General features: G+C 35.7%; 2 protein-coding genes across 2 annotated transcripts in view; one reads left to right on the plus strand and one right to left on the minus strand.

Moving 5' to 3' along the window:
* Nucleotides 1-281: 281 nt before the first annotated feature.
* On the plus strand, nt 282-55463 carry HLTF (helicase like transcription factor). The gene is given in 26 exon segments (XM_006187256.3): nt 282-558; nt 1745-1952; nt 9042-9208; nt 10419-10552; nt 11114-11211; nt 12485-12559; nt 12722-12913; nt 15114-15161; nt 15163-15207; nt 17799-17874; nt 19199-19289; nt 20850-20929; nt 21015-21059; nt 21925-22014; nt 27274-27371; nt 31294-31437; nt 32313-32451; nt 33099-33234; nt 33903-34082; nt 38739-38863; nt 39343-39521; nt 40821-40946; nt 41265-41377; nt 41737-41917; nt 44936-45016; nt 53154-55463. Coding segments are annotated over 26 exon segments (3024 nt in total). The 5' UTR covers nt 282-538; the 3' UTR covers nt 53307-55463.
* Nucleotides 55464-60998: 5535 nt separating this feature from the next.
* The window catches only part of GYG1 (glycogenin 1), a 29593-nt gene continuing 18615 nt past the window's right edge, over nt 60999-71976 (minus strand). Inside the window, exons 6-7 of the mRNA XM_032486666.1 lie at nt 64177-64396; nt 60999-61873 (exon numbers count right to left, since the gene is read on the minus strand). Of these exons, the coding sequence (XP_032342557.1) occupies nt 61700-61873; nt 64177-64396 (394 nt within the window). The 3' untranslated portion in view covers nt 60999-61699. The remainder of the gene's footprint in view (nt 61874-64176; nt 64397-71976) is intronic.

A 71976-nucleotide genomic window follows, 5' to 3' on the forward strand; every position in this document is an offset into this window, starting at 1 on the left:
ATGGCGTAGGGTCTCAGGAAAGGGGCTTAGGTTTAGGGCTTGACGGAAACAGTGGAATGGAGAGTCGTTATCCCGTTTGAGGAAGGGAATCTGAGAGAATCGCTGACACAGCGGGCACCGCAGTCGAGCTCGCGGGGCCGCGTGGTTTTCCCGCGCGCCTGTCTCCGGGGCTGGGAAGAACCCGGATGGAACCGCCCCTGCAGCCGGGACCCCCCACAGTCTTTGAATCTCTACGCGGGGAGGAGTTGCGCTCCTCTCAGTGCCCTGATTGGTTCGTCTCCGTAGGCCCTTCATCGGGATTGGACATTCCCAGTGCCAGTCACAAAGCGTCGCTCGTCTCTCAGATTGTTGCTGGAAGGAGACGGCGTCGACGTCTGACTGGCCTCGCGGCGTCTTGCCTTTCAGCAGCGCGTTCTTAGTTCTGCGCTCGGAATCCGTCCCCGGCTTCTCGGCGGTGGTGCCTGGAAGGAGGTGTATCGAGGCGGCTCGATAACGATTCCGGGAGCCCAGGCGTTCCCCTCGTCACCCACTCAGCGCCATGTCCTGGATGTTCAAGAGGTGAAGGGGCGAAGGGGGTGGGGCGCCGGGGATAACGGCCCCGCGGCGTCCCCAAATGAACCTGACCTTCCCCGCGTTTCCTTCGCGTTCCCTCTGCGATCTCTGCAGCTGGTGTTCGTCCGGCTGGCGGCTCCTGTAGCCGCGGGGGAAATAAACGCGTAGTCTTGGCTGGTGCGGGGAGGCTCCTCTCGCTCCTCTGGTGCCAGGGTCTCGGGGAAATCTCTGACAAGGGCTGTGGGGGTCCTGGGGTCAAAGCTCCAACCCTTAGCCAGGATCGCGTCCTTTGCTTTTCCCCACAAAACACGTATTAGATACCCAGTGTGAGCTGGGCGTTGTGCTCGGCATAAAGGGCTGGGTAAGACAGCTCCTGTCCCCAGGTAGCTCACAGTTGATGTGCTTGCGCCGACATGCAAAATAATACATTTGCAGAAAAGCCAAAAGCGGTATTCGAGACGTGCCGGAAAATGCAGGGGAGATAGCTTCTATCCGTCCTTAGGAGAGTAGAAGCTTCCTGGAAGCCCTCCCAGCCGACTTCCTCTTACTTTTCGTTGTCCAAATTGATTCATGTACCCGTTCAGGAAACAGTTATCCATCAGGGGATTGAGGGAGCCCTTAAACAGTTATATGTCGGGATTGAGGGAGTGGGAGGATTGAGGTCAACTTCCCATGGTGGCATGGTTGGGATACCTGAATAAAATATGGGTTTTTCTGTTCGAAGGGAATTAAGGTAATGATGCTAAATTTGTATTTGTAAGGATATAAATGGCTTCATGTTTTAAAAAATTCTATATTTGCAAGTCTCTTCTAGCTCAATGTCTGTTGAAATTTTGGCATATAATTAGTTACACACATCGCATAGCATTTCAATTTAAGTAGGTGATCATCACTGGGAAAGAGATTTGTAACCCCTTATTGGGGTTTTCACTTTCTGTGGGTAGAAGAGACATTATTCAACAAGTAGGGTTTCTAGAAGCCTCCACTCACTCCATTCTCTGCTTTAATTAAGTAGAGTCTAATAGGAACTCGATTCAAATTTTTACATAATACACCCACATAAGATTTAATTTGTTGAAATGAAGTGTGAGAAAGCAATTGGCTTTAAATATGGTATAGTCTTAGAGAAATACTTGATTAAATATTGTATTGTCTTTCTGTCCCCCTCCCCCCCTTTTTTTAAATTAAATAGAGATCCTGTTTGGAAGTACTTGCAGACTGTCCAGTACGGAATCCATGGAAATTTTCCACGCCTTTCATATCCAACTTTCTTTCCCCGTTTTGAATTCCAAGATATTATTCCTCCAGATGACTTCCTAACTAGTGATGAAGAGCTTGATTCAGTTTTATTTGGAACTTTGAGAGGTCATGTAGTTGGTCTACGCTATTACACAGGAGTAGTGAGTATAACATTAGATATTAAGTTAATGTGATGTGATATGTTACTAGCCTAGAAAATAAGATAATTTATACAGTTAATATTTATTTTACATTAAGTAATTGAAATATATCTGAGCAAGAGATAACAAATGCCTAACTACTCATCTTATTTTACCTTTATATCATGGTTACAATATACAAAGCACTTGTATCTGTATAGTGTCATTTGATCACTCACTACAGTGTCTCTGAGGTAGATAAGACATCTGTTATCCCCTTCTAGAACTGAAGAACTGAAGCTTAGGAAAGTTAAATGATTTGCCCAAAAAACAGATACTGTGTGGTACATTTGCAAAATGACTTCCAAGTCAGTCCATTGCTTTCTCCTCTTATGTCCTTCAGCACATTTCTGCACTTTAATATTTTTAATTTAGGAAGATCAACTCCTGCTAGATAAGAGATTGTCTATTTTTAGGACCTTTTTATTTTCTTTCTATAGGAAGACTGTCTCCCATTTTTTCTTCCCGTATTTATCTTTCTCTGTCTCTGTTCTCCGCAGTGTGTATGTGTGTGCTTGAGTGTGAGAACAGAGACAGAAAGCAATTGTCTTTGTTAAGGTTGTCTAGTGTGCCTCTGCATTATCTGGATGATATCTCTCTAGTTTTATATTTTTAATTATGAAAAATTTCAAACATGTATAAAAGAATAATATAATAAACTTACATATACCCATGATCCAGATTCAGCAGTTAACAAGTTTTTTGCACATTTGCTTCATTACTTTTTCTGCTTTTCTTTTGTACTAAAAATTCCAACTGTATCACTTTATAACATTTAAGTGTGTATCTATAAAAAAATTCAGACATTTTCTTAGGTCATTATTATACTTAACAAAATTAATAATAATTCCCTATTATAGCTGATAGCTTATCCATAATCAGTTTTCTTTCTTTTTTTAACTAAAGTACAGTCAATAACAGTGTATCAATTTCTGGTGTACAGCACAATGTCCCAGTCATGCATATACATACATGTATTTGATATAATCAGTTTTCTTGATTGTTTAAAAATGTTTTTTTTAGGGAGAGGGTATAGCTTAAGTGGTAGAGCACCTGCTTAGCATGCATGAGGTCCTAGGTTTAGTCCCTAGTACCTCCATGAAAAACAAACAAACAAACCAACCAACCTAATCCCCCCCCAAATCAAACAACAAAAGTGTGTTTTTATAGTTAACTTGTTTTGATCCTGATTCAAAAAAATTAATAATATTACCCTTGGCTGTCAAGTCTCATAAGTCACCCACCTATCCTTTGTTTCTGGTCATTGATTTATTGCAGAAACTAGATATATTGTTCTGTGAAAAGTTGAATTTGTCAGGTCTTCCATTCCCCCATTTTTTTTTTTTTTATGTTGAAGCTTCTCAGATCATTTTTTGGTTTTCTAAAGCATGGTTTGCAGGAGATTCCTTGGGAAAGAATTCCATGATCTAGATTTGTCTAGTCTTCTGTTTTCCTGTGTTTTCTTTATAATATCAGAGCGTCTAAGATTATTTTGTGATTGTCTGAAATGTGTTGAAGTGTGTTGTCTAGGGGATTCCTTTGAAAGGAACAATATTTCCTGAGTTTCTGTGTGTTTGTAATTGTGATACTTATGCTTCAAAGGCAGTTTGGTTGAATATGAAATCCTTGACCCATATTTTCTCTCCATGAAATCTTGATGTTATATGAAATGTTGCTGGTTAAAATTCTGATAGCAATATGATTTCTCTCCAAAATAAGTGAATTGAAATTTTTTGGCTTGGATAACTAAAGAATATTTTTCCTTATCTTAAAAGTATTATAGTTTCATTAGGTTATGTCTCAGTGTTGACTGTTCTGTAACTTAATTTTCTTCTATTTCAGAAAAATTTCTTTAATTATTTTTAAACGTTTGCTTTGTTGTAAAGCTTGTTTTTCTTTTTCAGAGGACTAGATTCTACTCTTTGTTTTATATCTTCTCTGCATATATGTATGCCATTTTTATATGCCTATTAAGTCCTCTGAAATCTTTTAGATCATATTTTTCACTTTTCTATTTTTTATCATATATTTCCCTTACCATGTTTTTTAAAAAATGAGATCTGTTCACTTCTGTGTTCTTTCTACTTTAGTCTTTAATTCTGAAAGTTTTTCTATTCTAATTTTTTCGTGGTGTCTATCAGTTCTTACTGAATTTATATATCCATCTGTTCTCTAGCTCTCATACTCACTTCTGAGCTTTCCTATTTTGGATTTGTGAAATTTTTTCAGAACTTAACATTATTTTTAAATTATTTTAAACTATTGTGAAATATTAGATCATGGTTGTTACTGATTTTAGAACAATCACTATTTGTTGGTCTTAGAATAATTTCCATGGCACTGGTAAGCTAGTAAAAATATGATGGGCTGATTAAAAGTAATCACTTAATTTTTTTATTTTTCAAAATATGTATTACTATTTTATAAGTAATACACATTTATTATTTTAAAATGGCTAAGAGAAAAAGCATTAAGTCTCCCTAAATCCACAACCACAACTTAACGCACTTTGTTATATCTTCTACACTTTACTCTGTGAACATATACATGTGAATTGAAATTATATTATGTATTAATAATAATGAGATTATATTGTGCCTTTTATAGTAGTCACCTTTTTTTAAAGTAAAATATTAGGAATATCTTTTCACGTCAATACAAATCTATATGGTACTTTTAATTTCCTTGTTGATGGGCATTTTGGAGTTGATCACTGATAAAAAGTATTGTAATAAAAATTGAGGTATTTATCTTTGCATACTTACTGTTTGCAACCTTTTCGGCTTTATTGAGATGTGATTGATATATATATTTATAAATGCACACATTTTAAATATGTGATTTTAAGAGTTTTAACAAAGATATATACCTAATAATCAGCACTCCAGCCAAGATATAGATCATTTTTATCATCCCTGAAAGTTCTCTTGCATCCTGTTGTAATCATTCATCTTTGCCTTGCTCTAAGAACCACCAGTCTATTTTCTATCACTGTAGATTAGCCTTTCTAGAGTTTCATATACATTGAATCATACACTATGTACTCTTTTAGTCTGGCTTCAAAGAGCTAGAAAGGAATATTTGTCTGATAATCTGGTTTATCAGGCCATAGTCTCTTGAGTCAGTAGACAGATACTGAGATAGGTTTAAAGCAGCTTTCCTGTGTCTTTTTCAGGCAATTAAAAAATTGAAGTAATTCACATACGATAAAAACCATTTTTTGGATGCTTTTTTATTAATGTGTATAAATATATTTTATTGAAGTATAGTCAATTTACACATCAATTCCTGGTATATAGCACAATGCTTCAGTCATATATGAACATACATATATTTGTTTTCATATTCTTTTTCACCATAAGTTACTGTAAGATATTTAATATAGTTCCCTGTGCTGTACAGTATGAACTTGTTGTTTACCTATTTCATGTATATTAGTTAACGTCTGTAAATCTTGAGCTCCTAATTTATCCCTTCCCTCCCCTTTCTCCCCTGGTAACCATAAGTTTGTTTTCTATGTCTGTGAGTCTGTTTCTGTTTTGTAAATAAGTTTGTTTCTCTCTCTTTTCTTTTTTTTTAAGATTGCACATATAAGTTATATCATATGGTATTTTTCTTTCTCCTTCTGGCTTACTTCACTTAGAATGACAATCTCCAGGTCCATCCATGTTGCTGCGAACTGCATTATTTTATTATTTTTTATGGCTGAGTAGTATTTCATTGTATAAATATACCACAGCTTCTTTACCCAGTCATCTGTTGATGGACATCTAGGTTGTTGCCATGTCTTGGCTGTTGTAAATAGTGCTACTATGAACATTGGGGTGCATGTATCTTTTTGAAATTCACCATTCATAAGTGTACAATTCAGTAGTTTTTAGATATTCACAAGGTTGTGCAGCCATTTCCGTTGTCTGGTTCTAGAACATTTTCATCACTCCAAAATACCCTGCACCCATTAGTAATCACTCCACATTACTCCCTCCCCTTAGCCCATGACATCCACTAATTTATGTTCTGTTTCTATGGATTTACCTACTCTAGACATTTCGTATAAACGGAATCATGTAATATTTGGCTCTTGGTTCTGGCCTTCGTTACTGTCTTCTTTTGTATTAAATATTTTCTAATGTACCATTATAGTTCCCTGGTTGTTTCTTTTATTATACGTTTTGCATTGTTTTCTTAGTAGTTGCCCTGGGGATTACAGTTAATATCTTAATTCATAAGAATCTAGTTTGGATTAGTGCCAGCTTAATTTCAGTTGTGTACAAAAACTTTGCTTTCAGATAGCTCCATTCTTCCATTCTCTTCCTTGCAGCTCCATTCTCTTCCTCACCACTCCTTTGTGCTGGTGTTATGCATATTAACTCTTTTATACATTGCATGCATGTTCATCAGCACAGATTTATGATTGCTTTATGTCCCTTTAAATCAGATAGGAAAAAGTTACAACCAAAAATTATGTACTGTGCAATTACCTTTACCTGTACTCTTTATTTCATCATGTAGATTGAAGTTACTGTCTAGTGCATTTGATTTAAGCCTGAAGATCTACTTTTAATGTTTCATGTAGGTCTGGTCAGCTGGTGATGGATTCTCTCAGTTTTTGTTTATCTGGGAATGTCTTAATTTCTAATTTATTTTTGAAGGGTGGTTTTGCCAGATACAGAATTCTTGGTTGAGTTTTTTTTCTCTTAGCACTTTGAAAAGTTACCTCACTGTGTTTTGGCCTCCGTGGTTTCTGGTGAGAAATCAGATGTTAATGTTATTGAGGATTCCTTCTAAGTCATGAATTGCTTCTCTGTTGCTGTCAGTGTTCTTTCCACAGTTTGATTATGATGTGTCTGGGTTTGGATCTCTTTGAGTTTATTTTACTTGGAGTTTGTTGAGCTGCTTAGATATGTAGATTAATGTTTTTCCATCAAATTTGGGAAGTTTTCAGCTATTATTTCTTCAAATATTCTGTTTCTTTTTCTCCTCCTGAGAATCATAATGTGTGTGTAGGTATGCTAGCAGTTGTCCTACAGGAGCTGTTTCTTCATTCTTTTTTCCTTCTGATGCTCAGACTCTGTAACTGTTCCTCAGACATTATAATCTCAATTAACCTGTCTTCAGCTTCACTGATTTTTTTTCTTCCTGCTCATATCTGCTGTTTGAGCCTCTCATGAATTTTTAACTTTAGTGAACTTTGTACTTTTTTGACACCAGAATTTTTATTTATTGAGAAATAGTTCTCATGCTTTCCTTTAGTTCTTTAGACATGGTTTGCTGTAGGTTTTTGAATATATTTAAGATTAAAATTTAAATTTTTTTCTAATAGTTCAAACATCTGTGCTTCCTTAGGAATAAGTGATTCTGATAGTTTTTTTCCTATGTATGAACTATACTTTCTTGTTTCTTTAGGTCTCATTTTGTTGTTGTTGTTGTTGTTGTTGTTGTTGTTGTTGTTGTTGTTGAAAAGTAGATGTTTTAAATAATGTGGCAACTCCAGAAATCAAATTCTTCCTTCTCCCCAGGGTTCCTTGTTGTTGCTGATTTTGGTAATTGTTTATTTGGTAACTTTTCTAAATTAACTCTGTATGACCTATTCTTTGCTGTGCCCGGCCGCTGATATCTTAGTGGTCAGCTAATGATTGTACTAGAACCAGTACATTTCCCAGTACACATATCCCTAGAGGATCTGTGTGCATTTGGGGCACTCCTTCAACACTCACCTAGGCAGTTGATGACTCTTCCTTAGCCTTTATTTCCTGCCTATTAAGAGTTTCAGGTTCAGCCAGAGGTTAGAGCTTAGGGCCTTCTCAGGTCTTTCCTGAGATGCCTTACAGCCCTGTGCTTGCATTTGGCCTTCTAGATTCCCAGGAATATGTTGGAGCTTTCCAAAGCCCCTATGGACATCTTATTCCCCAGTTTTTCCTTTTAAGCCCTTTGGTTATTATTTTTTTATGCCCCAGCTATTGCTCACTGACTGTAAAATTGCTTTTGACAAACACCCACCCAAGGGAGAGGTTTTTGGTATTGGGAAAGCTCAGAGGTTAAATAGAAACAGCTTCGCAAGTGGGAATCTTCTAGTGAACCACCATGCAGGTCAAATAATGACAAATCTATAGGAATGAATCTTCAAAAGATTCTGCTCCAGTGTGTCCCTCTAACTGCTAGGCTGCACCAAGAATCCCAGCAGGTTGTTATTTTTAAATACTACCATGTAGCTGAGAGCCAGAGATGGGGCTAGGGCACTAACATTCAGCCATTTTCTTGAATTAAGACTCCCTGGGTTTCTGCAATCCTTTGGTTAGTTTCTATCATTCTGAAAAAGTTGATTCTGACAGTTTTTGCTAGTTTTTTCATTGCTTTTACGGAAGAGAGTTTTTAGAAATCCTTAATCTTCCATTTTCAATTATGTCACCCTCAGGTAATTTTTAATCAAGTGGAATCAGAGAATTGCATGAGTTGAAGGCTGGATGTGTTCCATTCTGACTTATAATTAATGCCTTTTACCCCTTTCAGATTCTGGAGAATTTCGGTTCAGGAACCAGCCTGCTTGGATTCAAATCCTAATTCTCCTGTTTATTAGCTTTATGACTTGGGCAAGTTACTTAACTTTTCAGTGCTTTAGTGTCTTCATATGTAAAATGGAGATAATCATAGTATCTACCAGTAGGGCTGTAACATTTTTAAAAGTCAATCTATGTAATGTACTTAGAACAATGTTTGACACAGAGCGAGCATTCAAGAGATTACTTGTTTTCAGAAGTTATAATGTTGACTGTTGTAGATAATGTGAATCTGGTAGTTTTGAGTGTATCTTTTATATACCAAGGATTTGTTAACTTCCTAATGAATGTAAATTAGGAAAATAGTGTAAAAGAATTATTGTAAAATATATTCTTTAATATTTTTATAGAAATGAGCCCAAGAACATGTGTTTTCTTACATGCAGTGTGATATAGTAAACATTAAAAAATGAATGGAAATCCCTGATAAAGTGTGATGAAGAAAGCTATCATATGTTTATTTCTAATAATATCTGTTTATTATTTTTATTAGGTTAATAATAACGAAATGGTTGCATTACAACGAGAGCCCAATAACCCCTATGATAAGAATGCAATTAAAGTAAACAATGTGAATGGAAATCAGGTTGGCCATTTAAAGAAAGATCTTGCAGCTGCTTTGGCTTATATCATGGACAACAAATTGGCACAAATTGAAGGGTAATGCACTTTTGGAGTTGAGTTTTAATAATTTTGAGTTGTAGTGATCTTTGAATTTAAGGGTCTATATAGTAGCCCTGACAACTTTTGTCACTGTACCTTTACTATGTATGCAATAAATGTTTTAGTTCTCCTTTCATTTGTCTCTGCTACCTTAGCCATGAAAAGTTATGCCCTCACTTTCCTGGTAAATTGTTATCATGGAGAAAAATAGACTTTGCTTCAATTATTAGAAAGTCCACACCATCTTTTAAGAAAAAGCTTCTTTAAAAAGCCTTTTAGTGCATTTACTTGAGAAGTTTGGAAGTGTTTGTTTAAATCAGGGGTTGTAAACTGATAGCCTGTTATCAGATGTAGGTAGATGAGTTTGATTTTGCCTACATAGTGTTTAAAATGTTTTTCATTTATTTCCAATATTCCAGATATTCTACATTTTATACACACTGATTTTTTTACCTAATTATAAAGAATTATTTACAAAGATTTCTCTTGACAAAGGGAAGATCTAGTGATGCAGGATACTCATCTCCACGTAATGTCAGTTGACTGGAGCTGAGTAACAGCAGTTGTCTTAGTTCTACTACCTGTTCCTTTTTTAAAACTCTCTTGGTTACCTTTTCTCTTTTATGCATTTGTGTTTGTGATCTCAGTTTAAATGCAGGATGTTTAAGATGTTTAGGATATAAAAAGGTAAATTTGAAGATACTCAGCAGTGTCGTCTCATTTGTTTATTTGTTGTCTCCTTTCTCATTTCATCAAGTTTTTCAGATATTGAGAGTGAACTTTTAGTGAATCTTGTATCAGAAGTAGTTCTTGCAAATCATTCCCCATTCTCCCAAAATGGGTTGCTGCACTGAGTGGTTCTGTTCATAGAAGCTCTACCTTCTCAATTAAACTTACTGTTTCACCTATGTTGCAGTCTTGGTAATAAGTTATCTGTGTATTTAAACACTTTTATCTCATCTCAGTTTCTTCTGACATTCTGATCCTAAAAAACACCCTTTTCTTCTCTGTTGATGGTGATATTCCATGTCTTTTTTAAGCTGTCTATCTTTTCTGGCCTTCCCAACTAGTTCCTTTCTGTTTTACTTACATGCAGAATTTGAATGTGACATTTATTTAACAGATTCTTAATGGGACTGAAAATTAAATGTAAAAAATAGCACTTCTAATTTCTCTCTTTTTTTTTTTTCCATCTCAATTATAATAGGGTAGTTCCTTTTGGTGCAAACAATGCTTTTACCATGCCTCTGCATATGACCTTTTGGGGAAAAGAAGAAAATAGAAAAGCAGTTTTAGATCAGTTGAAGAAACATGGATTTAAATTGGGTCCTGCACCAAAAAGTAAGTTTAGGGTTAAACCTACTATTATTTTGATATTGTAAGATAAGGAAATTGTAAAACATTTATTCTCTTGACTGATACTTTGAGTTTGGTTGGCTAAACTATTTTGTGCTGAAGGCTCCAAGTTCTTTCTTTAAACTGTTTTAAAGGAAATCCTTGAATTTTTTTCTTTATTTTGAAATAACTATAGATTCATAAGAGGTTGCACACATACACAGAAAAATGTACAAGGAGGTCCTGGATTTCCGCCCCTAAATTTCCCTCAATGATAATATCTGGAAATCCCTGATTTTAAACATTCTTTTCAATAAATTAGAGATAAAAAGAATCTTCCAACAGAGAATGAAAAAGTATTATTTGTTTTTTAAGAGTTTGTTCAAATAATATGGAATTCTTTTAATGTATTTTTTTGAGTGACTTAGGAGATTTAGCTTTAAAATTTTTCTTAAATATATTCAGGGAATTTTAAATTAAGCTTATTATATAAGCTTTAAAAGCTATTTACTAAAAGATAATTTATTTCATTTGGTGATTTTATTCTTTTCGTTTTGTAAATTGTAGCTTTAGGATTCAGTTTGGAAAGTGGTTGGGGCTCTGGAAGAGCTGGACCAAGCTATAGTATGCCAGTTCATGCTGCAGTACAGATGACAACTGAACAGGTGTACTTCTCTTTCATTTTGTTATCTAAAAGTGAATTTTAAATGTTGAAGATTAATGTTTAAAATATAAGATAAATATGTATATGCTAGTATTAGTAATCTTTAGATATATTAAGTTTTGAAACATGCAGAATAAATAAAATATATTGCAAACATTTATGTAGAAAGAAAGCAGTGATAAGGAATATATCCACCGTGCACACTCATTCATACATACATTAAAACACACACATTGCTGTATATGCCTAGGATGTTTTACCATGTTTTGATATTTTTATATTATTTGAAGTTTTTTAAATGTCCATATTTTTTTTTTAAATGAAACTTGAAGCATACTCCTTCTTTCAGTAAGATTGCAAATGCCGTGCTAAAAAAATTTGTTCCAAATCTTTGGCCTTAGTCTGTTTCTTGTCTACTTTGTAATTCAGGCTACTGTTATGTTGGGTTAGTTTGAGGGGGAAAAAGGGTATAAAATAAATTAATGCAGATCAATCTACAAATTACATCAAAGATGTTTTTGTCTCTACTTATCAATGTTAGCCTTTTTATATACTAATTATAGTTACTATGTTTTCCCTGCTCATTGTTAGAAGGGCTTGAGCCTGTGTCTGGTGAGTAAAACCCAGATAACCTCTCCTCACTTTTTAGACTTGGCCTGATTTCTTCTGGGCTGCTGCTATGTATTTATTTGCTAATTTACAAAAGGAATTATAATGCATATATGTTACTATAAAATTGGACTAGATTAATTTAAAGAACCAGCTAAATTAGCATAAGATTGAAGTCATTGTAATATTTTGTAGCACATAGCTAGTTCTTGATTTGTAGTAATTATAAGTGAAATGTCATTTGTTTGAAAAACTTGAAAATACCTGGTATAATCTTGTCAAAATGGTTTGAATACAGCTAATAGAATCACAGAATTTCAGTGACAGAAGGAACCTTAAAGACACTCTAAATCTAGTTCATCCCTTTCATTTTGCAGGAATAAGGTACAGGGCCATAAAGGTTAAGTGTTTTGCCCAAAGTTACATATTAGTTTATTTATGACAGAGCTGTGACTGAAATTCAGGATTTACAATTCTTGTTGTAACAGTTACCTAAAGGACTTACTTATTCTACCTTTATTGAGCAGTGTAGTATCTCAAAGAATTATTTATGTACCTTTTGATATTTGACTTTTATTTAATTAAATGATTTGAAATCTTAATTGACTGCAAATACTATTTTAATTGGTTTGTTTGATAATGTTTCTTCTTGCTATTTGTTGTAGCTTAAAACAGAATTTGACAAATTGTTTGAAGATTTAAAAGAGGATGATAAAACTCATGAAATGGAACCAGCTGAGGTACTGATCCAGCATTTCCTATTTCAAACTATTTGAAATTTTAAAATATGGTGTTAATCTATTCATTTTTTAATCATAAGATCAATTATTTTCCAGATTCTGCATGGGGGAAAAAGAAAGGGCTGATTATATTTCTGTGTATGACATTTCTTTTATTTATAGGCTGTTGAAACACCGTTGCTTCCACATCAAAAACAAGCTCTAGCTTGGATGATTTCACGGGAAAACAGTGAAGAACTTCCACCATTCTGGGAACAACGAAGTGACGTATACTATAACACAATAACAAATTTTTCTGAGAAGGACCGACCAGAAAATGTTCATGGAGGAATTTTAGCTGATGATATGGGTTTGGTAATTATTTTTTTCTCAAGTTAATATTTTATTTTGCAACTAAGATTTTATAGGAAATAATTTTGAAGTAGGTAGAGATAGGGATATGTTGGCACCAGTTGGGGATTAGATTTCACTGTTTATGTAGAACAATTTTCCACAGTTTTAACTTAAAATAATGCTAAGCTTTTTTTTTTCTTTTGGTTTGTTTGCTTATGGTACAATTAAAATAATTAGCAGTAATGATACAAACATGTTTCTCAGTTTTCTTTTGAAATTCAAGGTAACTTAACTTTCATGAGTCTTCTCAAAGGAAAGATATAATTCCTTATATCAGCAGTTTTTATACTTTTTTGGTCTCAGCAGTCCTTTATGTTCTTAGAAATTGAGGATCCCAAAGAGCCTTTGTTTTTGTGGGTTATCTCTATTAATATATTTATTGATATTTATAGTATTAGGTATTAAACTTTTTGATTCTTATTTTTAAAATAAGCTCATTACTTGTTAACAGAAATAACATTTTAAAATGAAAAATACTCTGAAACAAAAGCAATTTTGATGAGAAGACTGGCATTGTTGAACATTTTTACAGATCTCTTTAATGTAAAGAAAATTAGTCCTCTCACAGATTTCTAGTTGGAAAAGGAAGGAGTGTCTTAATACCCTTTTTAGATAACTAGATCGTCTTTGATACATCAGTAAAATTAGTATTAGTTTATTAAAGGTTAATAGTTATAATGTGGGACTTAGAAATCCTATCAATGAACTTTTTATACCCTGTTCCATTAAAATCCACTGCTGTAGCTTGCACATTGAATGGATATTTTACCTATGCTTGATTTTGTGACATTACGTATTACTCAGTTGTAAAATACTGGTTCACTGAGTTACACAAATCTGCCAAATATTGATTTATTTCATCAAACAATATAAAAAAAGTACGTTCATTGATAGTACTGCTGATCTTATGAGAAAGGCATTTATATTTGGGAAGCTTCTATGCTTGTAGTATTGGATACAAGTTTTCTAACATTCTCATTTTTGCTTGGAAGCTCAAATTTTATCATTAACAACAGATACTGTCAGTTGTTTCCCTTGAAGTTGATAGCCTCACTTTATTCATTTTTCAAGAAAATGTCTGCCACTTAGTTATAAATAACTAGCTGTCAGTCTTTCAAGTTAAAATGATAGTACTTGAAAAGTGATGATGCATGGTGATGCATAGTAGCTAGTTGAACCTGCAGTTCAGTCTCACAAGTGATTTTTCTCTAAATAACCTTCATATTTTGGCATGCAAAATAAGTATGTTGTGTACTTCCCCTCTTGTTATACAGAATATTAAAAAGGTATGTATTTAAGAGGTGACTTGATAAAATGAATATGTGCTGCTTTATCAAGAACATTCTTAAAGTGAAGCTGTTTGTTTTTACTATATGTGGTGGTTAAAAATGCAGTTGTCCCAGCTGCTTTGTTTCATGCTAAGGTAGGAGCAGTTTTACCACCATTGTTTTTTGTGGAATCACTACAGATACCAACACAAACAAGGTCTTTAGTAGCGTCAAAACAGTTTTGACTGCATATATTCCTGAAAGAGTCCTGAGGAACCTCTAGGACCTGTGGACCATACTTTGAAAACTGCTGCTTTACACTGTTTTAAAACTGACAGATTTATTTCTGTGTTGCGAAGTATAAATTTAGCTATGGAAAATAACGAAAAATTTCATGTTTTCATTTAAGAAAAGATTTTTACACAAGAAATATGTCCTTTATGCTTTATTGGTAAGATATAGCCTAAGTCTTAGAATTATCTTTAAATAAAATTTAATGAAATAATTATCTTATATTCATACTGAAATTAGTAATCATTTTAAGTTAGCTCTGAATTATATGGCAAACAAATAGTTTTGGTTTCATGATAAAGTTTAGTTCAGGGTTAAATGTGAAATCTTAAAATGGCAGTCATTCAATAAAATGAGATTTCTCACAGATGCTTATACTAGTTACGGACTAAATTATTTAATAACTCCTAGTAATTACAGTGTAGTAAAGCATTTCCTAACTTAATCAATTTTCATTAATATGTATATTATTTAATATAATAATTAGCACACTTGAATGCTGTCTGATATTTTCTTACTTGATTTTAAAATCAATTTTGGAATGCTCTCTGGTCAACTGGGTTTCAGAATCTGACAATTTGTCTTTGTAAAACATTTTAAAGGGCAAAACTCTGACAGCCATTGCAGTGATTCTTACCAACTTCCATGATGGGCAAATCTCTTCCTGTTGAAAGAACTAAAAAAAATCTGAAGAAGGTAAAGTATTAGTGTGTTTTTTCTAAAGTCTCTGGTTTATTGTATAACCTTTCAATTTTGTCATTAAAAATAATTGTCAAAAAATTGATAATATCCGATTTTTAGAGATGTAATAAATGGCCTTTCTTGTGTGTTGCTGATAAGAGTGAAAGTTTATACCACATTCTGGTAGGCAATTTAGTAACGTGTATCAAAAACCTTAAAAGTGTTTATAATCTTTGACTCAGTAATGCCATTTCAAAGAAACTATCTAAAAAGTTACCAGAAATCCATTTTTCCTAAGAGAAAAATAATGTGAGTTTTTTCCCCCAGCATTATTTTAAAGGCAGAAAAGAAACATCTCTCAGTAAGATTACAGTTAAATTATGATATAGCCATAAAATTCAGTACTATGAAACTACAAAATCCTATTTTTGAAGAATACTTTCATGATATTTTTTAATTAAAAAAAGATGCATACATATGTGTATAGAATTTGAGTCCTCATTTTGTAAGTACATGTTTATATCTGTCTAAGTTTAATCACACATACTATATGTGCCAAAATATTAATAGTGATAATTATGTCCTAGTGATGAGAGTATGGGTGACTATTACTGATACTTAGCTTATGTATATTTTTATTTATAGGATATATATACATAATGTATTTATATTTGGTTTCTAAGAGTTAATAGTTAATTTTCTGGGAAAAATAAATGTTACTAGAATGAAACAGTTATTCTTCATTCTCAGCTAAAAATTCAAAGAACTTAAAGTAGGAAATAACTAAGTGAAAAGCATGTGCAAAATATCTCTTTTTTGGAGTTTACTGCTGTTCTTATGATACTTCAGCTTCCAAAGATACTGCACATCATTTTCCAGCCACTATTTATTAAGATTCTACTTTATTGATTTCTGCATTTAGTTGCATTTCCTTCTTTGTACTTTTATTAGGCATTTAACACTGCTATTAACGTCTGAGATTCAATTCCTTACCCCAAATAAATAGTCCAGTTCTTTACATCCTTTTCTTTCTACATTTGATTGTTAAAACTGAAGAATAGCACCTAAGACTATTTATAGCTTCATTGTCAGTTATCAATTTAAAAATTATCTATTATCAGTAAGGCTTTCCCTTTTTTCCACAAGATCAACCAGGCATTTAAGGTGTTATGTAGTAGAAAGATTTTAGGATAATTTGCTGCATTGGTTGAAATTGAGGCTGAAAATGTCATTTCCAACTAAGCATTTATTACAGCAAATATTTCATTAATTCAAATAGATTTGGATATGCTAAGCTTACAGAGTGAAATGTTACTGATTTAAATTCCATGAGATTGGAGCATAGTATGATTTAATAGGTTGGACTTTATTACAAATACATATATCTTTGAACTCTATGAAGAAAAGGCTTGCTGAGCAAAATCATTTAATATGAAAAGAATAATGTAGAGGGACACCCTTTATTTGTGGATAAATTCTTAAATTATTTTTACATGCTGTTTAATGTAAATGATTTTACTGCTTATTGGGGAAGGCTGAGTAGAATGTTTGATGAAAGGCATTTTTAACATCAGTTTCTTGGAGCTAATGCTTTAAAACATTAATTATCTAAATCTTCTAGTTACATATCTAAAAATGATGTATCTTTGATTTTTAACTTATTTAGACTCATGCCGTATTTTTTCAACCATATTTTTAGTAAAATGTGAACTCTAATGGGATTTTATAAAACATTTACAATTCTATTTTTTCAGAAACTAAAATCAGATATCCTTTATTAGCCTTAATTCTTAGCAAAACTTACTTTGTACTCCTGCCAACCAATCCCAAACTCCATTCTGAGGTTTTGATTCACAATATGACCTACCTTTTACAATATGACTTACCTTTCTTTTTAAACTGGAAAAATTGATTAAACACAATTTTATTTGTCATTCCTACCTAGGGAATCAAGTCAAGAATTAAAAATAAGATTGGAGGAACCCTGCCCTACTAACTCAGTTGAAAATATTTTCACAAAGAAGTATAAAATTTTACTTTAATAAAAGTTTTTATACTCACTCACATATGCATAGGTCTATTTTGAAACAAGGGAGAACGTATGAAGGGAAAAGGAAAAAGCCAGGGTTGGCAGGAAAATCCCTGATAGAGTAAGGGAGGAGACCCTCTGAAACCTGACTTTTTCGTCTACCCACCCTGGAAATTCCAGAGAAAAAGGATGTCAGTGGCAGCCTCATTAAAGATCTATTATTTACTGAGTAGGGACTTGGTTTAAAAGTTTGTAGTCTTAGAATTCCTTTTAATTCTAGAGTAATGTTTGTCACAGTGACTAATATACCATTTATAATTGAGGTTTCCTTTTTGTATTCCTTTTGAAAAGGTTAAGATGGACTAGTTTTTTTTTTTTTTTTAGATACCTATGAAAAAATTTTTCATCAATTTGTACATTTTTTTCTCTTAATGCACCTCCCGACATCGCTCCAAAATGAGGTAGCAATTTAAGTAGTATTTATTATGTAAAGTAAAGCAATTATAAAATAGGATGCATTTGAAATTTATTTGAAACTGACAGCAGTACTGTGTAAGAAATATGCCTTTTCATCCAGGAATGTAATGTTTACAATGAATCTATGAAACTTGGAGGGAACAATACCAGTGAAAAGGCTGATGGACTAATTAAAGGTAAACTTTAATTTTGAACATGACCGCATATTTGATTTAGATTTTTCCAGTTTAATGATTGTAATTCCAGCTCTGGCTTTTGTACAATACAGAAATTTCAGATCTCTTTTTTTTTTTAGAAAATCTCATGAGGACTGGTAGTCAGGATAAATTTCATCAAGGAGACGATAATGGAATTGGATAGTAGTATATTAGAGAAACTGAAGAAGAGTATTTTTGGTTGAGGGAAAAAAATCCCATGAAAAGGCAGCTATAAACAAAACAAAACATAGAACATGTTTTGTGACCTCACAGTAGTGTATAGTATTTATAATGTAATGTGCTTGAAAAACAGCAGATAAGGAAACAAAGATAGGTTAGGGACAAATTCTAAAGTCAGAGGAGAAATGAAAAGGGATCTCTGGATTTAACAGATATTTGGCTAGATTTAGCAGTCAGTGACTTTCACAAAATTAATTTCTGAAGATTAGAAATTAAGTTAGAGCAGAGCAAGACTGAAAATATTTTGAGGTAAGACTAGTAGATGAAGAATTGGAAATAACTGTGTGCTTTTATGTATTTTGCTGTGTTTGAGATAGGAGAAAAATAGAAAATTTGTTAGAGAGGATGACAGAGCTGGGAGTTGTTGGGGGCAGTGGTTTAAGAAAGAAATCCATGGGTAGGAAGAGATTTTGGAAACTATGGAGAGAATAATTTGTAAGCCTAATTTGGGAGGAAATGAGATCAAGAAAACAAGTATATGAGTTAGCATTAGAAAGAAAGGAAGTAGGGTTGAGGGAAAATATAGATAATTGAGGGAATAAAAAAGTAGGAAAATTGGTAGTTCATAGAAGATGACATCTGATTTTCTTTGTAAAGTGAAGTAGGTCATCTAACGGGAGTAAGAGGAGTTAAAAATCTAGGCAGAGGATCCAGTGTAGTATAAATCATTCTGGTGAGTGGATAGGGAGGATGTGTGCTAGGTAAAAGAATTGCCAAATGACACATGGTGACAGCTGAGATTGGAAAATGTACTTTTATTTATTGTTCATTTTTTTTCTGGCAGCTCTCAGCTGCCTTGGTATAGCAGGAAGTTCAGCCAGGAAATTTGGCTGGATGACTACAGGGGAAAGACTGAGTACAAAACAACTGAAGGTACTTTCTAGTGAAAAAATACTATATTAGGAAGCTGTAGAGAGAACAGCTGGCTGATTGAAAGAATAGGAATGATGGTATTAAGAACGGTGAACTATCAAGTTAGGAAAACCAAGGTTTTAAGAAGGATACTGCTAGTTTAAGACAATTTACTAATACTCTATATTTGTCCTTTTCTTTGAAATGGAAGGATCTAGATGTAGTGGAGAACCCAGTATTTCAGATGACAAGGGAAAGAATAAATATCCCAAGTCAGAATTGTCTAGCTCCCGCCCCAAAAGGTAAAACTCTATTATGGTTTGATTATATGTAATATGTTTAAACTCTTTCTCCATTTTCTTACATATAAGAGAGAGATATGACCATTATCTCAGTTACATAGTTCTTTCAAATATATTCTTTAATTTGAAACTGCTAAAGTCACTGTGACTTAGGCAGGTAGGCTGTTATCATTTTATAGGTGAAAAAAAGTAACATATAAGAGATGAACTGATAATTTTTAAATAATCACTTGTCTTTCAGACATTTTCCTATTTCTTTCACGTAGGAACTAAGATCTAGCTCTTGGGGTTTGGTTTTGTTTTGTTTAGAAGAGTTTTCTTTATGAATTTGAGGAGATGAGAACTGATGAATAATTTATTGGATGGCTTGACAAAAGCATTCTTTGCTCATCTTAGTTCTTTCTCATTTCACCTTTAGTAGAAATAAGACATAATAAAGCTATTTATGGAGAGTATTATATTAATGTAGACTAGAGGGAGAATTTGAATAAAACACATAATGCCCCTCTTATCTCAGCTTGAATCTGTTAAGTTTATGAATTTTATTTACCCTCTGAAGTAGATCTAAATACTAGGCTTTTGTGTTTTATTGTCCCCCATCAATTTCTGCAGGCATAACCTCAAATCTGAATCCCTATTAGCTATTCCACCAATAGAGTCTCAAAACTGGAGTTTTGTTAATTGTTCTCTAGCTCTAATATCTGTCTGAACTGAATATAAAACTAGGACTCATCAGTTTCCCTCTCATTTAGATCTCATATCTTACAACTCTGAACTGACTGTGAGTCTGGGTAATGGCACTGTTAGTGTACCAGATCAGATCAAAGGGCATGGAAATAATGATGACATGGGAAAAACTAACAACAACCAACACATACTATAACTAATACATACATACTTACTGTGCAACACACACTTTTAGGGGTTTTGCATGTAATAACACATTTTATCCTATAAAGTGGATTGTATCTTTATTCCTGTTTTCCAAGAGAGGAAACTGAAGTTTATAAGAATATTAGGTGACTTGCCTAAATAAGGCAGATAAGTGGCGGAATGGAGATTTCAATCGAGGCAGTCTTACTCCAGAGTCCATTGTTCTTAGGCATTTAACTACTATACTGTACTATTTCTACACAAAATTTATAAAAATTTTCATTGTGAAAGATTTATATTTTTGCCTCTTAGCTGCTTATTTCATATATTGGAGGGTTTTCTTTGATCATCAGTTATTTCTTTTTTGTTCCAGTTTTATATAAGCATTTTAATTGAATTACCAAATATTGAAGAAAATGTTGAAGTGATTACTATTTTGGAATGGAGTATTTTTTCAGATTTTTAAAAATGGTAGTAATACTGCATTTTTTATAGTGAATGCATCTGGCTGTGAAAGCAAAATGCTTTTAGCAAATTTGACTGTAATTTGTCAAATAAAAATTTTTTTCCTTCAAATTAAAAAAAAAAAAACCAGGACAAAAGCATTCGTATTGTATTTATTAAATGTAAGTTTTTATATCCCATTTTGTTTTGGGTGATAAAAAATTTGTGTATACTTAATTTTAGGAGAAAAACTGTTATACAGTACACTGAAAGCAGTGACTCAGAGGAAATTGAGACAAGTGAATTGCCACAGAAAATGAAAGGTAATATGAAATGAGTTTGATTTAATAATGTGTCCTGTATTTTAATTCCCTAGTATGAGCATTTTATATGTGGTTTTGTTTTTAGGCAAACTGAAAAATACACAATCAGAGATTAAAATCAGAGTAAAAGGTATGTATATATATTTCAATATCCATAATCTACACTTAAAGATTATTAAAGTAAAGGTTCATTGATTTGTATCTGTCTAGCTTGGAATTCTTTAGTAACAGGTCATAGATTTGACTGCTTTTTACATTTGAACTATTTATGGAGCTTACCAAGGGTGTTAAATGAATGAAGCAAATTGAAAGGATAGTTTCGGATTAAAACCTAAGAGAAAATATTTAAACCAATTTTAAACAAAACAAAGTACTTTCTATTACTTACAAAATGACATTAATAAAACCTTTTCCATATACATATAAATTGTAGTTGCAAAAGTAGGGTGAAAGTGCCTTCTTGGCAACATAGTACTATTAATTATGTTAGTTCACACTATACAGATTTATACATATTCAGTGAATATCTTTCTCCATTATCTTTAAAACATTCCTTTTCCTCTTAATCAGATCATATTGTATTCATAATAAGTTAAGAAATTGTATAGCATTTGGAAAATAACTCATCACTGTTGACTGATCTGAAAATTTTGTGTCCTCTTCATAAAAAGTTAACACCTGTTTCCTTGAAAAAAATTCTCCTTCCACCTGGGAGCTGAATCACTATGCATACAGCTGCTTCTACTTTCACATCTCTTCCTCAAGAGAAGCAACAATTTATCGTGAATGACTACAGTTCTTCTCTGAGCTAGAAATATATGCTTAGTGTTAGAAGAGGCAATTTTGGTTACTAGATACTATTTTTACTTTATATAAGCTCTTAAGAGAGTGTGGAAGTGGTATTATATTTTCTATCCTTAGAAAATATCTGTACCTAAGTATAGGAGAAAATTAGTTTTCAAATATCTTAATGATTCTTTGTTTTTTTGCTTCAGCAGGTTCTTCTAAAGTTAAAGAAGATGCAGAGTTTGCATGTGCACTTACTTCATCTACCCCTGCAACAAAAAAGAAAATGTTGAAAAAAGGTCAGTAAATCTGCTGAGCTTTTAGCTTTGATTTTTTTCTATTTTTCAGAAAACAATTTCAGTGACAAGTTATAAAACCATATTATAAGAAGTTAAGAAAGTAGAGAAATAAGTAATCTCATTTTTAAAAGTACATTTTGATGAGTCTGTTTTTCTGTTGTATTTGTTTTAGTTAGGTCAAAAATTGGTTGGGAAGAGGTTACTTACTCTTCTGAGTAGCAGAGATATTTCTTCTAATGAAGGCATAGAGCACTTAATGGCTGCTTTAAAATTTAATTTGGATTTATTTGAATTATAATAAAGTTTTAATTCTTGGTATGAGAAGAATTTGCTTTTCAATTAAAAATGTCAATGATCTTTATTATAACTTCATATTTTGTAATTCATAGGAAAATGACACTGTTTAAGAGTCTTAAATATTTGAAGTGGAAAGAGACTGAACTGTGGTTAAGGTGATCTGGGACAAGTTATTAAATATCTCTGCACCTTAGTCTTTTCTGTTTTACATGTTGGGAATACAGCAGATAGACGTATTTTCATGGAGCTTATGTCTAATGATGGAAAAAATGAATAAACATAATTTTCTTTAATTTTAGTTGTTTTATTGAAGTATAGTTCCTGTACAATATTATATGTTATAAGTGTACAGTATAGTGATTTACAATTTTTAAAGGCTATACTCCATTTGTAACTATTATAAAATATTGGCTATATTCCTTGTGTTGTACAGTATATCCTTATAGCTAATATTATACCTAACAGTTTGTACCTCTTAATCCCCTCTCCCCCACTGATAACCACTAATTTGTTCTCTATATCTGTAAGTTCACTTCTTTTTTGTTATATTCACTGGTTTGTTGTATTTTTCAGATTCCACATATAAATGATATTTGTCTTTATTTCTCTGAATTGTTTCACTTAGCATAATGCCCTCTCAAATCCATCCATGTTGCTGCAAATGGCAAGATTTCATTCTTTTTTATGGATGAGTAGTATTCTGGGGGGGGGGGTGTGTAACGTCGTCTTTATCCATTCGTCTGTTTATGGACACTTAGATTGCTTCCATATCTTGGTAATTGTAAATAATGCTGCTGTAAACATTGGGGTGGATGTATCTTTGAATTAGTGGTTTTATATCTTTAAAATATATGTCCAGGAGTGGAATTGCTGGCTCATATATTCTATTTTTAGTTTTTTGAGAAACCTCCGTATTATTTTCCACAGTGGCTGCAACAATTTTCATTCCTACCAACAGTGTAGGAGAGTTCCCTTTTCTCCATATCCTCACTGACATTTGTTATTTGTGTTCTTTTTGATGATAGTTATCTGACAGATGTGAGGTGATATCTCATGTGGTTTTTATTTGCATTTCCCTGATGATTAGCGATATTGAGCATCTTTTCATGTGCCCATTGGCCATCTGCATGTCTTCTTTGGAAAAATGTTTATTCAGTTCTTCTGCCCATTTTTAAATCTGGTTGTTTGGTTTTTTGATGTTGAGTTGTATGAGCTGTTTATGTATGTTGGTTATTAATCTCTTATCAGTCATATCATTTGCAAATATTTTCTCCCGTTCTGTAGGTTTTGTTGATGGTTTCCTTTCCTGTGCAAAAGCTTTTGAGTTTAATTATGTCCCATTTGTTTATTTTTGCTTTTATTACCTAATTAGGAGACAGATCCAGAAAAAATATGATTGCAATATATGTCAAAGAGTGTTCTGCCTATGTTTTCCTCTAGGAGTTTTAGAGTATCTGGTCTTACATTTAGCTCTTTAATCCATTTTGAATTTATTTTTGTATACGATGTCAGAATGTTTTCATTTCATTATTTTACATGTAGCTGTCCAGTTTTCCTAGTACCACTTATTAAAGAGACTGTCTTCTCTCCATTATATAGTCTTTCCTCCTTTGTCATAGATTAATTAATCATAATTGTGTGGGCTTATTTCTGGGCTCTCTATCCTGTTCCATTGATCTATATGTCTCTTTTTTGTGCCAGTACCATACTGTTTTGATTACTATAGGTTAGTAGTATAATCTGAAGTCGGAGAGCATGATTCCTCTAGCTCTGTGTAAATCACTGCTACTGAACAGAAAAGAATGAAAAGAAATGAGGACAGTTTAAGATACCTCTTGGACAACGTCAGGTGCTTTAATATTCACATTACAGGGGTCCCAGAGGGAGAAGAGAGAGAGGAAGGGCCTGGGAACATTTTTGAAGACATAATAGCTGACAATGTCCCTAACCTGGGAAAGGAAACAGTCACCCAAGTCCAGGAAGCACAGAGAGTTCCATACAGGATGAATTCTAAGAGGAAGACACCAAGACACATTGTAATTAAAATGACAAAAATTAAAGATAAAGACAGAATAGTAAAAGCAGAAAGGGAAAAGCAACAAATAACATACAAGGGAAATACCAAAAGACCATCAGCTGATTTTTTTCAACAGAAACTTGACAAGCCAGAAGGGAATGGCATGATATATTTAAAGTGATGAAAAGGAAAAATTTAGAACCAAAGAATACTCTACCCAGCTGGGCCCTCGTTTAGATTTAATGAAGAAATTAAAAGCTTTACAGACAAGCAAAAGCTAATAGAATTCAGCACCACCAAACCAGCTTTACAATAAATGCTAAAGGAACTTCTCTAGGCAGAAAAGGTCACAACTAGAAACAAGAAAACTACAAAATGAAAGAGCTCACTGGTAAAGGCAAGTAGTCAGTAAAGGTAGGAAATACCCACACACAAAGCTAGTAGGGAAGTTAAAAGATAAAAGTAGTAAAATCACCTATATCTACAATAAGTGGTTAAGGGATACACAGAAAAATTAGACGTAAAATATGATCTCAAAAACTGTTCATGGGGGAGGAGAGTATAAATGTGGGGTATTTAAGATGCATTTGAGGAGAGAGGGTATAGCTCACTTGTAAAATGCATGCCTAGCACACACAACGTCCTGGGTTCAATCCCCCATACTTCCATTAAAAAAAAAAAAACCACCTAATTACCTCCTCCCCAAACAAACAAGCAAAAACCAAAACAATAAAAATGCTTTATTAAAAAATAAAATAAAATACGTTTGAAATTGAGATCAGCAACTTAAAGCAATCACTTATATAGAGAGAGACTGCTATACAAAATCTCACGGTAACTGCAAATCGAAAATCTGTAATAGATATACACACACAAAAAAAGGAATCCAAACATGACACTAAAGATAATCAAGTCACAAGAGAAGAAAACAAAAGAAAGGGAAAAAAAGACCTACAAGAACAGATCCAAAACAATTAACAAAATGGCAATTAAAAGTACATATCAATAATTACCTTAAATGTAAACAGACTAAATGCTCAACCAGAAGACACAGACTGGCTGAATGGATACAAAAACAAGACCCATATATATGCTACCTACAGCAGACTCACTTCAGATATAGAGACACATGCACACTCTGAAAGCAAGGGGATGGAAAAAGGTATTCCATGCAAATGGAAATTAAAGGAAAGCTAGAGTAGCAATACTTACATCAGACAAAATAGACTTTGAAATAAAGACTGTTATAAGAAACAAAGGACACTACATAATGATCAAGGAATCAATCCAAGAAGATACAACAATTCTAAGTAAATATGTACCAACATAGGAGCACCTAAATATATATGGAACAATTTTAATAAGTACTGTTAGGAAAATAAAAGACCATAGTGAAATAAAGATTGATTGAAGGTGCATATTTAAGAAGGTGATATTTGAGCTAACGAAGAATGTTTAGAAAGAACCAACTTTTCATCTGAAAATCAACTAGGAATAGAATATATAGGCATTTCAGATAGATTACTACACTTGATCCTAACTTTAGAAATTTTTAGAAATGTGGAATTTTTAATTGAGATAGAATTAATTTCACAGAAAAAAAGTCCCTTTCTGTTGCAGACAATAGCTGTAATACAAGAGAGAATCTTGAAAAATCATAGCTATGTTAAACCCAAAAAACCATATTTCTAGAAGAGAAGCAGAATAGAAGCAAAAATGAGTGAGTAGAGATGGAAGCCATGTCTTGTGATGGTGATTTCTTAAACTTAAGACACCAGAAGTCATAAGGAAATTATTGTTTAAATTATGCTGCATTTTAAGTTTCTATGCAAACAAAGTGAGGAATGATAAAGCTTAAGAAGAATTTGTGATAACTACAACTTAAAAAAGGATTAATATCTAGAATATGTAAAGAATCTTTTACAAATCAGTTAGAAAACGACAACCCAATAGGAGGCTAGATACTAAGAATATCAATGTACAGTCCATGGAAAGAAAATCCAAATGACCAGTAACCATAGGAAAAGATAGGCAGACTCTGTCATTGGGGAAATACAGATTAAAGGAATAGTGAGATACCATCTCACCCATCATATTTACAAATATTTTAAAATCTCAGTGTCAAGTATAGGCAAGGTTGTGCGTCAACAGGAATGCACAGTGGATGTGAATGTAAATTACCATGGAGAGCAAGTAGGCCAAATACAATGAAGCCAAAGATACACTACCTAGAACTCTACAGATACATACAAGTAGATGTGAAAAAATAGTTGTCATTGCCACATTATTTTAGTGAAATATTGGAAATAATGTCCAGTAGGGGAATGGAAAATAAAATTGTAGTATGTTCTTCCATAGGCTGCCTGAGTGTCCTCACAGCATGGCAGCTGGCTTCCCCCAGAGGGAGTGATCAGGAGAGAGAGGGAGAGAGCACTCAAGACAGAAGCTGCATCTTTTATAACTTAATCTCAGAAGTAGTATACCATCGTTTCTACCATATCCCCATTGGTCCCGTAAGCCAGTCCTAGTTGAGAGTGGGAGGGGACTACACAAGATTGTGAGTGTCAGAAAGTAAATATCATTGGGGGCCGTCTTGGAGTCTGGCTACCATATTAACTATAATACAAATTTAGAAAACCACATAAAATAAATATTCACCTTAATAACTGAATAACCTAACGAATATCAGGAGATACTCCAAAATTTTCTCCTTGTGCCCCTTCCCAGCCACAATCCTCTACCTCCCCCCATAAATAATCACTGTCTGCATTTTTAGTTGTATAAAGTGGCACAGTAAAATTTAGTTTCTGTTATTTCATTATGGCTAGAAACAGAATCCCTCATTTTAATTCTTCCTAATTCCTTTTATCATCTCCTTATTGATTCCATGTGTATTTGAGGAAAAGAGAGCAGCTAAAGGGTGTGTCACTGATTGATTCTTTCAGGAGCATCTGCAGTGGAGGTTTCAAAGAAAGCTGATGTTGAAGAGAGACCAAGAACAACACTGATCATCTGTCCACTTTCTGTGTTGAGCAACTGGATTGTAAGTCTTCCCAGCTCTTTAAAATGTGATATAATTTATATTTGTTTTACATTATAAAAAGTATTGTGTTACAGAGTCATTCATTGGGAGAAATAAATTTAGTCAGCACTTTGTATCTAAACTCAAATAATTGTTAAGTGAATTGAGATTATATTTGCTCAACGGAAGTGATTTTTCTTTGAGGATTTATGGTAGAGAAACTGTCAGTTGCTATGGTAGGATTTGGTTTGTACTTCTGCCTCTTCCATTTCTGTCCCCCAGAGTAGGAAAAGGGTGTAATTTAAGACCACATCATATTTATGAACTGTTGGGACCTCTTTTCTAAGAATACCACTAAAAATAACATTTGTTTTTGTAACAACTTGTAACATTTAGTGAGCTTCTGTGTGCTCAGTTTTTCCCTAAGCTCTTTTCATAGATTTTCTCATGTAATCCTCACAACTGTTCTCATTCTCCAGGTGACTGAATTGAAACACAGAGAAGTTAAGTAACTTGCCTAAGTCATCTAGTTAATAAATGATGGAGCTAGGATGTAGTCTCCAACGTTCTGACTCTGGAGCCTATGCTTTTAAGGCTGCCCACCAGAAAATTTTGTCTTATTTTTCTTTTATTTTTATGTTTTATTCCACACTGCATTTCTGTTCTAAAACATTACATTGGAATGGAACCTCTATGTGTTATGTGTAAGGAGCAGCTTGGGTTCTGTTTCCTTTCCATTTTGAGCTTCAAGCTGCATGTTATAATGAAATAATGACTGTTGGAAGCATTGTGAACATAAAGACCACTGGATGTGAACTTCCATTCTTGCCACCTCCAAAGTTATCTACATCTCTCTTGGCCTTTCCTCCTCTAATCTCAGAGGTGGAAGAGGTCCTGCTCTTTATAAGATCAATACCTTAGTCTGTACATTAGATTCTCTTTCTGCCTTTGCATTTTGTCTGTTATTTTTCTTCTTCTTGGTCTCCCCCCTGGCTCTTTCATGAAATGTTCTCAGATCTTTTTCATTTTTCAATACTTTCTCTTGATTATGTCTCACCTTTAAGTTACTACTTTTTTTTCCTTCACTGTCATACCTCGGGGTTTAATTTCCACTTTGTGCTCTCCTTTGTGCTTTTACTTACTGACTCCTTAGCTCATTGTAATTTGGCTTCTGCCACCAGTTCTCTAAATTGCATTGGAAAAGGTCAGTAGTTATTGTCTCATTGTCAAATTCCATGGCCTCTTTCCTATCTTCTTGACTTTTATATAGCCTTGCCTTCTTTGGCACTTACCTTTTTATTATAAGTTTTTGGTGTATTTATTTTTTAATTACACCTTCTCCTGATTAGTGTCGTTTTTCCTCTCAGGACTAGGATGAGTTTTAGTTCTTTCTTGCTGTTTTATTTTAATTCAACAAAATTACTGCTTTTTTTTTTTTCCCATGTGTGATCCATTGCCAGAAGGACAATACATGGGTACTTGAATGGCAGTTTCAGGGTGAAGTTTACAAGTACTAATGGAGGTATAAACAAAAGAACAGTGATTCTTTAGATGGTTGGGGGTGTGGATATGTATTTTTTAAAATGAGTAATCACTGTTTCATTATATTTGGAAATAAACATATTTCAATGTATTATATTTGGAAAACAACAAGAGTTTAGGTGATATGGAAACAACAAAAGTTTAGATGATATAAACTTCAGAAAGGAAACCTTGGCAAAATCATGCCTACTGAGGTTATGGAAAAACTGATTTTTAAAGAAATGTGATGGTTGAACATATAGGGATAAGAATTAGAATCTTGCAATCTCTCAGTAAGCTGCTCTCTTCCTAGTTCCCAAGTCACATTACCTAGCACTCTAATGAGCAGGCTAGAGCTACCTTATATTCCTTTCTTTGTCTTCAGACATAGAATAGAATTCAGTTAAAACAGTAAGATACCAGTCTCACTTCTACCACATGATTTTTCTGGATATTTTGAGAGTTTACTTTTTCCACCCAATGGAAAAGGAAATAATGACACCTATTTCATTTACACACACATACACATACACACATAACCTAGCACAGTGACTTGAAACTCATTATAATTCTTTCTCCAAAGAGTTAATTTTCTTCTGTTTCAAGTCTAACCTTTCCACAAGTATTCTCTGTTCCATTTCAGGGCAACCCATTGATTAATTTTCTCATTATTTTCTCTCTCCTTTCCTTTTCCACCAGATTTGTTGATAAAAGTCTCTGCATTTTCACCGTAACTCTTGCATGTTTTATCCTGTCTCTGTATTTTTGCCTTTATTGTCTCAAATTACATTCTTTCTTCAGCCCATAGTAAATCCAGTTTTTGCTCCCACCCTCCATAGAAACTTTTGTGAATGCCTTCAGTGACTTAATTGTTGCCATGTCTGGTGAGTTCCCTTTTTCTTTTCCTCTGCCCTGACTTTCTTTTTGCTTTTCTTACCTTTGTTATGTCTGTCTTAGTAGATCATCGTTAGTCCTTTTGGTAAAGAAAGGAAATGAACATAAATTACAAATTAAAAAATCTATTTTATATTTGTTCTTGAAACTTTGATATTCTTTAATCCTCCTCCCAAGATTTTGTTTGCTGTCCCAACTTTCTGACTATTGTTTTTCTCTATTTTCCTTCCATGCTTTCTATTTAAACTGCCTTTTTTCCCCTTAAAGCATGATTTTTTTCTTTTAGTATTATGAAATTTGTAATGAGACCACCATTTAGTCTAGATTCAAGAACCAAAAGTTCACCACATTTGCTTTATTTTTTCTTTGCTGAAGTATTTTAAATCATATCCCAGACATCATGTCATATTTCCCAATAGAAGCTTAAGTCTGCTCTTTAAATACTACTGTTCTATAGGCTCTTCCCCTGGCTCCCTTTTCTCATTGCATTTTCTCTCCTTAGAAAATCTTTTTCATTCCTATAACTTCATGTACTGTCTACTCTTAACCTGAAAGTCCATTTCTACACTTCCATTACAGGCCAGTATTTAAATTTTCCTAGTCTATACTTCTCCGGTCAGATATTCTACAGTGACCAGAAATTTTAAATGTCTTAACTGATAATACTCACTGTCTGTTTCTCATCGTTATGCTTCCTTTCCCCTTTTAATTATCCTGAAGTCTCATCAGTCCCTTCTTCTTAGTGTCTTTGTTTCACACCAGTCCTTTCCATTCTGTTCTTACTTCTGCCATTCTGATTTAGGTCTTCATCATATTTCACCTAATAGCTTCTCAGCTGTGTCTCCCTGTTGTCTTCTGTCTCTCATCTAATCATGATTTTATTTTTCCTGCTCAGAATCTCCCAGATTTACTGTTTTCATGATTAGGAAAAAAAACAAAAAAACAGGTATTTTAAATTGAGCATGTTCTCAAGGAGAGCAGGGATCAGGTCTTCTTTTTCTTTTTATCCGTACCACCCTTCTGGTTGATACCTGGCAAACAGTATAATGATAAATTATACTGTATAGGCCTATAATAAATGAATGAGAGTGGATACTGTGCTTGAATCCCTGCCTCCATTCATGAAAATATTGCTTACTTTTCTTTTACTGTTTAATTTTGATACTAGTAAGTCACTAACTGGAAACATTGAAAGATCCTTTTTGTTAAAATACTAAATTAAAAAAAACTAATTACTGTTTTTAAAAAGTGGGGTTGCTTTTTCCTTCTAAAAATGAAGCTGCTGCTCACTGGGAGGGCCAGACAGATTTCTATAATGTATTATTGTTGTGTATATGTCAGTTTCCTTGACAATAAAGTAATTAATAGTGTTACTATCATTATTTTAGTTTAAATTGCATGAAACTTGATTTTTTGCAATTTTAGTAGTTTGATTTGTGACACTACTGCCAAGACAGTACATTTTATACACGTATTGAACTTGACATTAATCTACTTATTATTAAAAATATTTCTAATTTTATTTTAGGATCAGTTTGGACAACATATAAAATCAGATGTGCACTTGAATTTTTATGTTTATTATGGTCCTGATCGTGTTAGAGACCCAGCCTTGCTTTCAAAGCAGGATATTGTTTTAACTACATACAATATTTTAACTCATGACTATGGAGTAAGTATGTTGATACTCAGATTTTCAAAAGTTGAATTTAAGAAATTGCTTCAAGTTTCTAAAGTGTTCTGAAATTCAGATTTTATACTCTTCCCTTTTTTCTTTCTAAATACTTAATATATAGGAAATAAATAGGAAATTGTTTTTTAATCTTGTGCAAAAAAGGTTCGTTGGGCTTCCTTTAGATCATAATTTAGTAATATTTTCCATATAGAACACTTAAAGTTATAATTACATACAGCAGTTTGTAAATGAATTCTGTTTTTTCTAATATTATGGAATATTTTCTATCACAATGGTTTGATTATTGATTATCTAGTTTAAAAATAAGCTTTTTTGTATCTGAAGTTTGTAAGTTTCCCAGTTCATTTAGACATCTAATTATTGTTTGTCTGTAATTCCAGTTAAGTTAAAATGTTTTCTGAAATACTTAATAGTAAAAATTTTAGTCTTCAAGTTAAGAACATTAACTTTTACATAAAAGAATGTAATTTTGTTATATTCAAATAATTCTTAAAGTTGACAATTTTTATATCATCATATGTTTCTGAGGCAGAATAGCTTAGTGTTTTGAACCAAGGTCTTAGCAGAGAGCTGGACTATCTGGGTTTGAATGCTAACTCTGTACTTCCTAGCTGTGTTACTTTGAGCAACGTACTTCACACCTTGGTGCTTCAATTTTCTCATCTATAAAATAGGGATAATAATACTTCATAAGTTTGTGAACATTCAGTAACTTAATATATGTAGTGCTTAAAGCAGTACCTACCGCATAGTAAATAAGTTAAGAATAATAACTCATATTACTTACCAAATTACATAAAGTACTATTTTACCTTTCTGTGTTTTTAATTCATATGAAACATTTATTTTAGACTAAAGGTGATAGTCCATTACATAGCATAAGGTGGCTAAGAGTGATCCTGGATGAAGGACATGCCATACGAAATCCAAATGCTCAGCAGACAAAAGCTGTACTTGATTTAGAAGCAGAAAGAAGATGGGTATTGACAGGTAATGATAGTGTATATTTTAAATAATTAATTCCCAAATATGTATCATTAAGTAAGTTATTAAGTAACTTTGTAAACTTAAAGTAGATAATAAGGTCTCTCCCAAAATTATTCATAGAATCATGTAATAAAACATCTTGACTTTTTTTTTATAACTGCCCATAATAGAGCAACATTTGAATTATTGTTCATTTATGAAACAGTCACTAGATTTATTTTTGAACCTTGGAAACTCTAGACACTTTAATCTTCCAATCAGAATCATGATTTTTCTACTTCCCATCTTACTACTCGTGAACCTTTACTTTGGAAGGTGGGGAAGAGACTGTAAACTCACATTAGATCTTTCCTTCTTGCTAGTGCTGCTGATTTAAAAATCAAATAAGCAAATGTTCTTGATAAGGAGAAAATTGAGTTTACGGGGTCTGTGGTCTTTTTGTTAGTATGGCAAGTGAGAGCTCAAAATTAGAGCCAGACTATATTTTGAAATTGTATGTATGTTTAACAAAGGATTACAGCTTAATTGTTAGCGGTTGTGCTTAAGTACAAAGTGCCCATTTTCAACTGTTGTCTCAACTGATTGGGCCAAGTGGATATTCTGATTGTGTATTCTGGCCATAGAGTTATAACAGTTTTCTGTTTTTTTAGGCACTCCAATCCAGAATTCTTTAAAGGACTTGTGGTCTCTTCTTTCCTTTTTAAAACTTAAACCATTTCTTGATAGAGAATGGTGGCATAGAACAATACAGCGTCCTGTCACAATGGGAGATGAAGGAGGACTTAGGTAAGTAATTTCATGACAACTGATTAATATTAGCTGCAAATAATTGTTAGCAGCTTGAATCAGTTACCACTTTCATTACTATTTTAACCTGACTGTTGGCTTTCCTCTCCAAAAAGTGATTACATCTTAATGCCTTTGACTCCTAAAATCTAGTGATTCTTATTTGAGGAGACAGAAATTTCTGACTACTATTAAAAGTTAACCCACCTTTCCCAACATGGTGATAGCCATTTATCAAGGTACTAGGCTAATGTTCAAATTTTTTGCCTAGAGTAGTGGAATGCCTTGCACTTAGTAGTAGGTGCTTATTCAGAGTTTGAATGTCAAACATTGGGTGGTGTAGTTGACAGAATTGGGAAATAGAAAGGGTTAGTGATTAGAAAAATGGGGAGAGAAGAGCTTAAGAAAAATGAGGATGAGATAAAAGGTTAAACTAACAGGTATTGAATTGAGAGCAAATTTAAATGTGTTTTGTTGCTATAGTTTTTCTGTCTGTAGAATATGTCTTTCATTATCAGATTGAATAAAAACCCCAAAGGATATTTTAAAAGAAAAAAAAAACCTTTACTAAGGTTGTAAAACAGTAATAAATCAAAATATTTTTTGTTCTCATTGAGTTAACTTATAGAAATAAAAAGTTATATAATTACTTGTTTTATTTTGACTAGGCGTTTACAGTCCCTAATTAAAAATATTACACTTAGAAGAACAAAGACAAGCAAAATTAAAGGAAAACCTGTTTTGGAGTTACCAGAACGTAAAGTATTTATTCAGCACATTACACTTTCAGAGGAAGAGAGAAAGATTTATCAGTCTGTGAAAAATGAAGGCAGAGCTACTATTGGAAGGTATGGAGAAAGAAAGTCTTTTTAGAAAACAGTTTTTTTCTTTGTTAACATTTAATTGAATAATATTTTTTAGATATAAAGTCTTAAATACACTGACGTATAAATTGTTTCTTTAGCTACTTAAACTACTTTTTATGAACTAATGGTTGAAGTGAGTGAAATAAATAATTCACCAGGTAAGTAATTCTTAAAGTTAGGAAAAAATATAAAATTTACATGAAATGGCAAGTTTTGAATTACTAGTCAGAAGACCTTGCTTACTTCTGTCCCTGGTTCTGTGTCATGGGAGAAGATTCAAAACATTGAGAAGAGTATATATAGAGAAAATAAACCTATTAAGGACCAAAACTTGGAGGAATGTCCACGTTTCAGACAATAAGGAGGATCCATTGGAAGAGATTCTGTCAAGGGGAGAAGTATGAAGAAAGGAGAGAAAACTCATAGAATCTCGGTAAAGACAGCGTAATCAAGAAAGAGGGAATGGTCAGTAGTGTCACATAGTGCAGAGGCTTAGTAAAGGCTATTTAATTTGGTGATTCAGAAGTTAACTCCCAGAATAGTTTCACGATAATAATGAGACATGTAGCCAAATTGTAGGAGTAAGGGGATTGTGAAGTAGAGCAGCTGTAGGGATAGACCATTTTTCACGATTTGTCTTTAAAAGTGAGGAAAAAACTGAGATTGGTAGATAGGGTAGATAGTTGGCTGCTAGATCAATTTTTTTATGATTTTATTTGTGTCACTACTTTGAGAGGAAGAGAACATGGAAGAGACTACCAGCAGAAAAGAGAATAAAGCAAATTGTTAGAGAAAAATAAAGCCTAGTATGGAGGTAGATAATAGCAAGAGTATAATCAGTGAACTGTGAGACAAGAGTATCTGCAGAGTAAGGTAATGGGAAGTTGAGGAAGGTAGACTGGGTTTGCAGCCATTGCATAAAAGTAAGGTTTTTAGAGTGTTAGGCTTCAGTTGGTGTGGAATATATGTGAAAGTTAAATCAATACTACTTTCCAACCACACATGGAAATCTGGGAATAGGAACTAACGGAGTATAGATTAAAGATATTGGGGATTGGTAGAAGGTGAGACATTCTGGTTCAAGCAAAGAGCATGTTTGATATGCATACCTGTAGGAACCAGAATGAGTAGGAGACAAGTGAAGACAAAGCAGGGCTGAGAATATAGGGGATATTCTGTATCTTGTAGTAGCTTACAGTGAAAAAGAATATGAAAATGAATATATATATGTTCAGGTATGACGGAAGCATTGTGCTGTATACCAGAAATTGATACAACATTGTAAACTGACTATACTTTAATAAAAACAAAAAATCAGGAAAAAAAAGAATATAGAAGAATCTTCAAAAAATAAGAACTTCAGTGACGTACAAAGCAGATTTAATAGGAATTAGAAAGATTGTTCTACGCAGGAGATTTCAGAGCTCAAAATCTTACAGTGGTGATTGAAATTCCCTTCATAGTCATTCTTTCAGCTTAAATGTATTAAGTGTCTGTGTGCTAGACACTGTTACACACATTGGGATACAGTGGAATAAAATAGACAAAAATCTCTACCGTCAAGGAGTTTATATTTCAGTGGGATGAAATAGATGATAAAACAATTAAATTCTATGGGAAAAAAGTAAAACCAAGAAAGGAGATAGGGAGTGCTGAAGCTGTTTTTATAGAGTATTCAGGGAAGACATCACTGAGAAGGTGATATGTGGGAAAAGATCTAATGGAGATTGAGAATGGGGACATTTCTGGCAGAGGGGAACAGCAAGTGTAAAGGCCCTGACTTGGGAGCATACCTGAAGAACTTGAGCACCAAAGAGGCAAGTGTGACTGCATAATATAAGCAAGATGGAAAGCAGTGATATCAGAAAGTTATTGGAGTAGGGGTGGATGACAAAGTATGTAAGGCATTGTGGAATATTTCACGGACCTTGGCTTTTATTTTTTATGAGATTTGGGAACCTTTGAATGGTTTTGGGCCAGGAAAGTGACTTAATTTTATATTTTTAAAAGATCACTGGCTCCTGTGTCAAGACTTAGATTTTAGGCATAAGGCATAAATAAGGAGAACAGTAGCAAAAATCAGAGTAAGAGATGATGGTGTTTTTTACTACAGTAGTAGTGACGAAGGGAGTGAGAAATGCCTGGATTCTGTTATATTTTGAAGGTAGAGCCAACAGAACTTGCTGATTGATAGAATATGGGGTGTGAGAGAGGAGAGAAAGGTAACTCCAAGGTTTTTCACATGAGTGACTAGAAGGGTAGAATGGCCATTTGCAGCATAAGTATGGGAGCAGTAGAGTTTTTTCAGGAAAGATGAGAAACTCAGCTTCGGACACATTGATTATGTGATGCCTATGCATAAATTTCCAAGTGGAGATCTTGCAAAATCACTTGAATGTGAGATTAGAGTTCATGAGGATGTTCTTGGTTTGATACAAATTTGAAAGTCATCTGTGTGTAAATGATGGTAATTAAAGCCAGGAGATTGAGTAAGATCACCACGAGAATGCATGAAGTTAGGAAAGAGTTTTAACAATACTGTAAGCTGGTGAAGGTAGGAGGAGGCTTCTGCTTCCATTATGTGGCACTCAAAATAAATTTTTTAAACTGAAATGCTGATTATCATTGTAAGATGTGACCATGCCAGGGAATAATTAGACTGTTGGTAAAACTTAATTAAACTGTGTTCTCAGAGAAAGATGTTATTTTAAAAATATTTAATAGGTAATACATTTACTAATGTTTATTTGGTACTTACCAGATATTATGCATTCATCTAAGTGTGTTATTCATACTAATCCTATTAAGTCAGCAGAAGGATTACCTACATTTTACAGAAAAAGGATCTGAAGCACAGAGCAGTTAGGTAACTTGTACTGTGTCACACAGCTAGTGAGTGACAGAGCTGGTATGTAAGTTCAGGCACTTTGATTCTAGAATTTGTAAGTTTAATCTTTATATTGCTTATTTCTTGCATTCCTGAATATTGAGAAGCATTTGTTGTCCTACTACAACTCTTATTAATATCAGCAGATAAATATCATTTACTGTAGTCCAGGCACTATTAAATGTTTTGCAAGTATTAACTTTTTTAAAACTACAGTCCTATGAGGTATGTGTTATGCCACTGTTAAAGCCGAGGAGGCTCAAGACATGGGTTGAGAAACCTGCCCAGGGTTTCAGTTAAATTGGCAGAGCCAGGTTTTGAATTCAGACAGTCTAGCTCTGGAGGCTGTGTTCCTAACCATTAAGTTATATTTCTTCTATTGTCTTAATATTTAAATGTCAGATTACCTTGATATATAGTTTTTGGATCACCTACTCTTTCTCCAGAGCTGGTGTTATCTTTGTTCTACTATATTTTATATTGAATATTTCTGTGGGAAAACTTTATTCTTTAAAGTCCAGCAATTTGACCAGGACCTCTGTTGGTTTTTTTCTGAAACATATGGTACGATTTAAATCTGTAGATTCTAGGCTTCCCCACCCCCCACTCCTCTTTCTGTAAAGTTTTCTTAAATACTATTTTCTGTCCCATTATTTTATTTTTCTCTCTGTATGTGGGATATTCTTTGTTTTCCATAGGTATCATTTTATTCTAATCCTTTACATCCTTCTGCTTAATTTTGCTTTTCTCATTCCTGTTCCCCATGTTCTTTCCTGTGTTTTTATCAGTAGCCAGTCTCTTTTATGCTGGCTTCACTGTGACTTTCTCTGCATTCACTTTTCTATTTCACACTCTTTAGCTGTATCAGCTCATCTTTCATCTCTGTTCTGTTTTGCTGTACCTTTTCAAAGTTCTTTGTCTCTGCTTTAAGCATTTTTTTTTTAGGAGGAACTGTTTTATTGAATGGTGTTAAATCATGGCAGTACTCTTGGTCATAATTTTTATTTGCTATATGGCAACATTTTTCTGGTGTTTTCTTTTGTTGCCGTTTGTTCTCTCCCTTGCTCTTTACTACTGATTATTACTCATATTTGAATGCATTGAGTTCTTTTTGGACTAGTTATTTGCAAGAGATTCATATGAAGGGATAGGGGTCATAGCTGTATCCCTGACTAGCAGGAAATATATCTCTATTTAATTATGGCTCAAGGTTACATGTGAGTTCTTTCAGGTTTTACTTATGCTTATAAAGCGGGATCAGAAGCTTCAGGGTTCCTTGCAATAGGCAGTGCTGTGTCCATTGTCATTTCTGAAAACACAGTAGGTTCGTGTCTTTTCTTATTCAGCTTGCCTCCCTTCTTTCTTGGTATAAACTTGTCCAGGGATGTTCAAGCCATGAACCATGCACTCTGTTTTTATTTCTGCAAATAAGAGATGATGATTTTCTCCTCAGGGCATGCTGTTTATTTTGAAGAATTCTGCTCTGGCAGGTCTGCTTGAGCTCTGCAGTCATATCTCTTGGAATCTTCCTGTTTGACTTTCACCGCAGTTGGCAGCCATTTCTCATATATTCTACTTTATTGTCACAAATCTCTCCTGGTTTCGTTAAAGATAGAGTTTACTTTTCTGTTTTCCATTCTGTTTTGAAGTGATTTCCAGAGAAGAAGAGAACAATGCCATTTTTTCCCACTGTTTTAGAATAGGAAGTATTGTTTAGAGGCCCTCATAATATTTAACGTTTTTACCTCTAGGTATTTTAATGAAGGGACTGTCCTTGCACACTATGCAGATGTCCTGGGTCTTTTGCTTAGATTGCGGCAGATTTGTTGTCATACTCACCTTCTTACAAATGCAGTGTCTTCCAGTGGTCCCTCAGGTAGGTATATGCAATTGGTTTACACATCATATTATTAGAGATATTTAAATCAGAATGAGAAACCTTTCATATGGCCTAAATTTAGTTTATTTGTCAAGTGGACATTGTTTTTAGTATAGGACTCAACTAGAAATGTACTCAAGAATCTCTTAACAATGAAATGGAATATTAATGAGGTCTTTCAGGATTTCCAGTGATAGATGAAAGATCAGATTGGGTCAGCCTTTTATTCTGTGTTACCTGCAGACTGTGTTATAATGATGCTTCTGTGTAATGTATGTTAAGTGGGTTCACTACTATTTTAGCTTCTGGATTTTTCTTAAAATTTCAGATTTAAGTCATGCTTTTTGCCTATGGTTAAAAAAAAAAAGACTAAAGACTACCTAAGCAAAACTTTTTCCTATATAAGAAAGATTAACAACTTGTCTAGTCATATTACAAGTCTTGCTCTGAAATTAATTTTTCAGCCTTTTCTCTAGGAAATGATACACCTGAAGAACTACGGAAGACATTAATAAGGAAGATGAAGTTAATTCTGAGCTCAGGTTCCGATGAGGAATGTGCAATTTGCTTGGATTCTTTAACAGTTCCTGTCATAACATATTGTGCACATGTCTTTTGTAAACCCTGTATTTGCCAAGTCATTCAGAATGAACAGGTTAGTTTTATGCTCAGTACAGATACAGTGTTTGATGGAGTAGTGTTCTAGTGTTGAGTGTAATGGAGACCCAAGTCTAGCAGACTATGAAGAGTTTTGTACTTGGATTTACTAATACACCTTTTATAGTTAATTATGTGTTTTAATAGTTGATATATTTCTTATATTTAAGCCCTTTTAACATAAAAAGACGTGCTTTTGGAGGTATGTTTCAGAGTCAGTATTCTAGTTTCACTAACTCTTTAGATCATCTCTAAGAAATAGATTGATACTGTGAAACAAAGATAATTTAAAATTTTCTAATAAAACGAAGTTAATTCTTACAATACATTTTTATTTATCTAAAATGTAAAAATTGTTGAGATACTTTACATGATTTTTTTTAAACTTAAGTGTTCTAAAATTGGTGGTATTGTATACTTACAACACATCTCAATTTGGCTTTGCCACATTTCAGTGGCTTACTGGCTGCTTGTGGCTGTTAGCTATCAAACTGTATCTAGGTAGGTCTAGACTCATGTAAAGTGGAATAATCCTTTAAGGATTATTCCTCCTTCTGAGGTATAATTTTTTTAAACATTTTTATTGAGATGTACTTATAGGGAAAAGTACACATCATGATTGTTCAGCTCAGTGAATTATGAAGTAATCATATCCATGTAACTACTACTTAGATCTTCCTGTGTTCCCTCCCAATCATTACTCTCTCCCTCCTCCTACTATGCTGACTTCTAACTATGCTGATTCTGTTTTAGTTTCAGAATCTTTTTTATTGTAATGGTATTTGGTATGTAGTTATTTTAGAGATAATCTTATTAGTATGCCTTGATACAAAATGGGCACAATGGATAATTGCTTTGAATGAACCTGATAGGATTGAACAGATCTAGACTCGCTTTATAAGCTATTGAAAAGTTTTTTGTTTTTTTGTTTTTTTGGGGTTTTTTTGCTTCTAAAGAATAGTTCCAACTAATACATTGTAGTTAGAGTCAAGAAACTTTTATTCATGGTTCATGGTTTCTTTACATGCCTGCAAATAGTATAATATTTATTGTTTCAGGCTCTTACTGCTAGCCAAGATCGCATACTTTTCCTCTTTTTTACTCATCCCACTTACCACATTAGAACATTATATCTGCCTGTATAGATTTATCTTAAATGGATGAATCTAATAAAAGTTTAAATAAAATGCTGGGTATTAGGGATACAGAACTTACCATGCTCTATAAAAATTTTAGACAAATGTATATTTCTATTCCTTTGTTAAGTATCACTCATACTTTGTTTTTTCTTCTATAGCCACATGCTAAATGCCCTTTATGCAGAAATGATATACATGGAGACAATTTATTAGAATGTCCTCCAGAAGAATTGGCATGTGACACTGAGAAAAAGTCTAATATGGAATGGACATCCAGTTCAAAGGTAAAACACACATGCACAAATATTTGAGTATTTGCTTTACATTTATATAAAGAAATACCATATTTAGAAATAATAATTTTGCTTCCAGTGCATGTAATTGTGAGTATTATACTCTGTTGGTGGTTACTGGCTTTATGTTTATTTCTAGTAGTGAATTTGAGAGGAAAGAGAAAGGGAGGGTTCACATATGATAATATTCTTTTAGTCTTAAATTTTAAAAAAAAATTAGTGGTCTTTTGCATTGTAGGGAGGTAATATGGCAGGACCTTTCTCTTCCAATTCAAAATGGAATTTAATGGGTATTCTAATTTTTTTCAGATTAATGCTCTAATGCATGCATTGATTGACTTAAGAAAGAAGAACCCCAACATAAAAAGTTTAGTTGTTTCTCAGTTTACAACATTCCTGTCTTTAATAGAAACACCACTCAGGTAAGTTCAACAGTGGTTCTCACTTTGAGCAAAGGGATTTTATATAAATGTTTTAATTTGCATTAAACCATTGGATTAAACCAAAAAAATTTTGTTTTACCAGTTTTATTCATTTCATCTATCTAAAATAAGTCAGTCACAATAAAGAATATTCCTAGGAACTTAGGATTCTAATGGTAAAGTGCTGAATTTATAGGGAAAAAGTTGACTCAGAGCTTGACATATTAATAGATGATTGGTAAATACTTGTTTCAGAATAGAAAAGTGAAGTAATTGGTTGAATGAAAAGATTTAAAATTACTTAACATGTCTTTATAGTGTAGCTAAGTATTCCTTGTCTCTTTTGTCCCCTCCATTAGAGCTTCTGGATTTGTATTTACTCGTTTGGATGGTTCCATGGCCCAAAAGAAAAGAGTGGAATCAATTCAGTGTTTTCAAAACACTGAAGCTGGATCTCCAACTATAATGCTTCTATCCTTAAAAGCAGGTGGAGTTGGTTTGAATCTTTCTGCAGCTTCTCGAGTGTTTTTAATGGATCCAGTAAGTAGTTCTGTAGACTTTTTGGTATGTTACTACTTCTTAAAAAAAAAAAAAAAAAAAAAAACAAACCAAAAACTATATGTTAAGTGCGTTTATAATTATAACTGATTGTGAAAATTCTGAGGCAAACTTGAGAGGTAGATAATCTCATTAAAAATGGAGGGCTCTCGTAAGTGCTTTACATATATCAACTGAAATTCTCACAGCATCTCTGTAAAGTAGATCTTGTTACTATCCTCATTTTTCAGGTGAGGAAACTGAAACATAGAGAAGTGAAATTACTTGCCTCATCACAGAGCTAGTAATATACAAACCAGGATTAGAGTCCATGTTTATAAGTATTGTGCCGTGCTTTTCCGTTCTACATACAGAATAAATTTCTGTGAACTCTAATGCCTTAGGGAACTGTTTTCATTGGCTCAGCTAGTGAATAATGAGATCCTGCTTTGTGTCAGGGAATTTCACAGGCACTAGGAATCTGGCTATAAACAAGATAGACAAAGTAGCCACCATCATGGTGCTAATGGTCTCAAGCTTTAATGTGCATAAGAATTAGGTAAATGCAATTTCTGACCTCTGTCCTCAGACTTAGGAGTTCTTTGATGAGACATAGGAAGCTGCATTTTTATATAGACCATAGGTGATTTAGGTGCAGGTGGTTCAGCATCACATTTTTATAAACAAATACCATTAATGGAATGTTTTGGGTAAATTTTAGTGTCTAATGCAATGCAATTGCTGTGTGCAATACAGGTCTAGGGTAGAATGGGAGCTAGAATTCACTCTAAACTTGATGCACCAAACTGTGTGACTTAGAGCTGCAATCCACATAGGAGCACTTTTTCTCCTAATTGCACAAAGGGGCTTTTTGGACTGGAAGCAATCTGAACTAATTCAGTTTCTAATTTGCACTGGGTACTGTCTGAGCTAGAGGCAGCCCTATGCTATTTCTGTGCATTCACAGATCTAAGATTTGTGGTTTTAGCTTGTCTGAAACTCAGAAAATTCATAATATAAAGAAATTTTACTAAGATACGAATTTTGAGTTATTCTGCTTAAAGCTATCCAGTTGAAGCATTTACCTGTTACCAGAGCTTTTTTTCCTCACCTGAGGGTAACCTTTCTGGTAATACTACAACCAGAGCCATGCTTAGGCATTCATGGCTTTCATGTTAATGCCACGAGGGTAGCGGTGGTCTGTCGTATTTTCTTGTCTCAGTTCTATGGATGAAGTTTTAAATCTTTGCTAGAGTTTTAGTTTACGATTGTTATAAAAAATATTCATTGGAACTACAGATTAAGTTACCTGTTAGCTAACCTGATGATAATCCTAGAAGCTGATTTTTGAAACAGATTCCCCAATTTTTTTTTCCTTTGGTTAAAATCTTAGTACTTGATAAGGAAGAGGTTGTTAATACCAAAAACAGTAATTTAATTAGTGTTATAAGGTTGATCAGAGATTAAACTCTTTAACAGTTACACTTTCAGAAAACAGAATGTTTTAGCAATTTCATAGTAAGTTGATCATTTTTCATTGAACATTTCAATCTTTGACATGTTGCTTCTAACTTAAAAAGAAAATCCAGGCCCTAGAAAGAAAATATTCAGTAAAAAAAAATGCTCGTGAAAATATTTTACCTCTTCATGGAATATTATATAAAAGTTAGGGTGTATTTTGATGTTCAATTATGAGTTTTTGATAAAGCTATTGCTTTCTTTATCACTGTATGTGAGAATGGGAGCTATCAATTTTATATTATCATGAAATAAGTTGTTTTATACATCTAGTCATACTTGATATGTATTGCCAGCTCACCATAAGGTTCCTAGACTGAATACAGACAACAGAAAGGAACATTGTATCTGAGCTCTTGGTATAATGGTTTCAAAATATGTCCAATCGTAAAATAAAAAATACTCACAGAATATGACTGTTAGTTTTAGAAAATCATAACCGAAATAAGTCTTTTAAATCTAAGTTCTATACTGAAAAACAATCCCACAACCAAATTAGAGCAAGTTAATAGTAAAATCTGCTTTTCTCTTAACTCTCAAGGGAACTTTAAACAGAAGATAACTGCCTAAGTCATACTATACACTTGTTCCATCTACATATGCATTTATGATTTTGTTTCTATTTTCAGGTGGTACTTTGCTGTATAAATGTTCCTTTTCTTCAAAACATCCTGTCTTTAGCTTCAAGAACCACTCAATAGTTTAATTTAACTTTTAATGATCTCTACCCTGACAGTTCATGATAATATTTCAAAACCACTTGACTCCTATCTTTCTAGACCGAAGAGCTCTATATCCTTTTGCTTATTCTTCCCTTTTCATTGCTTCATTGTTTTATTCTTCACCTTAATACAGTCCCGATGATAATGCCTATGTTAATTAGTTAATGTTACTTTTTTAGTTCAATTTTGAAGTCATACTGATTTCAAATATAGATACTGAAAATTGTGTCAATGAAGTCTTAAATAATTTTGGGGACTTTTGATTACTTCTGAAATCTTGTGCTGTTACATAATGAATGGAGGAACATGAAAGAAAAAGTACCAAAGACCATCAAAAAGGAGAAAACTTTTTCATAAATGGACCTGGTTACCAATCTTTTCTAATGTAAATTAAGTCACTTAAGAGGATGTGTAAATTTGTTTTTCTCTGTTAAACATACATAGTTTGACTTTAAAATGGGGGGGGGGGAGGCAGAAAGATATTATTTGATTAATCAGCAACCATTTATATGGCGTGTTGTATCAGGCCCTGTATTAGATACTAGGAAGTGGTGGAGTGAAATGACAGTGGAGAGAGAATATCTGCCTGTCATAGTAGTGATTGGAGGAGGCTGAGGGGATGTGTGGATTTTTTTCCCCAGAGCATTTATAATGTCAGTGTCTGAATTCATTCAGAAGGATTTCAGTCAATAAAAGGTGAATGAATAATACTGCAACAAAAGAATATGCACAGAACACTCACAGATCAGGGTGGTAATAATGCAGCTCGTGTTCTTATTAGGCCTGGAATCCAGCGGCTGAAGATCAGTGCTTTGACAGATGCCATAGACTTGGCCAGAAGCAAGAAGTTATCATCACAAAAGTGAGTTTTTAAGACATCTATTTTAAAATTAGGTTGATACGGTTTTTAAAATTATATAAATACTGCATTAATATATTATTGTAGAAGATTGAAATAGAATTATGCAGAGCAAAATATTAAGATCTGCTTTTTAGAAGGAAACCACCATCAATAGTTTAACATATGGCATTCAGAGTTTCTTTCTCTGTGTTTATATACATTCATACTTAACATCTGTGTGTAAATTTCAAAAATTTCTTTTCAGGTAAATGGGATCATACTTTATTATTTTGCAGACTTTTTTTTTATCCCCCTTAACTGTATATGTTGGAGACTACCATATAAGAACATACAGATCAAACCTATTCTTTTTTTCTCCATCATGGTAAAATATACATAATACAATATTTACCATCTCAACTGGGTTTTCTTAAATTTTTTAATTTTACTTTTAAAAAATTTTATTTAAAATAGTTGATTTACACTGTTTTAGTTTCAGATGTACAGCAAAGTGATTCATATATATATATATATACACACGCACACATTCTTTTTCATGTTCTTTCCCATTATAGGTTATTATATTAAATATAGTTCCCTGTGCTATACAGTAGGTATCTGTTGTTTATTTTATATATAGTAGTATAGTAATATGTTAATCCCAAACTCCTGATTTATCCCCACCCTTCTCTAAGTTTCTTTTCTGTCTGTGAGTTTATCTCTGCTTTGTAAATAAGTTCATTTGTATCATTTATTTAGGTTCCACATATAACTAATATCATATATTTCTCTTTGACTTCACTTAATATGATAATCACTAGGTCCATCCAAATGGCATTTCATTCTTTTCTATGGCTGAATACTATTCCATTATACATGCATATATATACACATGTGTGTATATATGTATGTATACTCACACACACACACACACATATCTTTATCCATTCATCTATTATTGATGGACGTTTAGGTTATTTCTATGTCCTGGTTATTATAAATAGTGCTGCTGTGAACATTGGGGTGTACGTATATTTTCAAATTGAATTTTCTCCAGATACATGCCCAGGAGTGGGATTGCTGGATCATATGGTAACTTTTTATTTTTTAAGGAACATCCATACTATTCTCCAAGTGGCTGTACCAGTTTACATTTCCACCAATGATGTAGGAGTGTTCCTTTTTCTCCACACCCTCTCCGGCATTGATTATTCATAGACTTTTTAATAATGGCTGTTCTGAGTGGTGTGAGGTAATACCTCATTGTAGTTTTGATTTGTGTTTCTCTAATAATTAGCGATATTGAACATCTGTTCATGTACCTGTTGGCTATATGTATGTCTTCTTTGGAGAAATGACTATTTAGGTCTTTTGCCCATTTTTGGATTGGGTTGTTTGTTTTTTTGTTATTAAGCTATATGAGCTATTTGTATATTCTGGATATTAAGCTCTTATCAGTCTCATGATTTGCAAATACTTTCTCCCATTCCGTAGGTTGTCTTTTTGTTTTACTTACAGTTTCCTTTGCTGTGCAACAGCTTTTAAGTTTAATTAGGTCCATTTGTTTAGTTATGCTTTTATTTCTATTGCCTGGGTAGACTGCCCTAGGAGAACATTGCTAAGATTTTATGTCAGATGTTTTGCCTATCTTTTCTTCTAGGTGTATTAGTGTCTTGCTTTATATTTAAGTCTTTAAGCTATTTTGAGCATATTTTTCTGTATGGTGTGAGGGACTGTTATAACTTCATTGATTTACATGTGGCTGTCCAGTTTTCCCAACACCACTTGCTGAAGAAACTGTCTTTTCTCCATTGTATATTCTTGCCTCCTTTGTTGAAGATTAATTGATGGTAAGTCTGCATTTATTTCTGGGCTCTCTGTTCTGTTCTATTGATCCATACGGCTGTTTGTGCCAGTATCACACTGTTTTGATTACTGTAGCTCTGTAGTATTATCTGAAGTCTGGGAGGGTTATTCCTCCAGCTTCATTCTTTTCCTTCAGTATTACTTTGTCATGCCTGGGTCTTTTGTGATTCTATATAAATTTTAGGATTATTTGTTCTAGTTCTGTGGAAAATGTCCTGGGTAATTTGATAGGGATCACATTAAATCTGTAGATTGCTTTGGGCAGTATGGCCATTTTAACAATATTAATTCTTCTAATTGTAGAGCATGAGATACCTTTCCGTTTCTTTAAGTTATCTTTAATTTCCTTAATCAGTGTTTTGCAGTTCTCCATGTATAAGTCTTTCACCTTCTTGGTAAGATTTATTCCTAACTTTTTTTTTTTTTTTTGGATGCAATTTTTAAAAGGGATTGTTTCTTTACTTTTCTTTTCTGATATTTCATTGTTTAGTATAAAGAAACGCAACTGATTTCAGTATGTTAATCTTGTATCCTGCCACCTTGCCAGATTCCTTTATCAGCTCTAGTAGTTTTTGTGTGAAGCTTTTAGGGTTTTCTGTATATAGTATCATATCCACATATAGTGATAATTTTACTTCTTCTCTTCCACTTTGGAACCCTTTTATTTCTTTTCCTTGCCTGATTGCTGTGGTTAGGACTTGTAAAACTATGTTGAATAGAAGTGGTGAAAATGGCCTTCCTCGTCTTGTTCCAGATTTTAGTGGAAAGGCTTTCAGTTTTTCATCGTTGAGTATTATGCTGGCTGTGGGTTTGTTGTAAACAGCTTTTATTTTGTTTAGGTATGTCCCCTCTATACCCACTTTGGTAAGAGTTTTTATTATAAATAGGTGTTGAATTTTATCAAATGCTTTTTCTGCATATGTTGAGATGATCATGTGATTTTTGTCCTTTCTTTTGTTGATTTGGTGTATCACATTGATTGATTTGCATATGTTGAACCATCTTTGTGTCCCTGGGATGAGTCCAACTTGATTATGGTGTATGATCTTTTTTATGTGTTGTTCGATTCTGTTTGCTAATAAGGATTTTTACATCTATGTTCATCAGTGATAATGGCCTGCAATTTTATTTTATGCTAGTGTCTTTCGTTTTGTTGTCAGGGTAATGGTGGCTTCGTAGAATGAAAGAGTTTGAGAAGGATCAGTGTGAGTTCTTCTTTGTATGTTTGGTAGAATTCCCCAGTGAAACCATCTGGTCCTGGCCTTTTGTTTGCAGTTAGGTTTTGTTTGCTGATTCTATTTCACGTCTAGTGATTGGTCTGTTCAAGTGATCTGTTTCTTCTTGATTGAGTCTTGGTGGACTGTATGTTTCTAGAAATTTGTCCATTTCTTCTAGGTTGTCCAATTTGTTGCCGTACAGTTGTTCATAATATTCTTTTCTGGTTTTTTGTATTTCTGTGGTGTTGGTGTAATTTCTCCACTTTCCTTTCTTACTTTATCTGTTTCCTCTCTCTCAGCCTTGCGAGAGGTTTGTTGATTTTGTTTACTCTTTCAAAACAGCTCTTGATTTGATTGATTTGTTTCTATTTTTTAAAATCTGTTTTCTTCCTCCCTGATCTTTATTATTTCTTTTCTTCTGCTGACTTTTAAGTTTTATTTGTTCTTCTTTTTCTAACTCTTTAAGGTGGTAGGTTAGGTTGTTTATTTGAGATTGTTCTTGTTTTTTGAGGAAGGCTTGTATTGCTGTCAACTTACCTCTTAGGACTGCTTTTGCTGGATCCCATAGATCTTGTGTGGTTGTGTTTTCATTATCATTTGTCTCGGGTATTTTTTTATTTCTTCTTTGATTTCATCATTGACCCATTGGTTTTTTTAAGTAACATGTTGTTTAGGCTCCATGCAGTCGTTTTTTCCTCATTTTCCCCCTATGGTTGATTTCTAGTTTCATGCCATTGTGGTCAGAAAAGATGCTCAGAATAATTTCTATCCTCTTAAATTTGTTGAGGCTTCTTTTGTGTCTGAGTTGTGGTCTATCGGCTTATATTCTGTTTTGGGGGGATGTAATGTGCTAAAAATATCAATTAAGTCCAGCTGTTCTATTGTGTCATTTAGTATCTCCATTGCCTTATTGATTTTCTGTCTGGAAGATGTGTCCAATGATGTTAGTGGGGTGTTAAAGTCTCCTACTATTGTGTTCCCATCAGTTTCTCTCTTTATGTCTATTTATTTTATATATCTAGATGCTTCTACATTGGGTGCATATATGTTAATTACTATAATATCCTGTTTTATTGCTCCTTTCATCATTATATAGTGTCTTTCTTTATGGCCTTTGTTTTAAAGTCTGTTTTGTGTGATATGAGTATTGCTATCCTCGCTTTCTTGTCATTTCCATGAAATATCTTTTTGTATCCTCTTACTTTCAGTCTATGTATGTCCTTTGCTCTAACATGGGTCTCTTGTAGGCAGCATATTGGAGGCTCTTGTTTTATTATCCAATCTGCCATTCTGTGTCTTTTGATTGGAGCACTTAGTCCATTGACATTTATGGTAATTGTTGATAGATGTGTGTTTATTGCCATTTTAATCTTTGTTTTCCAATTGATTTGGTATTTTTTCTTTGTTCCTTTCTTTCCTTTTTTCTTTTTATGTTTTTTTGCTTGTTTGTTTGTTTACTTTTTAAATTTAATTTTGGGGAGTGGTAATTAGGTTTTTTTTTTTAATGGAGATAGTAGGGGGTTGAACCCAGGACCTCGTGCATGCTAAGCACACGCTCTACCACTGAGCTATACCCTCCCCCAGTAATTTTCTTTTGTATTAGCTTGGTTTATTTTTGATTTTTGTGACTCTATTGTATTGCTTTTAATTTGTGGTTTCCCTGTTTTACAAGTATGTTAACTCATTAACTATATCCGTTTGCTTTAGACTGATAGTCATATAGGCTCAAACACATCCTAAGAAGAACGAAGAGAAAAATCTACATTTTCTTGCTCCCCTCTACCACATTTTATGTTTTGATGTCCTCTTTTATATCTTGTTTATTCTCTTGCAGCTCATTGTAGTTACTGCATTTCCAGTTATGATTTTCTTTTTTCTGTAGCTTCTCTGCTTATTTTCTATTTAGACAAGACTTTTCAGTATTTCTTTTGGGATAGGTTTAGCATTGCTGAGTTCTTTTAGTTTTTGCTTGTCTGTGAAATTCTTTATCTCTCCTTCTATTCTAAAGGATAGTCTTGGTGGGTAGAGTACCTTGGATTGCAGATTTTTCTCATTCAGGACTTTGAATATATCTTGCTTCTCCCTTCTGGCCAGCAGTGTTTGTGCAGATAAATCAGCTGAAAGCCTTATGGGGGTCCCCTTTTAACTAACTTTGTTTTTCTTTTGCTGCCTTTAGAATCTTTTCTTTAACTGCAGCCATCTTAATTATATGTCTTGGTGTAGTTCTGTTTGGGTTCATCTTGTTTGGGACCCTCTGTACTTCCTATACTTGGATATCTGTTTCCTTCTTTAGATTTGGGAAGTTTTTAGTCATGATTTCTTCAAATACGTTTTCGATCTCCCTGTCTCTTGCTTCTCCTTTTGGGACCCCTATTATGCATAGATTGACACACTTTATATTATCCCATAGGTCTCTTATATTGCTTTCATCGATTTTCATTTGATTTTCTGCTTGCTATTCTAATTGAGTGATTTCTGTTATCCTGTCTTCTAAATCATTTATTTGTTCTTCTGTATTATTTAGTCTGCTTTTGACTGCCTTTAGCTCAGCTTTTATCTCAGCAGTTGAGTTTTCTGATTAATTGGATTCTCTTTATAGTTTCTGTTTGGTTTCTTTAGTATTCTGCATTTCTGTTGGTAGTCTCTTATTTCCTTCAGTGCTTTCATCACCTTCTTGAAGTCATGATATAGTAGGCTCTCTTGGTCTATTTCATTGTTTATTCTTTCAGGGGACTTCTCTTGTTCTTTTAATTGGAAGTGATTCCTATACTTCTTCATTTTACTCATATTTCTTTGACTGTGAATTTAGGAGTAAGTTATCTACTGTGGTCTTGAAGGGCTGTTTCATTTATTTGTTTTTTAAGTGTGAGCATTCCTATGTAGACTGTGCATCTAATAATTTTGTCATGAGGGCTGTTTTTACTATGGATGGTTGCCATCTTTCCTCCATGTGTGCTGGCTGTTGTCACCTTGATTGAGGGCATGTTTGGTGGTGTGGTGACCAGAGCCTACCCTGTTTGTTAAGCCAGGTCCTCTTCGTTGCTCTGTGGTTGTCACAGCCCAGATAGGGACTGGTTTTGCTCCGCTGTTGTTGGAATCTGAGCTGTGCTGTGTGGTATGTGGGACTGGAGTGCTTCTGTTAGAAGAGGAGCCACTGAGTATTCCTCTGTAGGAGATGTCCACTGGGGAGTGCCCTCTGTGGTGTTGTCTGACACTTGTTATGTGGGCTTACAAAGTACACTTTGTTGACACTGCCCTTGTCCCTGCCTCAGCCTTGGGAATATTGGCAACCCACTCGTGTTTGTCCAGGTTCTGCACCTGCAGAGCCGCCGGTGTAGATCTGCCAACATCAGGCACTAGGACCCACCGTAGTGCACCAGACCCCAGCCCTGAATCTGCATATGATACACAGGCCCACTGTTCACACCAAACCCTCCCCTGCGGTGTGCCAGAACTTGGCTTGTTCACCTTAGAGGCGCAGGTCCACAGAGGCAGATTTGCTCAGCGGAGCAAATCTGCCACCTCTGCCAGGGGCTAGAATCAAATTTCAGTCCTGCTTGTGAAGTTGCAGGACCCTTGGGTGTGGATTCAGGTTTTGGCCCTGCCTCCACCAGGAGTCACACAGCAGTGATTGTGCCCCTCCATAGCAAACCAAGAAGATGGCTAGAAGATGGCTGTGTCTGAATCCCGCCTCTCTCTTCAGGAGAATGTGCACCAACAGTGGTGCTGAGCAAACACCCTCTGAGCTGGTGGAGATGTCTGCTGTGGCTGGGCTGTGGTGTGCCCCTCTCCACTGTGCACACCAGCAGTGGTGCTTTTTATGGGGTGTTCTGTTCTGCACACACTCCCAGCCTCAGCCTGCACCACACTCCAGCCCCCCGAGGCTGCCTCAGTCAGCCCCAGTCCTCTCCCTGGGCTCGACCACTGAAGCCAGTTCTCCTGTAGCCTGGCCAGCCTGCTCCTGCCAACGCCATCTCAGGCTAGGGATCGCAGGGACCCTCTGTGCTGTTTTCTCTCAGTTCTGTCTGCTGAGCGCCTGCTGCTTTCTCCTCTGAGCCTTGGAAGCTCCCTCTTTGTCCCCACTGACCTCCTCGCTGAAGAGGTGGCTTCCCAGAGGGAGGGCACTTTTCCTCCTTTGCTGCTCCCTCCCCAGGGGACAGGTCCCGCACCGATTTCCTTTTTCTTTTTCCTCTATCAGTTTTGTGAGGACTTCCTTGTATTTCCAATGTAAGAGATACTCTGCCAAAGTTCAGTAGGTATTCTGTGTGAATTTTGCTGTATTCATGGAAGAGGGTAAGCTAGGCGTATCCTGCTGCTTCACCATCTTGGCCCAGCCCCCTGTACAGTGTTGAAGGGTAGTGACAGTAATCATTCTTGATTTACTCCTGTCTGTGTTGGGGATACTTGTATTGTTTTACATTAAGTATGTTGTTCTTGGTAAGTTTCTAGTAGATGCCCTTAATCAAGTTGATATTTATTTCTTGATTAATTAAGATTTTTTAGTCAGGGTTTTTATCAGCAATAAATGTTGAGTTTTATGAAATGCTTCTTTAGCATCTATTTAGATGATCTTCTTTTTATCTTTAATTTTTAACCTTATGAATTATACCAGATGAAGCCTTATTCTTGGATATCTGTGAAAATCTCATTTGGCTTTTTAAATATAATGCTAAATTTACTTTGCTAATATTCCAGCTACACAATTGCCTATAAAGTTTGGTTTTTGAGTGCTGTTCTTATCTGATGATGAGCTTGTAATATGTAACTTACGTCCTTACAGCTATATTCTTTATACAGGAAAACTGTATTGAATGATAAGGGAAAGCGGTGCTCATCTCTAGTTATTATATCAGGTTCTAAATATTCTCACTGTGTACTGAGGGAAAAAGAAGAGCTAAACTGCTTCTGATAGATTATTATTGACAGTTTTTGAAAGCTACAGAATACCGTAAAGCAGATTCCTTTATAAGCAGAGCATCATTTCATCATGTCTCAGTTTTTTTTTACATTGAAGAGTTTAAGTATTGTGACCTAAAAAGTATTTAACCAATTTAACTTTTTTTTTTTTTTTAAAGTTCATTGTGAAGGACTCTGTTGAAGAAAATATGCTGAAAATACAAAACACAAAGAGAGAACTTGCAGCTGGAGCCTTTGGAACTAAAAAAACAAATGCTAGTGACATGAAACAAGCTAAAATTAATGAAATCAAAACTTTGATTGATTTATAATTTGTGGGATTTAGGTAAGGTCAGTGTGATCAGATATATTCAGAATTTTTGGAAATGAGAAAAATACAGTTTTAGAAATGAGATCTAGAGTATGTCTTACGTCTCCTAAAAGGGGCATATCGTTTTATATTAGTGAAGAGGTATTACTGATACATAGTCTGCTTCTATATATGAACCTATTTTTAATGATGTTTCAAATAGCAATAAGTTCTGTTACATACTGTGGCCTAAAACAATTTTTTGAGAAAAAAAAGTTAGTTTGTTATTCAAGTTTTCATAGTTTCTATGCTGAGTATTTTCATATATCTTCCAAGTACTCAGCTTTTTCATATTTCAGATTAAGGTCAAACCTTTTATACTTTTGACCAAATAAAAGTTATTTTCTGTGTTGGACACATTTGGTTATTCATCAGAGCCTTCCATTTGTGATGCAGTGGATTCACAGTCCTTGTAGATAACTAATATGTGTACAGACTGTACAGGTAATTGATTTTATTGGACCACGAAAAACCGTATTTGCATTCCAGAACCTTAAATGAGAGACCAAAGTCCAGGTTATAGCAAGTTACTTGGGTTTGTGGGTTTTTTTGTTTTGTTCTTGGGGTTTTTTTGTGGATTTTTTTTTTTTTTTTTTTTTTTTTTTTTACAGTTTCATTGAGCTAAAATTCATATAAGTGACTTGCAATTTTGTGTTCATAAAAAAATTAGGGACTGTGTTAGAGCGCTGTTTTCTCCATTTTAGCCAGGTGGTGTTCTTTGTTTAAATGTAACTCAGTGTGTTAGTGTGTAAATACAGTCTGTAGGGTTAGAAGGAACAGCTTCTCCCAATTTGATTTGAATATTTAAATTATGGAATTGCTGAAGAGGTATTTCTATATATAGATAATTTTTATTTATGTAGCTTTTAAGAAATAACTTTATAAATTTTTATAATTCAGAAGACTACTATATGTGAGTCATGATAATTGGGATGGAAGTTGGTCTGGATGACCTCCAAAATTGTTTCAACTCTTAAAGACATCTTAATCTCTGAATGGAAATTTTCTTTGCTATTGTGTTTAGAATCAGAATTTGATTTTGGAACTTCAGTAATTCATCCTTACACCTATCTATAGAACTAGTCATCTTGTTCCTACTTTTTGTTAATAATCAAACGCACAGTAGTTGCCACAGAATTCTGAATGACTATTTCAGTCACATTTAAAACAAGCTATAAATTTAGCGATCAGGTTAGGTAGTCAGTGGCTTTTCTCCTTAAGGGAAACTTTTAACTTGAAAGAAGAAATTAGTTACTTAATAGGAGAAGTGTCATGTTTGAAGATACAGATTTAACACCTTGTATTTTATACTTACAGTGTTAGAAGTGACTTCACTGAAAGATAAGAGGAGATTGGAGGCAGGGTTGTATTCTAGGACACACATCTTAAGATATGTGCTAAATCTATCAGCAGCTAAATCCTTCCCTCTCTGTGCCCTGTACCTTGCTCCAAGGGAACAGTGGATTAGGCAGCAAGAATCTTCCCAGTCCCTTTTCTCTCCGGCAGCAGGTGAGGCAGAGGGCTGAGGGAAGGGACCAACAGACCTTTCTGCAGAGATGAGAGTAGCGTAATAACTTGAAGTTGGTCCACTAGCATAAGGAGCAGTAGGGAAGTTCTTTACCTTGTAGGACTAGCATTACACAAAAAATCAGGTTGATCAGAATCTCACAAAGTATAGTATGTGGGTTCTCTATATATAAATACTGCAGTGAGATTAAGTGTAAAAAGAGTTTGCAGCAAAAAACACCATCTACTTTTGTTTACAAAGGCAAAACCTTGCAAACTCACTGTAAAGGTGAAGACTTTGCTGCTTCCTTACCCAGACATTTATAGACTTGTGTTTTGAAACACATTCATAATGATAAATTTGGCAAGTCATTTAAAACAATATCATTCTGTTTTTGTACAGTTCTATTAAACGGTTTTAAATAAAAAACAACAAATTCATCCTAGGAAAATATGTAAACCACTGGAATGAAAAGTTCACGTTTATGCTGTTAACTCTGTTTCATTATGTAGAGTAATAACTTTAGAAATATCTTTAAAGCATTGTATCCCCACTTGTGGTTCAAACTGCATTTTGTTTTAAATTTAAAATCAATAAAAGTTTTAAAAATTATTAGCTTCCTTGGTGCCATAATTTTAATGAGTACTTTTTCTTTAAAGAACATTTAATCTTTATAAATCATACACTTCTGTTAAGATGTCTATATTATATAATTATTTAATTTTTATTGACAGTACATTAAAAAACAATGAGTGAGAATAATTGACTCATATTCCTGCCCTTTTAAAATTTTACTCAGTTTCAATTTAACTAGTTAACTTTCTTGTTTAGAAATCAGTGTATATATTTTTAAACTTTATGTTAAATATCTTGATCTTCTTAAACATTGGTTTCAATTACTTTTATGTCCCCGTCTGCCAGGAAAAAAAGAGTTGTGATGATAGCTATGTGTAGTGGTATACTAGGTAAACACTCTGTATTGTAGATTTTGCCTTAATTACAGCTCCAGGATTGGAAATAATCAGGAAAATAATCATCTTATATTTAATACTGCTGAGTACCAATAAAATTATATTCACACAGAGTATGTTTTCTCTTGGGGGATATCAAAGGCATTGGTGTATTTTTTCTTCATTTTATTTCTAGTGCTTGCCAAAGTTCTGTTCATTAGTATTTGGAAGGAAGAATCATTAAAAACAGGACAAATTTTATGTTCTTGTTTATTAACAAGAATTCAAATGCTTAACCTTAAGTTTTCAACTATTTTAACTTTAAAATTCTTGCAAAAGATTTAACACAATAGCTTTCCTTCATTTAATTCACCAGTCTGTATGTAATGACTTTCCTTACAAGTTCTACATTCTGTAATTTGGTACCTCATTTGTGTGATACTTCTGAATAAAAAAAGCCAAAGATACTGATAGCTGTGAATGATGGTTGACATGCTTCCCTGCAGTAATGTCTACTTCAAAGGGGAAACTGTTGACTTAGAAACTCAGTAAGCAGATGTAGTGTTTTTTTCTTCCATGTTAATATAGTCATATTTATTGTGTAGTAATAAGGGAGAACAGTCTTCTCGTTGAAGCCATAACAATTTACTGCTTTTGATGGGATAGATGAGATATTTTTCCCAGTCAGATCTTTTAGTGGTTAAAATGGGATTCAAAAAAATCTCTTTTCCAGCTCCCTACTCAACCTTCCTGATCAAGAATTTTCTGACAAATTTAAACCATTTCTACCTTTAAATATGAAAATTAATTTCTATATGAAAATAATACAACTGTAATAATGTATATAATTTAATGTACATGGAACAGGACACCTACATTAACCTCAATCAAGTTATAATAGCTAGGCTACATTGGGACTTCATTTAGGACAAATGTCAAAATGATTTCTTAGATTGGTAGATAAAACAAATTCTAGGGCATGTCTTTGCACATCTGAAACCCAGTTTAGACTATTCTAAGAGGGTATTTAATGTATCAGATGTAATATTACAAGTCATCAAAGAGATTATATACTGTTAAAACATGCTCTATTTGCTAAAGCAGCAATGGGACTAATGTTTTAGGAACATTTTCACTAAGTTTTGCCATCTTTTCAGCATTCTAGCTCATTAAAAAGGCAGATAAAATTAACTAGGATACAGCTTCCTGAATGTTTAAACCAATTTACCCTTTTTGTTAGGATAGGGAAGGGCTATTCCCTAATAGTACATTGTAGGTTTTTTACACAGATTTTTGCACTGGTATCATCAATATATTGATAATGGTAAATATTTCGTGATAAATTGTTTAGTGAAGGACACTTAATATGCTTCTTGCAGATACAGGGAAAAGCAAGAATTAAGGTAAACATTCACGATATGCGTGAATCATAGACCTTGATCAAGCATGGAGCTCATCTCCAAAGGCATGTTTCTGACCTTTGTGTGGTTAAATTTGTCTTATAGTCAAAGGCTATTATATACCCATCACTGTTTACAAGGGGATTAAAAAAAATAAGGCTATATTGATCACCTCCACAAATGTATGTTCTTGTGTCTGAGTAGCTGTTGTCTATTTACACATCTTACTAAATGACCCTTGGTATTTTAGGCTCCCTGGAAAACATTTTGCAATATAATTATGCAGTTCTGCATGGCAAAGTTAATACTTCACCTTAATAAAGGTGTATCTTGGAAGATCAGGGAAGGAAATCTGAGTGACTTCCCAGCCTTTTTTATGCACATTATATGCTTTTTCCTATGCTAAATTTGTCACTTTCTTATTCCAAAAGTTAATAGCCTTCACTAAATAGTATTTAAAATAAATTATGTATGTCTTTTCACTTTAGAGCTTTTATCTCTTATGCTGTGTAAAAAATAGGGAAGAAAAGGGAGTAAGTAAACACAAAAAAGTTACCAGATGATACTTTTTCATTCTCCCTGCCACCCCCTCAGTTTGATGCTTTGATATCTTTTCTCAATTGTTTAAAAAAAAAAAAAGTCTTTGAATCTTGTGATCTCTTACAGTACAGATGGAGTGTTACAAAATAAGGCCCCAAATACCAGTGACACTAAAGAGGTAAACACTATAGAATTTTATCTGTAGATGTTATTTATGGTAATGTTTCCTGTGTCACTCAAGAAGCGGAGCCTGTCTCCTGGGAAGCCTTTACTAATCAGAAGTTGAGTCCCCTGCCATGTAACAACTGCTACACCTTTGCTAAAACATGACTCCTTGTTGTATTTAGTGTAAATACTTTTTTAATGTATCAAGTGGTTCTCAAATGTCATTTGGGCCAGTTACTGTCTGATAGTTACTTGGAGTAGAGATACTGTGGCCTCAACCAAGACCTAGTGAATCAGAATCTGCAGTGATGAGGTCCACAAAACTACTTACAATGAAGTCTCCAGTGTTTTCAGGAACAGCCAAGTTGGAGACTCAGTTGCTCAAGCCTCTAGTTCTCAAGTCCTCCTTTTTTCTCTCCACGGCCAATCCACCAGCTTCACTGCATTCACCCTGGTGAAAGGTATGTTGGATCATCACTGTCTCTCCCCAGGACCACTACAGCAAACAAACTTGCTTTTCCAGCAACTCTTGTCCTCATTTAAGCTATTTTCCACAAGCTGCGGAAGCAATGTTCTTAAAATACTAGTTACAAAGGTAAGACGATCAGACCCTCTGTAAGGACTGCAATGGATTGAAACGAACTATATTAAAATACATTAATTCATGATACTAGAACAGACCCCCACAAAACCACCTCTGGAGGATGCTAGGGAACCAATTCCTTATTTTATGTACTAACTAGTGAATGAAAGGAAATAATCAAGCATTTACCCTGCTTTTTTTTTAATAGAAACTTAACCTCGGGACAATCAAGTTATTGTTGAATGGAAGTATACGGAAGAGGTTCAGCTAATAACTGAGAGTATCACCATTTTGCAACCCCTAATAATTCAGCCATCGATCATCAATGGCAGTTCATATCATAAGAAGACAACCAGAGACTTGGAAGTACCCAACAGCCCTATAAAGTACTGCCAAAAAAAAAAAAAAATCACACTTTAATTGGGTCAGTCCTCTAGATCAGTTTACAAGAAATAACAGAATACAAAGAAACATGTCAAATTGCAATCAGTAAAATGCAGACTGTGAGAGACTATACAGGACAAACCCAGTTGCTTCAGTAAGTAAATTGCAAGGAAACAAGAAAGGAGGGGAGGAAACAACTGAATCAGACATACCAACCAGTTGCACTGTGTGAGCCTTAACTTGGATCCTGGTAAGATCAAAGAGGAAAGAAAACACAAATAGAGGACATTTGGAATTAAATGTTTTTTGTGTGATAATTTTCTGGAGTCTTTATGTTTTAAAGATATATATGGCAATACTTCACATGAAATTTTTTATCTGGGGTTTGCTTCCAAATAGTTTGGTAAGGGAAGAGTCAGTGGGGATACAGATGAAACAACTGGTTGAAGCTGGGTTGATGGGGGTTCTTTATACTATGCTGCTTACTTTTGTGTCTATGTTAAGTATAAATTACATTAATAAAACTTCAGTTGATAGCTATTAAATTTAAGATTAAATCAAAGCCCATACCTTGGCCTACGAAGCCACTCTGTACCTCTCCATCTTGTCTTCGAAGCCTTTATGTCCACTAAGTTCTCACCTGCTTCAGGGCCTTTGCTCGCACAGTTCCCTCTGAAGAGAATGTTCCTCCTTCCCCTCACCTCCCGTTGGCCACCTCAGAGCTATGCCCTGAGTATGGAACTGTGTCTGTCTTGTACAGTCCTATGTTTCTAATGCCAGTCACATGTGTGATATGGTCAGTGTTATAATAAGTGCTTGTTGAATGAATTACTGAGTTGTCTGTCTTAAATGTGTATGGCAGCTGACACTGTCTTTGATGTGAAACTAAGATAACTGAATAAATGCTTTGATGTAATTCCTACAGTAAGCTCAAGTACTTCCCCTGAAACCAGACATATCTTTATGACCACTGAGACTGTGAAAGCAGCACAGGGTTGAAATGAACTTTGAAATTAGACACAGATAGACTGTCCAGAACTAAAGGCTCATTTGTATGACTTGCAAATTACATTGTAATGAATTTAATTTCTGTTTAGCTAGATTCTCTATGCACTGGATTCTCACTGGAGGAGTTTAGCTCATACCATTAATGCTGAGATCTCTGGACGAGGAGTATCTTGAGGGGTCTTTGCACCACAGCACCAGACACGTGAAGGCACTTCAGATCTTTGGTAGTGCTTCCTGTACTTGAAGATCATAACTCATTCTCCACCAGTCCAAATAACTGTAGCTTTTTTAATCTTCAGAAATCATTTATCATTTAATAGTTTATACAGTTTTAGGTGAATCCTCAGGTTCTTCCTGAGCTTTGCTGGTAGCCCAGGGTATACCCTATCCATTCTTGCCTCCAGATTTCCATACCCCTGGTATTCACTCACATGCTTATTGAATAGGGCAGACCTGTGTAACCAATAGGCTATCATGGAAATAAAGGAAGGTGACCGTGAAGGTTAGCCTGTAAAAGCCATTGCAGCTGCTGGATATTTAAACCTGAAGTTTCTTCTTGTCATGGTTTTCTCTCTCATTTTCTTCAAGAGAATGATTTCTGACTATTCACTTTAGTTTTAAAAGGTCATTTTAAGATCCTACCCTTCACTAGCTTGCCATCATTGCAACCTAGAATCATCTGTACCTTTAATAAATACGCTTTATTTACACTTCTATCATTTTAAGTCATGGATTAAAACACTAGAAGACATTGGGTCCAGTGCTGATTCTAATAGTCCTGAAAGATTATTGAGTATGTTTAGAGACTGACAATCAACCTATGATGACTTTAAGGTTACAATATTCTAAAATCTGCATACCCAGTTAGTACAGAGATGAAATGTGGGTGACACATTAGATAAGTTTGATCTCTCTTTCCTCCATCTAGCCGATTCAGACCCATCACCATCACTGGAGAACACTAGATATAGATTATCTAGAAACCAATTTTTAAAGCATATATTCCAGTGTCAAGTTTTACACTGGTTTTCAAAACACAAATTCTACAAATTATGAAGTTTCCTAATACTTTTTCTTCGAGGGGAGTGGGGGTCCTTAATTTAATTAGACAACCAAGATATGTCAATATATCTTTATTTTTCATACAAGGTGACACTGCAGGTAACCATCAGAGAACACACTGCTGTTTTCAGATATACAGAACTGAACAAAAGCATTTCAGCATGCCGCCTGATTGTACGTAGAAAACTCGTGAACATCTCTAGAACATTAGGACTAGGAATAAAATGGGATAGATAACACCATTTGTTGATATGTTCATGAATCACTCAGCAGTGTTGTTATAGGCTGTCTTTATCTGAAAGCATTATTGCAATCGCTCTGCAGCCTCTGGGCAATTGTAAAACGCAGGTCTAGTGAAGGGTACAAGCAAGCGAGACAGATGCCGCGTCCCATTCTGAAGGGAGACTGATTGGAGCCTGGCTTGGCACATTTTAAGAATTGATACAGCCATCTTAACAGCTTAAGATTGAGTTTCCCTTACCACAAATGTTGGCAATCAGCATAACTGAGAATTTCTGAAACATTAGTTGAATAAGCCTAAGGTTAAAAAGCAGAACACTGTTGTTCATGTAGCAGAACTGCCGCTTAACAACTTTTGCCCAGTTCTCACCAGTCCTGCAAAAACCCCTCATCTGATGAATTTTAGTGAAAGCTTCTAGCAACTGTAACAGACCTTTCTTAACCCAGCTCTAGATACTAAGTATCAGAAACAAGTGCTTGTGAAGTGGATGTGTCCACAGGAAAATGGCAGTGTTTCTACTGGAGGTAAGTGTCAAGTTTCCTCTTGATGTTGTCAAAGGAATCTGCTCCCATGTAATCAGCCTGGCCCTGTTCCCACCGCTCCTTCCGTTCTTCTGAGGATACAAAAGGCTGGGCGGCAGCCGGGACCTCCCCAAGGGACAGCTGTGACACGGCTCCTGAGACACTTTCCTAGAAAGGAGAGAATAACCAGAGACTCCTTTAGAGCTGAAAGTCAGACCGTTTTGAAGAATGTGATAAACTGAAGAAGGTGAGAAAAGCCAGGATGAAATATCATGCAAAACAGCAAAAACCGAAAAGTAGTACGTGAAACAAAATGAACAACAACAACAAAAAGACATCAAATTACAAGGATCATATGATTTTTTTTCCTAACAAAATGAAGACTTCTTGACTCGGTGAAAACATTGGGAGAACAAATTAATTAGGTAGGGTTAATGTTTAAGTTCTGCATACCTTTCTACAGAAGCCACAAGAGAAAGCCAGTGTATAGACCAAGTCTGAAAGCTGCAAACAGTTCATTAGAAAGCGTAAGATGGATGGACAAGGGAACACAAGTCTCACGATAAACTCTTGATCTGTGTGGGCTCAGAAAGGTTGAGAACTTAAACAAAATGATGCCTCATAGGCTAAGCTTCAGAAAAAACCTAAGCAGAGAGCCACACCACACACACAGCTGTCACGCTGTAAAAGTGAAAGCTAAACGGTTGGAGACTGTACGCCAATCTTATCTGCCTGGTCAAGCTTATTACCAAGAAGTATCTATTCCTGTAGCTTCTGTTAATTCAATTTTCTTAGTTTCTAATTAGTTTTCATTTCCCATCTTCACCTTCCCTTGGTCCATAACCCTCAGTCCTTGGGTTGCAGGAGGAACAAAGCAAAAGTGCAGGAAATGGAGCAAACCTCCACTACGTTAAATGTGATTCTCGTTACACACAGGTAGGCAACTAACTTCAATTGTATCACAAAAGAACATCAGTTATCCTTCATCAAGCTCTCAGGTGTGATGATACTGGAAATCTTGGCAGAGAAAAAGTAAGGCAAATGAATACATTCAGGTATTGCTTGTAACAGAGAAAATGGTAGAACAAAATGTTTGATTATCTGTTTCTGTTGCTATGTAGGTGTGTAAGCATAAGTATATATGTATGTATTTAAATCTCCTGGAACTCCAAGGTATTTGGGTAGATCGCATGGGATTGTATTACAGCCGAGGCAACATGAATCCTTCCCTTGGGTTGGCTCTGCCTCTGCCTCCACTTGCAACAGGAGTCATAGGAGCCTCTTCCAGAGTCCTCTGCTCGCAATACTGTTCATAAGGGTAACGGTTCTCAGGCCTGGATGTGAGTCCCATTCTGCTACTGACTAGTCTGTTACATACGTAAGAGAAGTTACATAACTTCTTTAAACCTCAGTTAATTTTAATATATAAAAAGGTGTAACTGACCATAATATTTACTTGAAAGGGTGCTTACAAAGGTTAAATAAGAATAGATAACTTTTCTTAAGCATTTACTATGTCCCAGGCAATGTTTGAAGTACTGTGTAAGTATCATTTCATGATTCACATAAAGCAATTAGTGTTAAGCACACGAGTGTTAGTTATTTTTCCCTTTCTCCCTTTTATATTTTGGCAAAAGTGCTAATAAGTGAAGTGGCTAAATCTATACCATAGCAAAGAGAAGAATCTCTTATAACCTTATACTCTCTTATAAGTATAGCCAGGTAATTAACCGATCTATTAGACTTGACTACAATTCGCCCATTCAGTTGTATTCTTTATATCATAATATGTAACATAAAAGTTAAATTCTTCCAATTCTTCCATAAGAACAAACCTCAGAGGAAGACTTTTAAAGTCAGAAAAGATGGTAAGTAGGTTGTAACTGTAAATGTTAATATGCCATCTTCCTCTTACAAAGAGATTTTTGAAGATCCTATACAACCATAGGAGTATAACATGGCAAATCAAAATAATCCTAGAAAAGTATTTGTTCTATGTTCATGTTACTGTAATTTTCACTGGAAACACATTCTTCTAAGCAGGTGGCAAAAATAAATAGGTATATTTAAATTTTTTCAGTTTCTAAAACATGAAATGGGACTTTTTTTTTTTGTAAACCACTACTTCAGAAATCATCTTAAAATCTTTTCTTGGGACAATGGGTCATGAATTTTATAGTTATAATATGGATATATTATATATCTAATATGGATATATATATTTATATATACAAAAACTTCTAAAAAGCCTTTCTTACATTTTCAGGTCCAATGAAATCTGCTACAAAATCTACTTCTGCTTTTATCTTTGCTGGTAATATTTCTCCCCTCTAAGATGGACATTGTTTTCTTTCCACAAAGTTTTAATTATATCTTTGTTCAAAATACCACTAAATACTCCACTTCTACTAGTGCACCAAGTTTTTAAAAATACAGCATTAAATTACTTGAAAGAAAAAAATGGAACCTACCACATTCACATGTGAGTGGGTATCTTTGACGAGGCCAAACTGCTGAAGCAGAGGTAAAACGCTGGTAGTGAAGATGTCCCACCACAGGCTGAGGAACTCTGGGTGAGTCGTGTTGGGATCGTGGGACTCACTTTTGACACTTTTTGTTTTAGGATCGTAAGTATAATTCCACGGTTTAAACCGTCCTAGGAAATGCACAACTTTGGCATTTGCACCAAATCTGCCAAGTGAACACAAGTTGAAACGGTTAGTGGAGTCTGAGCACTGACACTGCACCTTTCTAGTGGCTGGAAAAGAAGCTGAGCTCACTGAAAACATTTTAGACATACTTCTAAAATTATTTAATTGTATGTTACATATACACAAAAATCCAAAAGCAGCAATGGATCAATGCAATAACCAAACACCGATCCACTGTGCACAGAAACAGGTACAACCACCAGAAAAACCGTTCACTATTACCTAGTAAAGTGGAAAGTGCTCACTCTCTACAACCCAGAAGGAAGCGCAGCTCCTAGGCACGTACCCCAAGGGAACTCTTACACATGTGCAACAGGAGACATAATCAAAATGTTCGCAGCAGCAGCACTGCTTGAAATAGTCATAAACTGGAAACAGCCAAAATGACCACAGGTTAGCTTGGGTTACCGATCAGCAAGCAAGCGTCCACTTCTTTTCTCAATCTCCACATGGGGAGTACACGTTCCTGCCTCACTGATACTGGTGTGTTCATATGATTTGTTTTTGCCAATGAAATGTGGGCAGAAGTGACAGTGTGCCCTGAAAAAGCACCTTCTTTCTGTTCACCCTCCCTGAGAAGCTGCAACTTCTGCCAGCAGAAGGATGTGCCCTGGGTAGCCTGCTGGTTCCAGAATGAGACGATGGCAACAGATGTGGATCAAACCCGTGGGCTGGCTCCAAACTCAGCTGAGATGAGCAGAGCTGTCTGGCCTATCCACCAACACATGAGCAAGAAATACATGCAGACTGCTGAATGTCACTGAGATTTGATGGTTAGTTATCCATCCTGTTCTTTTTTAAAGGGCAACTTCTGGTATATTCATACCATGGAACACAATATAGCAATGAAAATGAACTATAGCTACACACATCATGTCGTAAGTAGGTAATTTTTTAAAATATGCTGGAAAAAAGAAACATATACAAATACAAATTCAAATAGCAATACATACATATAAATCCACTTCCATAAGGACAAAACAAACAAAAGTACTATTTAAAGGGTAGAAAACTAATCAGTACCAATTTCATGATACTGGTTATCTTGGGAGGAGAGGGGAAGCTGTGACAGGAAAGGGACAAAAAGGGGCTTCTAGATACTGGTTGTGTTCCTTTTCTTAACTTGGGTGGTGGAGATTCAAAAACACTTTTTGTATACACTCATACATACTATATTTCACTATACACACACACACACACACACACACACACACACACACATATAAAGAGCAAGAGTTAAAGAGTGGTCCTGTTCTGGCTGGGGGGGGGCAGAATCTACACATATAAAACAAAATAAGAAAGGTGAATACAAGTGGAATATAAAAGGAAGATGGGACAGTGAGTGCCCCAGAAATTCGGAGGTAGGGAGGTCACTGAAACCTGGGTTCAGTGAGGCAGGAGGGGCCAAGAGAGTGGACGTGACTTCACACTTGCACAATAGATAGGAACCGGGCAGCTGGTGCTAACAGGGAATTCTCGGCAGGAGGATGCAGGTATCAGGCGAGCATATATGTGCTAGATTAATGTTCTCCAGTTAGAGCCAAAGAAGAAGCTTTGACAGGGAAAGGTAAAATGGGACAGATCCTCGGGTGCTGGGCTCAAATGTTAGATTTTAGTGGACTTATCCTACAGGGAACCAAAGTATCTGAGCATGATGTACAGAAACTCCATTCATGTAACCTTTTCTCTCTCCTAACCTTGTGCTTGGCTGGTTGGTTGGTTGGTTTTTATGTCAGAAACCTGTTAGGTAGCTATCATTATCTGACAGCTTACTATGTTTGGGGCCCACATTCCTTCAGGAAAACATTTGGGAATAATAACAGTCCTACCAGGTAAATTTTACTAATGCATTAATGGAGGTTCCTAGAGGCTAAGTGCGTTGCCCAGAGGCACACAGCTATGTAGTGGCAGAGATGGGATTCAGCACGGTTTTGTCCCTCTCTTAGGCCTAAGCTCTTACCATCCTACCGTGCTGCTACCCCAAAACTATGCGGGAAGAAGAAAGCCTCTGGTAAATTTCCTCCTAAGGGTAACTAACCACCCCCCAGTGCATTTCTTCTGAAGAGGAATGGAAACCTAATATCCCCAGACTTACTCTTTATTTCATATATGCGGTATATTTCACACACACACAAGCACTCTCAATTTTATCCTTAAAAGGATAAATCATAATGCTCAAATGTGTGCACAGATAGGGCTATCAATTAAATAAGCAGCTGTTATGCGTAAGGCACTATACTCTCTCTGCTCAGTGCTTGGGCTCCAGGAGGCTCCGCTGGATAAGGGAGATGAGTCATCTACATAAAAATACGAAACAATAGCACAAGCAGGGCAGCAAGGCAGGGCAGCGCTGACACCGAGGGCCCTGGACATTCCAAAGCAATTACCGCAGGTGGGGGTTTTCCCAAGAGGCTTCATAGCAGAGAGTGGGGCCTGACCAGGCCTGGGAAAGATGAGCGGGATGAAGAGTGCCTTCAACAAATGTCCTAATGATGATAGGGGCGGGGGACGGGCAGGATGACGGGCACCTCCTCATCCTGGCGGTACACTTAAGCCTCAAACCAGAACAGAGCTCACGTGGAAGAGGAGGTGCCCCTCCACCTCCTCGGACACCCACTCTCCTGCACTGACTTCCCTGCCTGGAGCAAGAGGACTTGTTTGTTCCTTCTGGATTAAGTGACTAGCGAGTCTCAAGCCATGATCTGCTGAGCCAAATATAAATATCATAGGCAGTCATTACATGAGTGGTAGTAACGGTAATTAAAATAAATTAGAACGTGAATAGAGCATGAACTCTATTCATTTCTAACCCACTCCCTGGACAGTTCACAAATGCTTAAGCAGTAGTCATCATGACAGCGAACCTATACTGGGTATTCACGTGTGCCAGGCACTGGTTAACATCTGCATGGTTCATCTCAATCTCCAGCACAACTATGTGAGGAAACCAAGGCAGGAAGAAGTTAACTTGTCTAGGATCACATGGCTGCTGAGTGATGGGGCTGGGATTCTGCCCGAGGAGTCTGGCTCCCCAGCTAAGGTTCTTAACCACAGCTAGGCTGCCACTGTAAGACACTGCCAGAACTATAAGGATGTCATCTGAGTGTCATTTTTTACTCCATGGATTAATTTCTTGCCTATCAATATCAAAGTTGGAAAAAGCGTGCCTAATGAGCCCTCGAAATACCCTCAGCGTAGTCAGGGACAGAGCAGCGGAAAGCAACCAACAGGAAAGAAAGCTACAAAGCAAGCAACTTAGCACTGTCTGAAGATGCTCTTTGCACCAAGTCGAGGGAGGAGGGGGAGAACAAGTGCAAGAACCAGGCGGTGTTTCTGAGGACCCAGAACTGGGCTGTGCTGGACAGTGTCAAAGGGCGCTGCGCTCCATGAACACCTAAAACACGAACGTGAGAAATTCTGTCCACTGGATAGTCATTTCACAGACGGAGCGGTCTTGGTTTTAAGACAGTTCTTGATAAGTCTGTTCGAGGTAGAAACTGAGATTTTAAAGGGTCCTGAGTGTGGGCAGAGCTGCCCTTTATGCTCAAAGGAAAAGAATTCCTTGGGTGCCAGTAACCTGGGGGAGCAAGTGGGGAGGGTGTAGAGGTGAGCAGGGTTACTGAAGACTGCATCTGGGTAGCTCTCCCAACAGCTACCCAGATGCCAGAACAAATCACAAAATGCATGGAGTAAGAGGTTTCCTGGGAAAAAAAAAAAAAAAAAAGCTCGGGGCCAGGGTACTGAGGGGCAGACAGGGAAGAGCTCTCGAGGATTTGGGAGTGTGAGGGCAGAGGATGCACGAGAGAGACTAAGAAGGATGCTGGAGCTGACAGGCATCGTGCGGAGGCCTCAGATGTCGCGGGGTCGGGCTTCGGTCAGGCCTGTCTGCACAGCAAGGAGCAGGAAGTCGTTTTTTAGGTGTCGAGGCATTATTTTCCCCTAAGGGCCAGCCACCAGACAGACCCACGGGGATGGGAAAGGGTGGGAGGAAAACAAGTTTTAGAGCAAGGGCGCTTCATGAGAAGAGCAGCCTGGGGAGTCACTGACCGACTGTGAAACGTTCTGGCCAGCCCAAGGGCCCTCTGATCGGGGCTCAGAGAGAAGTAGGGGGAGAAAGCGAAAATGACTCAGCAGCTTTGCAAAAGGGAGCCACCCACCAGGATGTTCCTGGAAATCACCGCGGGCCGCCCTGGGCTCCAGACAAGGGGCAGCCTTATATTCAGCCTAACACCGGCTGCCACATGTGAAGCTTTGTGAGTGACTCAGTCGGAACTACCCAACTCCATCCTCTCCATCCTCAAGGCACAAATGGAGCAGTGTTTATTTACACGGCAAAGTAGCATGAAGGGCTTGCTCTCTTCACTTTCACAATAAAACTCTTTGTTCACCAAAAAAGATGACCAGAAGGTCTCCAATTTTTATCTGGAGTTTCAATTAATCTAGAGGTGAACTTCGTGTAATTATTTTTGTCTCAACCATGCTCCCTGAGGAATGTTTTTAAAAATCATATCTTATTCTTTAAGTCAATTTAGTCTTTGGTCATTTATGAACATCCAAAATAACCAGGCTGAACTGAAATAAGAGCACAGATCATAAGTAAAAGGGGAAACTACTTCTTGCTTAAAAGAATAATTAAGCCTAAATCCAAGCTGGGAAGGGCAGGTAACCCAGGATATTTTTCTGGTGTTCTCTTTCCCTCACCAAAGGCAACACACAGGTACAAGAGGCAGGATTTACGCCACCTGACTACAGGCAAAATAGCCGATGAATAAGAAGGGGAAATGCTGATGTCAGGAGATCAAGTTCAACCGACCTCAACTCAGAGCAAGGATAATCAGGAGATTCACTGACTCACTGCTTGGTTTATCCACCAAATTTTACCAGCCAGGAAAAAAAAAAAAGTTGGGTACACATCACAATTGTCTCTAAATTACTGAGCGCCATTCATTCTGCCCCACTAATAGGGATTTGTCTCAGCTTGCACACAGCTCTTAAAATAAGTATTCTAATTTTAACTTGATAGAATCTCAAAAGAGACGTCCAGATCACAAGACAGAGTCTGAACCCGAGCCAGCAATAATACTGCTTATGTTAGCCGTTAAAATGATCCCTGTGACCTGGTGTCACCGAAAGATCAGATAGAACTTTCACGACTAGTTTAGCAGTTAGAAATGCAGCCGGTAACGTGTGGATGAGACTCCAGAACCGTTCAGAACAGAGGAGGAACAAAGCGACGGTGGGGCACACGGGAGCCGCGTGGCTCTCACGAAGCCCTGGGTGTGCCCCGTGCACGGGCGGACCAAGAACAGCACCGCAGCACTGCGGGCGCCCCGCTTCCCACCCCACTTGGCCCACGGACACCACTCACGTGCCCTGGGCCGCAGCCACTCTCTGACCTTTTCAGGCTCCCTCTCACACACAAACCTTTCCCCACGACCAAGGAGCCACCTCTCCTGTCTTACCAAAAAATTCCTCCTCACACCCACTCACAGGCTAAACCCCAGTGCCCCAGGGGCCGGCTGCTGGTGCAGCAGAGGAGGGGACCTGGTGAGGTGGGGGCCGTGGAGCCAGCGCGTGTCCCATCACCGGAAGGCAGCTGTTACCCGGCGGCGAACAGTTGTGGCCACCAGGGACCCACCTGAGTTTTCTTTGCTTTCAAGCTATACAACCCTCCCATTTGTGCCCTGGAAATCAGAACAGCAGCAGGACTGAAACCCAGACTTCAATAACCGAAACTTGGACCTCATCAACACCACCACCCACCAGGCTGGTCTCTCTTCACAAAGCAGCGGGGAAAGCCCCAACGCCAGGCCACCAGGAGACTTCCCTGGGGGCAGCATGGCATTCTTAGTCTGTCCTGGCTGACTGCTTGCCCATTCATTCACCCACCAAAAAAATACCCCCACCTACCTGCACCTGTGCCCACACAGCTGTCCAGGCTCTTATCGGAAGCCGGCCTCTCCGCCTGTACCCTAGGACACAACCCCTCACCTGCTGAAGTCGCCCTCCAGTTTCTGCAGCATCAGTGCCCCCTCTCTCCTCGATCACTCCCATCGATATACAACACAACGTAACTTCTCCCACCTTTAAAAAACCACCACCACCACCACCGCCCTTTCTTGGTCTTACTTCCCCAACCAGCTACCAACCCATTCCTCTTCTCCCTTTTAAAGAAAATGCTCCAGAAGAGCCCCAACTCTCCCTTCTCTTGGACCCACTGCCATCAGGCTTTGTCCCCCATCTTTCCACCAGATGCGTCTCGCCAGTCACCAGTGACTCCACGTTATAGGTCCAGGGCCACTTCTCATCTGTCCTCTTACCTGACCTCTTGCAGCATCCAACACAGATGGGTCACTCCCTCCTCCTGAAACGTTTTCTTTGCTTCGCTTGGGCAACGCCTCACTTTGCTGGGTTTCCTCCTGCCTCGCTGTTCTCCATCTCTTGTTCCTGTTCCTTCACATTTTCCTGTCTCGGGGCTCAGTCTCCAGGACTCTTTTCTATCATATTCACCCTCTTGGTTATATCATCTTGTCTTCTTGCTATAAATATCACTTATATGCTGACACTCCCACAGTCATGTCTCACCCGACCTCTCTCCTGCACTCCCAACTCCTGTAGCTACTTACCTCGTCCACATTTCCACTAGGATATTTAATACGTGCCTCAAACTTAATACATCTGATACATCTCTGGTTAGCCCCTGCCCCCACGAGCCTGCTTTGCTCACAACCTTCTCCATCTCACGAAATGGCAGCTCCTTTATACCAGCTGCTCAGATCCCATACCCGTAACCATCATCTTTGACAGTTTTTTCTTACATTCGACCAAACAATTGATTTTTTCCAAAAGAGTTGGAAACCTGCATCTGATGTGAAATTCTCCAATTCTTAACCATTAGCAATTGAGAAAATAAAGACAACCATGTAAGGAAGACAGAATATATCTGTGGGACGGATACAGTCTGCAGCCCACCAGGTGGAGAGCTCTGAGGAGGGGGCGTCCTCCACCTAATCCACACGCTCCTCCCTCCCCGGGCTACCCTCTGCTCCCCAGGATGCGCTTCTCAACCAGACTTCTGCCCACGAGATGTCGCTTCTTGTGCCCTCTGTGCCTGCTGTCAGAGCAGCCTCTGAAGGCTGGGACGTGTCTGATGAGGACGTTTCCCCTTCGTGATGAGGACCCAGGTCGGGCGGCGGAATAGGCGGCAGCAGTAAGACCTGAGGACAGATCATCTGATAAACACTTAGTGGTAACCGATGGCCATACTGAGAAATGGGGCGCCTGGGGCCCAACAGGCATTACTAACACCCAGAAAGGAGAAAGAAGACACCAAGCAACCACACTGGAACCACGGCGGTCTGTTCTGTACGACATACAGGAAACTGCACACGCAAGCGTTTGCCGCGTTGATGAGGCTATCGCTCCCTCATTCCTTCTCGTGGTTCTCGGTGAGCAGAAGCTGGGGCCCCTCTACATGCTCCAGGCCACCGACTGAGGAGTGGGCCAACAAGTGGCTGAAAAAAAGACTGGCACAAACTGCAACTCCTCGGGGTTTTAGGT

This window comes from Camelus ferus, chromosome 1 (assembly GCF_009834535.1).
Source record: "Camelus ferus isolate YT-003-E chromosome 1, BCGSAC_Cfer_1.0, whole genome shotgun sequence".
In the NCBI taxonomy this organism is placed as follows: domain Eukaryota; kingdom Metazoa; phylum Chordata; class Mammalia; order Artiodactyla; family Camelidae; genus Camelus; species Camelus ferus.